Source organism: Alligator mississippiensis, chromosome 1 (assembly GCF_030867095.1).
Source record: "Alligator mississippiensis isolate rAllMis1 chromosome 1, rAllMis1, whole genome shotgun sequence".
NCBI lineage: Eukaryota > Metazoa > Chordata > Crocodylia > Alligatoridae > Alligator > Alligator mississippiensis.
Window position 1 is genome coordinate 243,044,868 of NC_081824.1, and position 61,318 is coordinate 243,106,185.

The 61,318-nt window shown below is 46.3% G+C and overlaps 1 protein-coding gene across 3 annotated transcripts; it reads right to left on the bottom strand.

Annotated features, from left to right (window-relative positions):
- Positions 1–3,921: 3,921 nt before the first annotated feature.
- On the bottom strand, positions 3,922–47,818 carry TTL (tubulin tyrosine ligase). Of its 3 annotated transcripts, none has more exons than XM_006263098.4 (7): positions 47,438–47,813; positions 36,249–36,327; positions 34,348–34,580; positions 32,378–32,513; positions 31,935–32,204; positions 18,414–18,557; positions 3,922–7,064 (listed from the first exon to the last, which is right to left on the bottom strand). In XM_006263098.4, exons 1-7 carry the CDS (start codon positions 47,592–47,594, stop codon positions 6,950–6,952), a joined length of 1,134 nt encoding a protein of 377 aa, XP_006263160.1. In that variant the 5' UTR covers positions 47,595–47,813; the 3' UTR covers positions 3,922–6,949. The 3 variants fall into 3 exon arrangements, with proteins under 3 accessions (XP_006263160.1, XP_059576389.1, XP_014459442.1); XM_059720406.1 differs by lacking the exons at positions 3,922–7,064; positions 18,414–18,557 and adding exons at positions 28,172–28,622; positions 29,292–29,352 and having other exon boundaries at positions 47,438–47,818; XM_014603956.3 differs by lacking the exons at positions 3,922–7,064; positions 18,414–18,557 and adding an exon at positions 28,172–29,352 and having other exon boundaries at positions 47,438–47,818.
- Positions 47,819–61,318: the final 13,500 nt, after the last annotated feature.

Sequence of the window (61,318 nt, forward strand, 5' to 3'; positions counted from 1 at the left end):
CCCTACGTAGCGGGTGCAAGGGCTCACAGAGGACAGGTTTCATGCTACTAGAGGATTTTCCCAATCAAAAGGGAGCTGACTGAGATACAGTGAAATCTGTCACCACTTAAGACAGATCTCCTTTAAATGACTTAAGTAGTGCAATGAAGTCTCAGTAAGGCTACTTTGGGCTAAGTGATGATCATCACTCAACACTTAAAAGATTACCAAATGACACAGTAATGGGGTCCAGAACACTGCAATATAATCCTACAGTAAAACTACTACAAGTGTAGGACCAGACCATTCCTGTAGTTTAAATAAGGAAGTGTTTCCTGATTTGCTTTTTTAAACATGCAGGTTCAGTCCTTCTCTCTCATAAACATGGTGCCATCAAGGATAGAGATTCCCTACACCTATTGCCAGCTAACTGCCCAAGTTCTGATGTGGCACATAGTTGGGCAGTACAGTTTCTGTATACCTTCTCATCTACCACAAGATAAAAATGTTGGGGGTTAAAGATCTGTCACTTGCTGCTCAGCGGGTAACCCCAGGAAAACTGCCCATCTCAGGAGTAGGATCCCTCCTCCCATTTCCCCATAACATAATGTCTCTTGATTACTAGGATCATGACACCATGGGAGCAGGTGGTAAGACAGCTCCAGTGCTACTTGGGGACACTGCAGTCACAACAGGTCTCACACACTGCACATGGCATGCTTTATTTTGTCCATCTCATTTTCCTTAGGAGAACAGGACACAGTGGCACAAGAGACAAACAAGATACTTATTGGGTATATATTTAGAGCAAAGTTCTCCTGCTATCTGTACTCACAACCAAGCAGTCATCTCCTTTTAAGTATATATTGTACCATATAAATAGGCTGCCTGTTACAATGCAACAGTTATTGAACCATCAGCTTATTAGCACCTAAATGATCTGGCAAAAAGAAAAGGTTAAATACGCCAGTGCCTTTGTCCTTTTCATGCTTCCTTATGTAAGGAAGTCTGAAAATGTTACTATTTGCCTTACTTGCTTTAAGCAGTCAGACTGCCAGTCTAATCTAACCTGAATATTCTACAACAGTGGTTCCCAACCCTTTTTTTTTTACTGCGGCCTGGCGGGAGCAGGACGGGGCACACGGAGCCATCTGCTAGGGCTATGTGAAATTTCACTGGCAGTTTAATTTCAATGCTGTTTCAACTCGAAACTGAGAGCTTCGAAACAGCCTCAAAACCAAACGAGGTAAGTCGCAAGGTTTCAAGTTTCGAAGCTCAAGCTGGTTTTGCCTGCAGGGAAACAGAAACTAAAGTAAGGAAAGGGAGGGGGAAGAGAGGTGAAAGGGGGGCGGGGGGGGGGGGAATGATCTCATTATTGACTGTGTAGCTGGCCAGTGACTTTTCCTGAGGTCCCTTCCAATCCCAGTGCTCTGGGGGTGGGATAGAAAAACTGCAAAAAAGGAAGCGTTGTTTGAACTGCCCTGCTTTCTGCCTTGGTGTCAGTTGAGTGAGGGTGCACCTTAACACCCCCCCCCTCCCAATGTCATGAGTTTTGCCTGTCAGGAGCTAGAAGTGCAGGGCCCCAGAGCCCAGACTCCCCCTGCACTTATGTCCTTGACAGCTGGCAGGCTTCGTGGCCACAGCAGGGCCCAGCAGGCCTGCAGTTTTCACCCCCCTCTGCCCCAAGACAGACACAGTCCCACAAGCACCCATGTCACAAGCTTTGCCTGTCAGCAGCCAGAGGTGCAGGGCCCCAGAACACAGAACCCCTGCACCGATCTCCTTGACAGCTGGCAGGCTTCATAGCCACAACAGGGGCTAGCAGGCCTGCAGCTGTCACCCTGCTGCGCCTTAACACGCACAGTCATATATGTCACGAGTTTTGTTTGTCCACAGCTTGAGGTGCAGTTTCTCCAAAACCCCTGCACCTATCTCCTTGAAACTTGGCAGGCTTTGTGGCCTCAGCAGGGGCTAGCATGCCTGCAGTTTAGACCCCGCTGTGGCTTAACACATACACGTGACATGAGTTTTTTGTTTTCAAGACCCTGAGGTGCAGTTTCCCTGAAACCCCTGCACCTATCTCCTTGAAACTTGGCAGGCTTCGTGGCCTCAGAAGGGGCTGCCATTTCTGCAAGTTTCATCCAAATCAGGCCATAAATGACAAAGTTATAGGCTGTTTCGAGCTTCCCCATTATAGGCTATGGGTGAAACGTCAAAACAGTGTTGAAACACCAAAACTGTTTTGACGAAATGAAACAGAACAGCAGTTTCGAATTTAAATGAAATTCAAAACGAAATGCTGTTCCGTTGAAACGCAAGTCAAAATGGAACGGTGCTGTTCTGCACAGCCCTACTAGCTGCCTCCCTCCCGGGCCAGCACCCCTGCTGCCCAGCTTTAACTCCAAAAGCTCAGCTGTGACCCTGGAAGCCACTCACCCAGGCAGACAGGTGGGGGTTGGAGCGGGGGGCTCATGCCACAACCTAGCAGCCAACCCTGGTACCAGCCTAGTGGTTGGGAACCTTTGTTCTACAATCACTGAAGAGGTAGTGAAATGTTTTAGAACAAACAAAGTCTTTTGCTTTAATTTAGAGCATCTCAATTTCTTTCATTTTCATTAAAATGTTTTCATCGCTTCATAGTTGTTAGGGTCAGAAGGGACTTTACCAGATCATCAAGTCTGACCCCCTGCCATGGGCAGGAATGAATGCTGGGATCAAATGACCCTAGCTAGGTGATTATCTAGCCTCCTTCTGAAGACCTCCAGGGTAGAAGCGAGCACCACTTCCCTTGGAAGTTGGTTCCAGATCCTAGCTGCCCTGACTGTGAAGTAGCGCCCCCTGATGTCTAGCTTGAACATACTCTCAATCAGCTTGTGGCCGTTACTCCTTGTTACTCCCAGTAGTGCTCGGGGGAACAGGGACTCTTCCATTCCCTGCTGGTCCCCCCTGGTAAGTTTATAAACAGCCACCAGATCCCCTCTCAGCCTTCTCTTGTGGAGGCTGAACAGGTTTAGGTCCCATAGCCTCACCTCATAGGGCCTGCTCCGCTGCCCCCTGACCATGCAAGTGGCCCTCCTCTGGACCCTCTCAATACTAGCCACATCCCTCCTGAAGTGCAGCGCCAAGAACTGGACGCAGTACTCCAACTGCAGCCTGACCAATGTCGTTTTGAAACAAAATATTGTAATGTTTATGATTCCTGCTCCCCACCAATCTGAAAAATGCCATAAAACAATTCACTGGCAAAACTGCATTTTCTTGCCAATGTTTGTGTGGCTGAAAATTTGTCTAATCCCAATCAAAGGAACCAAGAATGAAAGTTACAGTAACTGAGAAGTGATGGGGGTTTAATTATTGTTTCAAATCTATTTTTTTTTTTTTGGTTAATATCTATCTACTTAGCTGCAAATTTCTAGTTAACATTCTAAAGAAAGGAGATCTTTCATAGAACCATGGAAACCTTGTTCGGTCTCATCATCCTTAGGAAAAATTGTTTTTTAAGCTTATGCTAGCTAATGTGAAAATTTCTATACAGACAGGGCAAGCAGTAGCTTTAAGCATATTATCAGCTCAGTAAGTTAGACCCCAGTATTTCTTAAAATTTACCATCTAGAAAATGTGTATAAAGATTCAACACCACTTTCCCTCCTCAGTTAAATGAGTTTAGAGTTTACAACATATATCCTCCAACATCCACGAGGTTCTTTATGAAATCCAGGAAAAAATACAAGCTCGTATTTCTAAACATAAAAACAGGAGTCAGAATTTTGCACATTATATAGAAGTACAAAAGGGAAAGCCCTATTTAAAAAAAAAATCCTTTTTTGAGTTGCTTTTAATTTAGATTTCCCTGATCATGGTGTTGACCAGACAGCTTATTTTGCATTTCATGATTTAGTTCACATCAGGTAGTGAAATATAAATTCCAAGGTGACCCACAAAGATTTTTAAGCGTTTAAAAGCTTATTTATTTCCTTTTTTTTTTTTTCTTTGCAGCTTTCAGAAAATGAATAGGAGCTGTTCGGGGCTCAGCTTCACTGGAAATTAAGCAGCTTATTTTGGAACATAGATACAGACACAAAAAACCCAAGTTTAAACATTCATTTTTTGGAAGTCTCATCCGTTTACATAACCAAGCAAACTCATTTTATCCATGTTATAGCAGTCATCTTTCTTAATTTCTGGTATATAATATTGCAATCTCTTTATAGTTCTAATGTACATTAATTTTGCCACCAATAGAGCTATTTATACACTTAAAACTTGAGTTCATTTCACACTTTCTGCTTAAGAGAAGCTTATGCAGCTTACCTTTTATGTTATCTTTAACATTTCATGTTATGGTGGAAATCTAAAAGTCCCTGGACTTTGCACATTCTATATATACACATTTCAGTACCTTTGAATTCCTGACATTTCTGTGAACACTCATTCAATGGCAGTGTAAATCCAAAGACATGAGCACCAAAACAGGAATATACTTTTATAATGATTGGTGTTTTATTGACAAAGCCTCTGGCCTTATTAATCATCATCATCATATGAACTAGGAATATCTCATATGCTTCACTGATGCACTTTATTGGGTCTATTTTAATATCAGTATCAAAACCATATTTTGCAATGGAGCCAAGTACCAACTCTTCATAATAATTAAAAAAAAAGTTTCCTTTCCTTTCTGCAGCTATGAAAACCCAGCTGACAACTCCTGACGGCAAAACAAATTCCTGCCCTTACACTGTCCCCTGGCTAAACAGCAGGAGTGGGATTAGATCTGTCCTTTGTCAATTGCTATCAGGAAAATAATGCCATGCAACCAAGGAATATTAACTGCTTTCCTAATGCTAAATGCCACCCCTCCTACTGTGGGCTGAAGTATCAAATGATGTTCAAAGGACATTTCAGAAGAAAAGCATGCCCAACAGAACTATCTCCACAGCCTCAAGGCTACAGTTAGGGATCTGCAGTGAAGTGGCAAAGCCATAAAGAGGTATTTATTTACACTAAATACAATGAAAGCCAGCAAGGGCAATGGGTGATGATCTGATAATCATGTGGCCAAAGTTTTCAGAAACAAAAACTAAAAATGAGCTGTTGAGCCCACTCCAAACCTGTTGTTGGTATAAATAATCAAATATGGAAGAGATACTCCCTGCATCCAGTGAATGAAATTAATGAACATCAATGATTTTGCACAGTAAGGAAGGCTGCCAGGATTAGTAATTTGATGAGTTCTACACTGGCACTGATTTAGAGCTGAGGAAGCTCAGCTTTAAATGGAGGTAAGCGTATAAGAGTGCTCAAGCCTGTCCTAGGAGGCAAAAACTATACAACTTGATCCATTTTTCTAAACTTACACAACTAGAATCATGTAGTGTCTAAATGCATTTTCAGTGACAGGGGCCCATTTTATTTTGCTCAGATCACTATCATTAATGTAGTTAACTATGAACTGAATTTGTGATATCATTGTCAGAGATGACAGAGCAAAGTTCTGACCTGAAGTAGTGTTCTACAAAGAGACAAAGCTCAGAGGGAAGATGGCTAACTTGCTTAGACTGAAAATTGAATCAGACTTACAGGAACTGTTTGTGATGAAGTGGGGAAAACTGTAAGGATTCCATACATTAAGTTTGGCTACATTTAAAAATGTATAAAGGTTTCTAAATTCAATGACCTTAAGAAACGTAAAAAGGACTGCAAAATCATGCAACAAAACAAATGTGCAGTTAACATTTCCCTACTATTTTTCATACAAAAAACTTCCTTAGGTCTGGGGGTATTTTAATTAATTTTAGTTATTTTATGACTGATAATGCCTGGGGTACAAAGTAGTCATTTTTGGTGCTGGCCTGTAAATGCAGAAAAATGTAATGTTTGTCAAATGGAGAAAAACACAATCAGTTGGGCTGAAAAGTTTTTAGTGTCAAGTGCATTAAGGTAACATGAAGAGTTTTTTAAAAAAATGAATAAGAAATAATGTCTGTAAAGACTTGGTCCTTTAACATAAGACTCTTTTGTTTAATAAAAATGAAAGCATTATAAACGGAAAAGCTGGAAGGAGAGTGGAATTAAAATAATTTGGAAATCTCTGAGCCAGTTTTCCAAGAAAACTGGACTCTCTGTTTTGTAAGCATTCCCCACAGAAGAGTCAGGACCTTGACAACTGCAGGTCAGCACAAGAGGTCTCAGTGTTTGTTTTCTAGCTATATCAGACTTTGATGGACAACTGATTCAAATCTCATTAGAAACGAGTATAAAAGTAAATAAAACCTCTTTCACTTGGTAGGCTAAATCACTGCACTTCGTACATTATCTTGTCAATAGCCTCTTTGCCATTCTATTATTAGGTGTTTAGCTAGCTGGTTAAAGAAAAAAAACAAAAATGGGTTATTTTTTCTTGCTTTACACATCCAACAAAGCAAGAGACCTTTTTACCTCTACGTAAAGGAGCAAGAACAAAAAGGAATCACCTATTGGAACTGAGCTAAGGCACTAAAACTGCAGCAGGTGAGGAAACAAGAAAACACACACCAAGAGATGACAAAACTTCCAAGCATGAAGTCCTGGAAAATTACTGATACTGTTCACTAAATTGCCTTATTAATTAAAACAAAAAGGAAAAAGGTTTGTTTCTTTTTTTTTTTTTAAAAAAGGATGAAGTAATACAATATTATTGTATCCCAGTTTAATAAACATTATTTTGCTGTTTTCCCAGAGAGATCTGCTTCAGTTAAAGTCTAATGTTATCAAAGAGCTGTTCTTAATGTAAAGCTTGGTAAAACACAGGCAGAGTTGTCTGAACAACTTTGGCTTGTCCTCAGCTGTCCTTGGAGACTTATCTTTTTCCTTGTGACTTTTTCCTTGTGGATATCTCTTTTTGGCATGATACTAACAAACGATCAAACAGCCTTTCCTTTCACTCAACAGATGGCAGTTCACCCATGTATGTAGCTGAGATGGCCTTTCATCACAGCTTAACAAATATTGATGGCTGGCTCTGCTTTTGTGCTGTCTCACTGAGGGGAAAGACGCTGGAGATGGCTACATCCACTATACCTTGGCAAAGCTCCACATAAAGTTTCCTAACAGAAAAAAGATAAAATGAGATTGAGGTATTTTAGCTGGAAAAAGCATCAACATTCCAAACATTCTTTAACCTCATTCATTTTTATTCAGCAATAGTTATAACATCTTGCTATTGACTCGGACATTCCCTTCACAGCAAAGAGATCTACTTGGTCCCCTTATCTTCTCTCTAACCTGGAGACTGCCTTCTCTTCACCTCTTCCCTCCCAGCCCCTCCCTCCAAACAAAGATGGGATTACATATCCACGCCTTTTAATTGCTGTTGCAGGGTCCCTTTAGTGGATCATTTTAAACTTATTTTCAGAACAGTTTATTGAACAAAAGTAGTAAAGATGTATGGTTTTAGGCTGAAACATGAACTTAAGTTCAAGATATTTCAGGAAAATAAACCACTAATCTTCACAAATGCACAAAACTCAAATGACCATACACTGGATCAGATCAATCCTATTTATAATAGAATACATTCTTCTCAAATAATTTCTTATGTAGATATTATTGGTTTCCATGTGGGCAGCCCTGCAAAAGGCATGCTTCAGGCTCATTTGAGGGCAGAATTTCACCCTAAATTCTGAAATACATATAGACTCCATTCATTCTACAGCTAAAGGAAACAAAAGTATCAGGCCGTATACACTAGTCACCTTCTCATGATACAAAAGACAAGAGCTAAAAGAAGCCTCAGCAAAGACCGTTAACGATAACAAAGAACCCCAATTATGGATCAGTTTGGTGGGACAGCAGGTATCTTGTAAATATGGATGAAAAGTCCACATCATATCATTTTGATGCTTCAACATTTTAAAAGAAACACTGCAGCAGTGAAGGCCAATTTATGGGGTATGTGCACAGATTCTACATAATCTATCCTTAGGTACTTCTCTGTAGTATAAATTTTATGAACCTGGAATTCATCAAAACATATTTATCAGTGCCAAGCAAAGTTGAGCGTAGAAAACTATGAAAAAACAAATATATTTAAATTCCAAATAACGAATTTGTATTTTCTTCCTTGGAAGAGACCCACATGAAATACAGAACTGTAGAAACCTCACTCCTCTGCTCAGAATAGGAATATGTCTAAACAATTCCAAACAAACGTTTGTCTATCCTGCATTGACAAGCTTTCAGGGCTAGAGATTCCACCATCCTCTCTCTGTTAATGTGTCCCAGTGCTTAATCATCCTCATAATAGGAAAACTATTTCTAACCACCAATCTGACTCTTCCCTTGTTGCAACTGAAGTCCATTACTACTTGTCCTATCCCCTATGGCAAGAAAGAAGTTGATCATCTTCCTCTTTACAACTCTTTGTATTTGAAGACTTATCAAATCCTTCCTCAGTCTTCTTTCTTTCAGACTAAATAATCCCAGTTCATCCAGCCCTTCCAAACAGGTCATATTTTCTAAATTTATTTTTTTGCCCTCTGGATTGTTTTCAAATGCTCCATGTCTTGGTTGAATTACAGTGCCCAATCAGTTTGACCCTAAGTGGAGAGGCAAAACCTTCTAGCTAGGAACCAAACCTTTGATTTGGAAACTGCCACTAGTTGTTTAAAAAGCTTTATTTATCATATCTTCTTGTACTGGTTGGTTGGTTTATAGTAGGCAACCACAATGATATCCTCCCTTGTTATTTCTTCCCTTTTATCTTAACCCAGAGACTTTCAACAGATCTACTTCTCCCCTCATTCTGAACACCAGAAAAAGAAACATATGCATCTTTAATATATATGACACCACCTCCCTTTTCTCCTCTGCCTGTCTTTCCTAAACAAGTTATGCCTGTTCATATCAATATTCCAGTCATGTGAACTACCCCACAAAGTCCCAGTTGTTCCAATTAAATCGTAACTGTATACATACCAGGACTCCCAGGTCCTCCTGTTTATTCCCTGTACTTCTTGTATTAGTATATAAGCATTGGAGATGGCCTCTACTAATTTTCCTCTTATGACTTTGTTAAGGTGCTCCATATTGACTCCTCTTCCTAGGCCTTAATCCAGGTTTCCTTGGTCTTTACTTACACATGGACATTCACCTCTGTTGAACTTGCTTTAAAGCTCTCCTCATTAGGATTAGCAAACTTATATGAAAAGGTGCTCTTCCTCCTTGTTGTTGGCTGTCCCTTCATACACAGAACAGAATTTTCCTACCTTCAGATTTAAAACCAATGGTATTACAAGCAAAATTTTACTGTTTTTACTCCAAAATCTTAAAAGTGAAAGAACCACAGACTTCAGTGGAGTTAAACGCAGCCTAGCATGTTTAATTTGAGAGCTGGATAAACAGTAATTCTGATTTGTGGATTAATGAAACAAAGGGCAATCAGTCTGGTAAGGAGCAGCAATATTTGATAAAGATTTCAATTTAGCATGAACTGCATACAAAGGTTGTTCAGATGAAACAGTTTTAGATCTACCAATATTTACTGGTTATAGTCTTGTGAAACTTCTAATTCAGGTTGTCCATTGCTTCCAGTATTCGTCTAGACAAAGACTTTGAGGAATGAGTGCTATGCTGAGTAAGCATCCATCTGTTTCAGTGCTGCAGAATTTTTTCTTATCCATTGCGCCTCTCAATAGCTAAAACAAATGAAGCAACTTTTATAGAGCAGGGGTGTCAAACATATGGTCTTCAGGTTGGATTTGACCCATGGAGCTGGTTACTGGTGGTCTAGAGAAGTTGAGAGGCATGGCTAGGGTGGGGGTACCCAGGACTCTCTGGTTGTGGGTAGACATGTTCCTCAGTAGGAAGGTGAAAAAGGGCTGTGCAAACACAGCCTCACTCACTGCAGCTTTTCACAAAAGGGGTGAAATAAAATACAACTTCAGCATTTTTCTTTTGAACAATTTAGTGACAGTTTATAAACGACTTATCTGCCAGCCATGGTTTTAGGTGGATCTCTGGTGAGCAAAGAGTTTACTCATGACATGTCCTCCATTATTTCTGGTTCCGGTTTTTAAAAAGATGCTGGGAACACGCAGTCCTTCTACATATTAAGTAATGGTGGTAGTTCTAATTTAATCCACATGCACAACTCTGGCTCTCAAATAATTTAGTTCTGTAATGAAACACTTATGCCCTTGCTGTTGATTTCCTCAAATAATTCAATAATGGCTTCCTGCAGCTCTATCTGTGTGATTAGGCTTCATTCAGCACTGTTTGCAGAAACAAAACCCCACAGTATCAAGGCTGACACAGCAAAATCCTTCTTTGGTGCTTATATGCATCTTTGAAAGAAGAGAGATGCACTCTTCTGGACAGGTAAGGCAACAAGGTGCTATGATGCATAAAGTTTCTAAGAGGCTCATGTTTTGAACCTTTTCCAGGTCTTTTCCAGTTCTTACTTTAGGGCTTCCAAATTAATCTGACACAACACCAACATGCAATAAGGCCTTGGACGGACTTCACAGTAGGACTGCAGTTAAGTAAACCCTAAATGCAGAGCCCCCCTGCTCTGGCCTTGGCCAACACAATCTCTTTTCCTCTTTTTTCCTTTCAGTGAAGGGCTTGAGCCTAAACAGTCTTATTTGGACAGAACTAGCTCAATTGGAACACACCTCCTTGAGCTTCCTCCAAATCAAGGCCAGGATTTTACACCCAAAGCCACAGGCTGTTTATTGACTCAGCAAAGTTTCCTTTGAGGTTCCACAAGGCCAAGGAGCTGAGCACCATGCTTTTTGAAGACTCAGAAAGTCAGGAGCCTCTCCAGACTCTTCTGCTCCTCCGCCACCATTTCTAGACCATCACGGCTACAACGTTACTCTTCTACTATCATAACAAGCTATTAGCATTTACAGCACCAAACCAAGTACACTTCTGATTAGATGGGTTCAAATGTATTCAAGAGTCAGTTGATACTGATCCAATTCAGAACAGTCTTGTGATTTTATCTGTATGTTTTTCCAGTAACTTGAGGTGATTATCTATGAAGAAAAGCCTGCTTCAGAAACAGAGCTGAGGTTGTAATCTGGATCTTCAATTTAAAATGAACAAGAGAGCAAATGAACTCAGAGTTATTCTCACCATTATTGTTCAACTGTCTTTTCCTCCTTTGGACTCAACCTTCACTATGGTGTTTGGGACAAACTAAGTAAAGGGCAGATTCTATAAATTCTTGGAATGATTTTTTAATCTTGCCATGCATGGACCAATTATTTAGATCAGTGGTCTCAAACTTTTTTTTTTCCACGGAGCACTGGAAAATTGGTAAGGGTCTTGGCAGACCACTTAATAAACTTTATTTTGTTCTACAAATCAAAACACACAAGTCATATTTTAATATCAGCAGTCTTATCTTTCGAATGCAATGGATATGCCTGTTTTTTTGAGCAAAGTTCTAGGAAGTCAGGTGTAATGCTTGCCAGCTTTAGCCTTAGGTCACCTTTCTGCGGACCACCCACCTGAATGGAGCTTCTGGACCAGTGGTGGCCTGTGGACCACAGTTTGAGAACCTCTGATTTAGACCAAAACACATTTGCATGGTGACAGCAACAGTGCAGGCTGCCTGTTGTGTGTCCTGTCTCTCCAAAAATACCTACAATAGCTTTTGCAATTTGAAGGTTTATTTGCAAGGTCCTGTGGTGTAAAAATCAGCACACTTGCTTCCAAGTTTCAGCGCTTTTAGTTGTTGGATGTAAGTGCAAAGAGATGATCATTCTGACTTTCACTGTTGGCTCATCCATTCTTCTTTTTTCATCCAACCATGGGGTGGATGCTAGCTGTGAATGAAATATTCACAAGGTGTGCTTGGACTGTGTTAGGTCTTTACTTCTCTGTCACTGAGGTTTAAATGGTCTGCTGCATACCCATTGTATCCAGGAAGTCTAGGATGATTGCACTTTCAAAGTTCTCTCACCTTTTTCTCATTAAAGTAATTGCCTGAGCAAGCGGCAAAAAACATGCCACCTACATCTCTCTCCTTGCCTTTCTAGATGGCTCTTTCAGTCACTTGAGCACAACCGTCTTAGTTTTTCTTTCAGATACAGTCAAGAGGGGAAATTTCCAGTACCCAACACTAATCAGTCTGAAACTGGAGCTGCACACCTACATCCCCAAAGCAGCACTAAATAAGAATTCACTTTCTCTGCTGCCCATTTTCTCCAGTTCATCCAACCACCTTGCATTAAGTCATTGCTGACTTTTTGAGTTATGGCTTTAATAGCATCTTTATTTCTTCACTGGCAGCATCTACTACTGGCTAGCATTAATTTCTGGATGGATGGCTGCACATTCTGGCCAAATTGCTTTGATCATTTCCTTAAAGTGCTCATGTTGTACACCACTGAAGGTGATGCTATTATTAGCATGAAAGAAACAGTGTATTTATTTGTGTATCATACACCCCTGAACAAGATATGCACCTTGTTTTGGGAAGGCAGAATGATGGGGAAACAAAAAAAAAGATTTGTTTGACAGCAGCTGTGAAAAGATTAAGCCTGTAGCTATCGGCCCTACAATAGGGTAAGTGACACTGATAGGATTCTGCCCCTGCTTCATGTGCCCAGAGGGTTCAGCCACGGGTGTGCTGGTGCTGAACACAGCTCCCTGCCACCATTCCAGCAACTCTGACCTCTTTCCCAATACAGAAATCAATTTCCTTGATCTAGGCATGCCCCCCAATTTTGGATGGCTATTTTTAGAGGAAATGGTGTGTTAGGTATGTGAATAAATATACTATGACTTTCTTGTCCATGTATATGATTAGCATTCTAGGTTGTTTTTAAACATCAATTCCTATTTGCTATTTTTGGCTTCCAAAGAAACAAGGAACTGTACCTGGATGCAGTCCACAATGAAGAGCTACTGAAAGGCCTGAAACAGGGAACTTAAATTGCCATAAAATGTAGCTTCAATAGTAATCTCATATCTACAGTTGAAAGCAGTAAATAGATGCTTTATAGGGACAGCATATGAATAGGGTATATCTAGAGTATCTATCCTCTGTCATAATCTTCCTGGCATACACCATCATTGGTGTAGGAATATTAGAGGATACATCCCTGACTTCTTTGCTTAGTAGGTATTAATGGATTTGTCATCCATGAATTTATCTAGTCCCTTTTTCAACCTGGCTATGCTATCTGCCTCTACAATCTCCAACAGACCATGTAAAAAAGTACTTTACAGAATAACAGTTCCCTGTTCTCTCTCTCCACACCAATTGTGATTTTATAGACATCTACCATGTCCCCCTTCAGCATTCTCCTTTCCAAACTGAAGAGTTCTAGCCTTTTTAGCCTCTCCTGGCTCCATATACCCCTGACCATCTTGGTTGTCCTCTGTACTTTTTCTAATCTTTTCTGAGGTGAAAAGTCCAGAACTGCACACAGTCTTCAAGATGTGGGCACAACATGGATTTACATAGTGGCGTGATGATGTGTTTTGTTTCATTTTCAATTCCATTCTTAATGATACACCCCTGGAAAAGGGCCAACATAGTGCCTTTCTTTTTTTGTTTTTTTTAAAAAGGCAAAAAGGAAGACCCAGGGAATTACAGACAGGAAGCCTGACCTCAATACCTGGGAAGCTACCGGAGCATAAGGAAGTCCTTTTGTTAGCATTTGGAGAAGGAAAGGCTGGTCTTGAGCAGTCAGCATAGCAGTCAAGAACAAATTGTGCCAAATAAATTTGATGTCCTTCTTCAAAGTAACTAGTCAAGTAGATGAAGGGAATGCAGTGAGTATAGGGTAAATGGACTTCAGTAAGGCCTTTGATAAAATCCCACATGGCATTCTCATAACCAAATTGGAGAAACACGGGCTAGACAATATAAATGGATCCATATCAGAAAGGTAGGAGGTTTCAAGTGGAGTCCCACAGGAATCTGTCCTCAGCCCAGTGCTATTCAACATGTTTAGTAGTAACCTGGATAATGGAATAGAGAGCTTCCTCAGCAGATCTGGAGAGAGCACAAAGCTGGGAAAGACTGCAAACTCAATGAAGGATGGGGGCACAATGCACAAGGTTCTGGATAGATTGGAAAGATGGGCTAGAACCAACAGGATGATGTTCAATACTGATAAGTGCAAGGTGTTACACTGTGGGAAGAATAATCAAAAACAAATACAAGATAGCTGATAGTTGGCTGGAAAGTAGCATTTACGAAAAAGTATTTAGGAGTCTTGATGGATTACAAACTCAGTATGACTTTGCAATGTGATGCAGCTGCAAAAAAAGGCATATGTAGTTTTGGGCTTCATCAGCAGAAGTATTAGGTCCAAGACATGGAAGGTGACAGTGCTTCTTTATTCAGTACTGGTTAGGTCTCATCTAAAGTACTGTGTGCAGTTCTGGCCTCTTCATTTTAAAAAGGACACAGAAAAGTTAGAGAGGGCCCAGAAGTAGGTGACAAAAGGTAAAGGGCTTAAAGGCTACCCAAGAGGAAAAGCTGAAAGCTACATCCACCTTACAGAAAAGGAGCTTAAGAGGGCACATGATAGCAGTCTTCAAATATCTGAAGGGCTGTCATAAAGAACACCAGTAATTCTTCACTGCAGAGAGTAGGATGCATAGCAATGGTTTGAAAATGCAGCAAAGTAAGTTTAGATTGGATATCTGGAAAAGCTTGTTTGCTCTTAGAGCACTGAGGCAATGGAACAGATAGCCTAGGTAAATTGCGGAATCTCTTTCATTGAAGACTTTTAAAAAGGTTAGACAAGCATTGTTCAAGGATGATCTAGGAGTGGCAGTGCCTTGAATGTTTTGTGAAGTGTAACAATTGACAACCCAGAACCTCCTACACAGATCACTGGGAGATCACAAGAAATGTTCTGCAGGCCAGAACAGATGGTCATTGGAGAGGATAATGCACAGCAGTAAGAGAAGGGTGCAGAGCTCCACAACTGGCTTAGTTATGAAAGATTAAAGGGGCTGGATAAGTTTATAGAGAGGACAGAATGACAGAAAGGACATTCTGGCACTCTAGTTTTGGAGTGTGATAGGTGGACTTGTTTGCTGTCTCCAGATTATGGAGAAGAGTGGAAGGTGTTTGGTTTTTCCCACGCTTCTGGGCTTTGCTGGTTGCCACCTGGAGCCAGGAAGGAAATTTCCCTTCCTATTGCTAAAGATGTCAGGGGTTTTTCCCCCCACTTCCTCAGAAGCTGTAGGTGTTGGCTGCAGCCAAACCTGGGGCTTTTGACAGGGGTGTACTGATTCTCCTGGAGGAACTAAAACTTGGGAGCTTCTTGGTTTGAGGTTCATGCTCCTCTGTTCATGGTCAGAATGATTATCATATTTGGGATTAGAAAGGAATTTTACCTCATGGTCAGGTTGGCATGGACTGTGGGTTTTTTGTCTTCCTTTGTAGTGGGGAGCGTGGTCCTCTTCCTTGAATATCCAGAGTGTATTTTAACAATATTTGCAACAACAGAACCCTGACACTACCCTCATCTCCCTGTTTTACCTGTGGCAGGTTAGGGGACTGTTGGCATTTTGGGTCAATGTGCTTTTCAGTTGTGCAACGGGGTTGTTACATTGAAATTGGTTAGACAGGCACTTGTCTAGGATGGCTTAGATAAGGATGATTTTGCCTTGAGCAGGGGGTGCAGACTGGAAGACTTCCTGAGGTCCCTTCTAGCATTACTTTTCTAAGATTCTGAGGGGCTTTTTGGTTGCTGCTGCTCATTGGGCTGATGTTTTTCGAGAACTATCTACAATTTCTCCAGGGTCTCTTTCCCAAGTTTCCAGATTTCATTAGTCCATGAATTATCTTTTAAAAATGCTGTAAGGGCCTTGATGGAGGACTGAACTCACATCCCGAAGTTTGGAAAGCCGTGCAAACTAATCCTATACATGTCTTATTATTTTCTCCAGTAGAATTAGAGGAACCCAACAGTCATGGATTCCATTTACATTTTTCATTTGTCTCATGTGGGCTCAGTACAGGGGCAGAAGCAAAAGCCTTTGATCTTCTTTGGTAGGGAGGAGGGGAAGGAAGTGACCCTACCCACTCCTTTTAACTTTGGTGTGGGGAAAATGCACATGCACAAGCATGTACACATACACAGATTCTGGACCTGCCTAACTTTCTTCACTGAAGTCCTTATCCTGGGCTGCTGCTTTGCTTGGGGAGATGAACAGCAACAATAACAAATTCTGACTGAAGACACTTGGAAATTAAATTAATGCAGCTGAGCTCAGAGTAACCTGCCTCCCGATACAGAGGCAGGATTCAGCCACATGGCTGCAGTTACTGCACTACTGCAGCATAGATTCATAGATGTTGGGGGCGGAAGGGACCTCAATAGATCAGTGAGTCTGACCCCCTGCATGCCTATCTAACCTCCTCGTGAAGACCCCCAGGGTAGGGGAGAGCACCACCTCCCTTGGGAACCCATTCCAGATTTTGGCCACTAACTGTGAAGAAGTTCTTCCTAATGTCCAGTCTAAATCTGCTCTCTGCTAGCTTATGGCCATTATTTCTTGTAACTGCCAGGAGCACCTTGGTGAGTAGAGCCTCACCAATTCCCTTCTGCGCCCCCATGATGAACTTATAGGCAGCCACAAGGTTGCCTCTCAACCTTTTCTCTTGTGGAGGCTGAAGAGGTGCAGGTACACTAGTCTTTCCTTATAGGGCTTGGCCCGCAAGCCCTTAACCATACGAGTGGCCCTTCTCTGGACCCTCTCCAGGTTATCCACATCCCTCTTGAAGTGCAGCGCCCAAAACTGGACACAGTATTCCAACTGTGGTCTGACCAGTGCCCAATAGAGGGGAAATATCACCTCCTTGCTTCTGTATGTCATGCATCTGCTGACGCATGATAAAGTGCAGTTAGCTTTGCTGATGACTTCGTCACACTGACGGCTCATGTTCATCTTGGTGTCCACTAGGACTCCAAGATCCCTTTTTGCTTCCGTGCTGCTGAGCAGGTCATTTCCTAGGCAGTAGGTGTGCTGGATATTTTTCCTCCCTAGGTGCAGCACTTTGCATTTCTCCTTGTTGAATTGCATTCTGTTGTTTTCTGCCCATTTGTCCAACCTGTCCAGGTCTGCCTGTAGTTGTTCCCTGCCCTCCGGTGTGTCCACTTCTCCCCACAGTTTTGTATCATCCGCAAACTTGGACAGAGTACACTTCACTCCCTCGTCCAAGTCACTGATGAAGACACTGAAGAGTATCGGTCCAAGGACTGAGCCCTGCAGGACCCCACTGCCCACACCCTTCCAGGTTGATACTGACCCGTCCACCACCACTCTCTGGGTACGACCCTCTAGCCAATTTGCCACCCACCGGACTGTGTAATCATCCAAGTCACAGCCTCTTAATTTGCTCACCAGTATGGGGTAGGATACTGTATCGAAGGCCTGCCTGAAGTCTAAGTAAACGATATCTACCCCTACTCCAGGTGTTTTGTAACCTGGTCATAAAAAGAGACAACAAAGGAACCTGTATTGCACACAGTGTTCTCGCTTTCCTTTTTCCGGGAAAGTACAGGATGTCTAACACGATACGTATAATGTGTGTTTGATAGACACTACTCAGGGATGTTTGTATATACTGTGTAAAAATGAGATGACATGCAATATGGTATCAATTCCGATGGTTTTTTTTTTATGTTATTTGAAATGTTGTATTATCCTTTTGTGAGGCCTCTGTTGGAGGTCGTTTTGAGCCTTTTGTTATGGTATTTTTTTTAATAAAATGTTTTAAAGATTAAAAAAAAAAAGGTCATAAAAAGAGACTAGTCAGGCATGATCTACCTGCTATGAACCCGTGCTGGTTTCCCCCAAGCATAATATTTCCTGCTGGGCTCTCACATATATGAGCCTTAATAATCTTTTCAAAGACTTTACCAAGGATGGAGGTGAGACTGATTGGCCTGTAGTTACTTGGATCCTCCTTCCTCCCCTTCTTGAAAATAGGGACCACATTGGCCCTTTCCAGTCCTCCAGGACCTGGCCCGTGCACCACGAGTGCTCAAATATTCTTGCTAGTGGCTGTGCAATGACATCAGCCAGTGCCTTCAGTACCCTCAGATGGAGGTCATCCAGGCCTGCCGACTTAAATGAATCCAGTCCTTCCAAGTGACTCTGCACCATCTCAGGGTCAATGCTTGGAGCAGGAGGAGCCCTTTACCAGATCCCCACAAAATCCCTTTCCCCACACAGAGTAAAGAGCCCACTTCTAGAACCATGTGAAACAGGTAATTTGGAAAGCTAAGCACTGGGAGCAGCAGGTTACATACTGGAGTAAAACATCTGGTCTCAGCTACAGGTACCAGAGCTATTCATCATGCAGAAAGGAAAGTGAAGGCCTTCTCCAGAACTACAACAACAAAAGACCGAGAGCTGTACCATCTCATACATGGGACAATGCTATCATACTACAGAAATAAAATGCTCACTGGGCACAAGCTGGAGCCCCATTGACCTCGATTAGCCAGACCTTCAGTTCCTCATCAACCATGAAGTCAAAGCCAAAGAGCTGGAAACTCTGGTAGTGAAGGTGTTTAGTGCTGATTGCAGGCTCTATACACATAAGGCAGCTTCTGTGAAGAGAGAGATACAAACCCAAGTTTAAATACAGCAGTAGTCTAGAAACCTGGAGTATACATACTGCATAGGAATTAGGTATACCGCCTAACACAGGGAGAAGCTAATGGAAATCACATCTCCTGTGCTGACTAGCAACAGCCATGTTCCTCCCATAGTTGTTAGTTTTTCTATGGCATGCAGCCAAAAAGAGTTGGATTATTTAAAAAAATCTGACTTCTTTTGAAGCATATCTCTGTATTTGCTAAGTAAAGGTCTAATCCCAATCTTGCTGAAGTCTTTCCATTGTGTTGGACCAAGTCCAAATGTGGCTGTGACACTTCAGAACAACACAGGCTTAAAAAAAGAAATGCCCATGAGGACAAAGCAGGTTGGAAACCAAACCTTGTCCAAGCGTATCCCTCAACATAACCTTGCAGCTGCTCTTAGTGTTGCTGTGATAAATGGCAAGTGTTTTTTATGTTATCTGATACAACTGAAATGGCATTTAAGGCCAAACCCCTGTCAGAGGGATGCACAACAGAATGCTAATCATGCTGTCCACAAAAGCACCTTCCCATTGTTTGCATTTAAAAGAACAAAACTACCGTGTAACCCAATTGTGTAAGTGACCGCTCAACGCCAAATTAATGTTTGTTATCCATTATAAGATTTATTTCTCTTTCTCTCTCTCAAGCAGACAGTCTTGCTTGTTATTCACTGGCTGTGGTGCTTTAATGAACAGGTGTAGAGAATATATGTATACTTATGCTACATGTACATGCAAAATATAAGCATACATATGTGGATTTACCAACAAACTCTTTATACATGTTAGCTTGGGTTTTCATCGTGGCAAAACAAACACATTTAATTGGCACACGGGTCATTTTTCAGCAATGCAGAGGCTTTAGCTATGAAACCCCTACTACTGCTTATGATACTGTTATCAGTATATAACCATTAATCTTAGATTTCACAGGCATCAGGGGTGGAAGGGACCTTGGAAGATCATCGAGTCCAGCCCCCTGCCCCAGGAGCAGGAAGTCAGCAGGAGTCATAGGATCCCAGCAAGATAAACATCCAAATTTCTCTTGAAGGTGTTCAAAGTAGGTGCTTGAACCACCTCCGGCGGCAGTCAATTCCAGACCTTGGGGGCTCGGACTGTAAAGAAGTTCTTCCTTATGTCCAGCCTGAAACAGTCCTAAAGGAGTTTGTGACCATTTGACCTTGCCATCCCTTGGGGCGCTCTGGTGAACAGATTTTCCCCCAGATCCTGGTGAGCACCCCTGATAAACTTATAGGTGGCCACCAGATCACCCCTGAGCCTGTGCTTTTCCAGGCTGAAGAGTCCTGTAGTTTTCAGCCTCTCATCATAAGGTCTGTTTTCCTGACCTCTGATCATGCGTGAGACTCTTCTCTGGACTCTCTCAAGCTTCTCCACATCCTTTTTGAACGGTGGAGCCCAAAACTGGACACAGTACTCCAGCTACGCCCTTACCAAGGCCGAGTACAATGGGAGAATGACATCATGGGATTTGCTTGAGCAGCATCTATGGATGCAGGCCAGCATTTTGCTGGCTTTACTAGCTGTAGCATCACATCGAAGGCTCATGTTCATCTTGTGGTCAGTCATGACCACCAGGTCCTTTTAGTCTGTGGTGCTAGCCAGTGTAGCACTGCCGAGCCTGTAAGGATACTACGGGTTTTTCTTCCCAAGGTGGAGAACCTTGCATTTTTCGGTGTTAAACACCATCAGCTTCTCATCCGACCATTTCCTGAGCCTGTCAAGGTCAGCCTGGATCACCCTCCTGTCTTCAGGTGTGGATGCTTTGCCCCAAAGTTTGGTGTCATCGGCAAACTTGGCCAGTCCGTTTCTGACTCCAACATCCACATCATTAATGAAGATGTTGAATAGTGTTGACCCAAGGTCAGAGCCTTGAGGGACCCCACTGGTCACAGGGCACAACAATTGACTTCCGTCAACAACCACCCTCTGAGTCTGACCATGGAGCCAATTCCCCAGCCAGTGGATTGTGGTGAAGCCAAGACCGCAGTTGGCCAGTTTTGCCAAGATGTGATCATGGGATACCAGATTGAAGGCTTTTTTGAAGTCAAGATATATGACATCAATCTCCTCTCCCTTGTCCAGGTGATAGGTCACCTGGTTGTAAAAGGAAATAAGATTGGTCAAGCAAGACCTACCCACTACAAACCCATGCTGGCTATCCCTCAGGATGCTGCCATTGGCCAGTCTGACCTTCCCTGGAATGGAGGTCAGGCTGATGGGCCTGTAGTTTGCCGGATCCAATTATTCCCTTTCCTGAAGTTAGGCACCACATTGGCCTTCTTCCAGTCTTCGGGCACTTCATCAGAGTGCCAGGAATACTCAAAGATCCATGTCAGGGGCTGGGCTATGATGCTTGCCAGCTCCTTGAGTACCCTGGGGTGTAAGCTGTCAGGGCCGGCTGACTTGAAGGTGTCCAGCCTCTCAAGGTCAGCATTGATGGAGGGTAAGGAATCACCCTCACCCAGGTGTTCCTGTCCTGTAATGGGCAGGGGTGCCCCTTGGGACTGGTGAAAAACCGATGCAAAGTACCCATTTAGCAAGTCGGCTTTTTCCTGGGCATTGGTTGTCAGTTGTCCCATCTGGTTTAGCAAGGGTCCAATGTTGCCCTTGCTTTTCCTCTGGCTCCCCACGTATCTAAAAAAGGACTTTTTATTGTCCTTTGATACTTGTAGCTAGTTGGAGTTCAGTTGCAGCCTTGGATTTCCTGGTTCACTCTCTGTAGGTCTGGACCAGTGCAGAATATTCCTCCTTGGAGGTAGATCCAGTCCTCCATGCTTTGTAGGTCTAATCTAATTAACCATTAATCTAATCTATTTAACATTTAAATTCAAGTCCAAAAAAATGGGTCCTAATCCACCTGTCAATTCTGCAAATTCTGGCCAGCGCAGCAGCTCCAATGGCCACTGGTGGGTTATTCTCAGATTACTTACATGACTGGCAGCAAGTGCCCTGGTTTCATAGCTAGCTGCATCTGCCAAGGGGCAAAGAATGCTTTGTTGTGTACTTGCTGCAGTACTATATGCTGGCTTCCACTCCCTTCTGCAGAGACTTGCCAGTGTAGGAAAGCAAGGAGGAAGCGACAGTCCCCCGATTCACAAACCAGGTCTGCTACAGAGCTGGGGTAAGGCAGAGCTGACCTGCAGCACAAGCAATTAAATGTCAATGGGCAAGCAGAGGAGCACAGCTACACCTTGTCTGTCCCAGGGCTAACTGAGAGCTTCCCCTGACTAGGTGAGTTAGAACCAGAGTCCCCACCCTTTTGTGTCACGTAGGGCCCAGGAAAAATGAAGAGAAGCTTGCTCATGTCTTTCTACCATAAGCCACTGCAATAAAATCCTGCCAGTGAGAATCTGACTTTCACGGCAGTGGAATCAGGGTTTGTAGATTCTGGGGATGGGAATACACTCATCTCCTGCAGAGAGTACTGCTCCCCAAATACCCTCCATGTCCAGTAACATACAGATGAGGGAATCCACCTTTGAGCAGTTCCTCTCCTCAGGGGTAGGGATAAATGCATAGAAGACCACAGAACCTGCTCCAGCTGCTGGGCTGTGATTTAGCTGCTCAGTGCCATGCTGATCCCCAGAGACGACTTGAGCAGGGCATGGAGTCCGGGGCAAATCAACCTGTGCAGGGCCCCGGCCGGAAGGAAGCTGATGGCGGATTCAGTGGCAGGGAGTGGTGGGGGTGGTTTGCTGAATGACCAGAGGTGGTGGATTTGGCAGGGGAAGGGGTGCTAAGCAGCCAGACGTGAAGCCAGCAGCAGCGTGGAGTTACCGCAGCTGCTCTGCCCAGCTCTGCAGGGCCCCCCAAGGTGCAGGGCCTGGGGCAGTTGCCCTGATTTGGCCCCTCCCTAGGGACGGCCCTGCTGATCCCACAAAAAACATGCAAGAAACAGGGCTTTCTGAGACAAATTAAATGAAGGAAAGACTGGAGGGAGAGCCCTCTTGAGTCAGAAATACAGCCACTTATTTGAACCCCACTGGTTACAACCCTTGAACTAGCACCCAGCTATGTCAACTCTTACTAGATCAAGCTGCACTTTGTTGTTCTATACCAGAGAGGCTTGTTTTCATCAGAAGCCTGACAGTGAGTGAATCCTGTAGTCTGAGAAAGAAGTGAGGGACCAGAGTCAAACAAGCAGTTGTAACCAAGTCAAGTGGCACCCTTAGTCCTCTTCATTTCTGCAAAGACTGTAGATGACAAAACAAATAAAAACAATAGAGAGCATGCCTCCTGTCTGCAGTCTGAATAGCTGTCATTCCCATTCATAACATTACTTACATCCTTTCATCATGTTACAACCTTTCCCTACTCTTACAATATGCACACTCAAAACACTGCCAAACAGCAGTCTTATCTAGTTCAGGGTCTCAACTCTAATCATGGCCAGCACCAGTTACTTAAGAGGGAGAGGCAAGAAGCCACAGTGAAGTGGGCCAGTTGTGGAATGGCCTGTGAACAATGACTAATCCACATGACTAGTAGAAACTAACTTCATAAGCAACACCTGGAATGTCTCAGTATTGCACTAACTTAATAACAACTAAATAAACAAAAAGCAACAAGTTGTGAAGGTAAGCACTCACGCTCCTTCCACACAGGAGCCCTAGCCATTCTGTGCACAATGGAGAGGACTGGGTGAATGAAGCAACTCTTTTACATGTCTGAGTATCACACGGGCAGATCTAGAATTCTGAAGGGGGGAGGGCACATGCTGTGGCACATAATTACATACAACACATTTTTCCCCAGTTAAAGAGAAGCTAGAAGCTTTACTAATATGCTAGGGTGATAGTGCTATATTATTCAGTTTAAAGATCAAAGCAAAATAACTATTGAAATGTGCTAGATTATATATTAAGTTTAAAAAAACAGAACTAGGCAAAAACAGTCAAAAGCTATTGTGTCATTAGCCCTGTAGTCATTATAGTTAAGTGTATGTCTCTTATTCAGACTGAGCATCCTGACATACTTTAGTGTCCTTTCTACATTTGACTTAATATTACCACACCTGAGTTAAGGTTTTTAGCTAAAGTTAAAACAGTCTGCTGGGCTGTGAAATGGAAGAGACAGGTTACCAGGAATGACTAACAGACAGTCAAATTGCAGAAGAAATGATAGTTTGATCAGTGGAACATCAAAGACCCTTAAAAACAGGAGAGGGTCATTAGCATCTGTGGTGTGGAAAGATATTAGCAGGAATCATGGACATGATAATGAGCCATGAAGTCAACTGACTTTCTCAGCACTGTCTGATAGAAATGTTGCTGCCCCTCCCAGGCAGCTGGTTTTAAAGTTTGGGTGGAACAGGAATCAAAGGAGGAATCAAAGGAGGAATCAAAGCGGGGTGCAACTGCACCACTGTCCATGGTGCATCATCAACAATTAATACTGGTGCTGAGCCCCTTCAATTCTCATTGCATTTAGTCTGAGCTGTAAATATACAGCACCTTGGAAAATCAGGCTCCAGTTGTCTCATGTCCACATAAGTAGTTATTAGGTGCTCAAATTAGTGGAAACCTCAGAAAAAACATTGGCACAAATTTCTGTCAATTTGCATCAATCAAATTAAAAAAAAAAATTAAAGAAAAAAAGTGAGGAAACAAAAGCCAAATCCATTTGCTCTGCAAAAATTATTTGAAGAGCAGTGGAAAAACTCTGGGGAAAATTCTCCTCAGTCTTAACAACAGAAAAAAAATCATGCTTGCTTGGAAGAAGACCTTGAGCACCACTAGCCACAAATCACTTATTTTCATATAAAGTTAGATACAGACCACAATATTAAAAGGGTATTATAGTAGCACAGTCACTTAGAAAATGACAGAATTGAGGTTTCTAGTGTGCAATAAATAAGGTCTGAGGTCACCCTTGGAACAGTGAAGAGCAACAAAATATTGAGCAACTACTGATTTGTGGAGCATAGCCTGCCCTTGCTACCAGATTAGGGTCCAGAGCTCCTTCCAGGGCCGAGAATTGAATGGGCTCTGAGGGTTAAGACCCTTCTGTCCTTACCTACTCCTCAACCTCACCTTTTACACCCCATGCCCTCCAACCTGTGCCACCACTGTCTCCTCATTTGCATCCATGCAAGACTCTGCATCCTAGTCTTCCTTCTTCAAAGAGCACTAGTCTCCCACCTCCAGGCTCATCATCCAATCTCAGTCTTCCTTACCTTTTCCCATCCAATCCCAGTCCCCCACATCCTCCATATTCTAGGCTGCTTGTCCAGACCATCTTAATTCCACTTCCTAGGGCTTCTCAAATGATCCTCCTGTCCCCTTCAAGTCCCAGTCCCAGCAATGGCTGTGAAAGCTTGGACATGAAATACAAAATAACAGTGCCTCTTGCACAAAAATGCCACACAGTGACTGAGGCAAGACTGAGTTGTGGTAACAAGTCTGTCATAAAGAAAATCAAATCCTGCTGATTGCTGCAACCACAGAATCATAGAAAGTGAGGGCTGAATGGGACCTCAGGAAGTCATCTAGTCCAACCCCATGCTCAAAGAAGGGCCACCCCCAACTAGATCGTCCCAGCCAAAACTCTGTCTAGCCAGGTTTTGAAAACCTCCAGGGATGGAGCTTCCACCACCTCTCTGGGTAACCTGTTCCAGTGTTTTACTACCCTCCTAGTGAGAACATTCTTCCCAACATCTAACCTAAACTTCCCTTGCTGCAACTTGAGACTGTTGCTCCCTGTCCTGTCATCTGCCACCACTGAGAATAGTCCAGTTCCATCCTCCTTCAAACACCCTTCAGGTAGTTGAAGGTTGATATTACATCCCTCCTCAGTCTTCTCTTTTCTAGACCAAGGGTTTTCAACTTTTTTTTTTAAACAAGTGTACCTCTTCCGTATCAAAGTTTCTGCTCATGTACCCCTTTATATTTTTTTCTTGTTTTAAGGGGGGGGTGTGTGCAGATTGAGGCCCCGTGGTGAGGGAGTGGGGCAGAGGCAGATGCTGCTTAGCTGGGGTGGGGCAGGGCACACGGCAGAGCTGCAGGGATGGAGGGTGGCTTCCACTGCTGTGTGCACCCTGGGAGACCATGGAGGGTGTGCCCCCAGATCTACGCCGGGCTCTTTCTGGTGGGGTGCCGAGTCTGGCTGCGCTTGGGGCAGGCAATGGCAGTGCTAGGAGGGGGGTTGGAGGGGCTACGTTGAATTCTGGAGTGGTTGCAGCCTCCCCCATAGCTTGGCTCCTGTAGGCCCCCACAGTGAGGGAGTGGGGCTGTGGCTGCAGCTGTGACAGGTGCTGCCCAGCTGGGGCACAGCATAGAACAGAGCCATGAGTGCCTTGTCCAGGGTGCAGCAGCTCCTGCCACTGCACACCCCCCAGGAGGTCATGTGGGGGTCATGCCCCTGGATTGGGCATGGGGCGTGGGTGGGTTGGGGCTGTGCTGGGCTCTTCCTGGTGGGGGCTGAGCCAGGCTGTGCTTGGGGCAGGCGGCAACAGCACTGGGAGCAGGACTACAGGAGGAGCTGCACCCACCCCAGAATTGACTGTAGTCCCCCACCAGCCCAGCCCAGCCCAGCCCAGCCCCCAGAAACAGCCCGGTGCTGCCTTGGCCCCAGCCTACAGATCCAGGGGCACATGCCCCACCCCACGCCCTCCAAGGATGCGTGCAGGGGCTGGAGCCGCCACCCACCACGATCCCTGGATAAACCACTCATGGTTCTGTCCCATGCTTTGCCCTGGATGTGCAGCTCCTGCCCCTGCTCCAGCCTCACTCCCTCCCTCACCACAGGGACCTATGGGAGCAGTTATGGGGGAGGAGGGGGGGGGGCAACGATGATGACACAGGACTGCAGCCACTCCAGAATTTGCTGTAGCCCCTCCAAACCCCCACCCAATGCCACCACCTGCCCTGAATGCAACCTGGCCCAGCCCTCTGCTGGGAAGAGCCCAATATGGCCCTGGCCCTCCCTGTGCACAGATCGGGGGCACATTCCCCCCATGCCCTCCCAGGGTGTGCACAGTGGCAGAAGCCACCCCCCAACCCTTTGCTCAGTCCCATGCCTTGCCCCGCCTAGGCAGCTGTTGCCTCAGCCCCTTTCTTCCCCCCACAACAAACTTACCAGCTGGACCCAGCTGCTCTCCATGTGGCTGCAGTACATTCCTGGCTGCCCATGTGCTGTGGCTGTGTGTGTGCACACCCACAGTGTTCTGTGTACCCCCTACGACCCTTTTAAGTACCCCTAGGGGTATGGGTACCCCCGGTTTACAACTACTCTAGACTAAATAAGCCCAATTCCCTCAGTCTTTCTTCATAAAAGTCATGTCCCCCAGCCCCCTCACCATTTTTGTTGCCCTCCTCTGGACTCTCTCCAATTTGTCCACATCCTTTCTGTAGTGGGGGCCCAAAACTGAACGCAGTACTCCAGATGTGCCCTCATCAGTGCTGAATAGAGGGGAATAATCACTTCCCTTGATCTACTGGCAACTCACCTATCAATGCAGCCCAGTATGCTGTTAGCCTTCTTGACAACAAGGGCATACTGTTGGCTCATATTCAGCTTATTGTCCACTGTAACCCCCAGGTCCTTTTCTGCAGAGCTGCTGCCCAGCCAGTCAGCCCCCAGCCTGTACCACTGCATGGGATTCTTCTGTCCTAAGTGAAAGACTTTGCACTTGTCCTTGTTGAACCTCATGAGGTTCCTTCTGGCTTGATCCTCCAATTCGTCTAAGTCAGTGTTGTCAACCAGAGGTACCTAGAAAGATTGTAGGGGGTATGTGCAGGCAGGCAGGCGGGGATGGAGCACATCCTGCGGCATCTCCCGTGGTGCGTTCCCACACTTCGCCTCTTCCCCAGGGAAGGGACATGCCAGGCACCACTGGCCCCACACAGCACATCATGGCGCCTCCCCAGCCCACTCTCATGATTGGCCACTGGGCTGCCACCCTCAGCCAATAGACTACAGTGAAGAGGCACTGCAGCCACCCCCTTCCGGCAGAACCGTGAGGGTCTGAATGGCAGGGCAGGGGGAGTGCATTCTGTGCTTCCGCTGCTGCATGCACCCCAAGAGGGTATGAGGGATGGGGAGCAAGTGCCTCTGGATCTGCGTGTGGGTGGGCTGCCACTGTGGGCTGGGGCCAGGGCAGCTCCAGACTCTTCCCAGTGTGGGTGTTGGATCAGGTGGCACTAGGAGGGAGATCGGAGGCTATGCCAAATTCTGGGGTGGCTGCAGCAGCTCCTATAGGCCCCCTCCCAGTGCCGCTACCACCCACCCCAAGTGCAGCATGGCCCAGCCACCTGCTGGGAACAGCCCAGTGCCACCCCAGCCTCAGCCCACAGAGGCAGTCTGCCCTGCTCTGTGTGCAGATCAGGGGATGCACACCCCCTATGACCTCCCAGAGCCATACATGTCATCACAGAAGGCAGTCAGGTTGGTCAGGCATGACTTGCCCTTGGTGAATCGATGCTGACTGTTCCTCCTGGTCTGTAATTCCCTGGATCCTCCTTTTTCCCTTTCTTAAATATGGGCACTATGGTTGCCTTTTTCCAATCATCTGGGACCTGTCCTGATCGCCATGAGTTTACAAAGATGATGGCCAATGCACCCTTAAAATCCAGTTTTTAACTGCAACACCAGTTCCACTCTCTTTGCCAGCCATATTGAGCCTCTCTTGCTCTACTCCTTGTTTGATCTCAGGTCTTCCCCATTTCCCTCATATAGAAGCCTTATTCAAGTTTCCTTGCCCAGTTCCCCCAATCTTCCTTTGTATGCACCAAGGCTTCAAGTCTTCCCTTCTCACAGTCCCAATCTCCTTGTCCAAATCCATCCCTCCTCATCATTGCACAAACCCAAATTCTTGTCCAGTCCATATCAGTCTGGCAGCTGCTGCTTCTATGCCCTGGCTCCAGATGAACAACAATGAGAGCAAAGACACATTCTTCCCCTTCTCAGTTCCAGGAAGAGCTCTACGAGGAGGATTCTACTCAGACCCTGAGCCTCTACACTGGAGCTTGCTCAACAGGGACAGTGCAGGTACTGTCCAGGTGGTATGGTGCAACTGTGAAAACATGGAACATACTCAGTAGACATGTCTACATGTGCACTTTAACACACATTAAAGTGTTGCATAAAAAAAAGTTCTTTTCATTTAATGCACATTAAAAATAGGCTTTTGTGCTTTAAACATCACTTAAAAAGGTACTCTTTGGTTAATGCACATTAAGACAGGCTAATGCACTTTTTCCTAGTACCTCACAATGGAGGATGTTTTTACAAGTGCTCTGGGGATGGAGGGGTGCTTTAATTAGAGCAGCTCCAAGACCTGTGCTAAGTAAAGCACCTACAGTATCTCATGTGTCAGCATTCCCAATAAGATTTAAAGTGCGACGCTGCCAGTTTGAAATGTGGGGATGCTGATACATGAGATGCAGGGGCTGGCTGAAGTGTGTTAATTAGCACACTCCAGCAGACTCAAATCGAGTCTGCTCTGACACGCTGTAAGTATAGTGCATTGGAACAGCCTCCCCACATGTTTACAGGTGCCTGGAGATACTAGATTTAATGCACATTAAGTAAAGCACGTATGCGACTGAGCATGTGCAAAGCCTTTCTCTGCTAAATGGTTGATAGATTTTCCTTAACAAGGCAAAACAGTCGTGTTCTCCAATTTCCATCTGAGAAGCAGCTGAAGGTTTTGTTTTTACTGAAGCTTTCCAAAAAGATTCACCTTGACTGAGGCAGCCATTCAGCATGAAAACTTCAGTCTCATCAGTAGAAGTTTGGCAAAGCTGTAAACAATTAAAAACAACATCTTCTACTGGGAATGCATTGGGCAACTAACCAGAGATAGCACTAACAAGTCAACAAGTCTGCCTGTAATGCATTCTAATATAATAAAAGCTGTAGTCTGTCCATCCCTAATGGTTTATTCGCACTCTGATTGGTTGTCTTGGCAGCCAGTCACAATACTGACTGAAACAACCAGAGTTCTCTGCACAGACAGACAGACACACCAGGTGGAGCACTGCTATGACAGCAGGACTGAGGGGCCAGAGAGGGGGGGACAAGGTCAGCAGTGGTCTCGCCCTCCTCCCCCCCCAACCTGCTCCTTGGAGGCAGAGAGGGAGGCAGGGACAGACTGGGACGGCAGAGCACCACCATGACGGTGGGGACGGAGCAGGGTGCTGGCTGCGCAGCACTGGCCTTGCTGGCACTGGCCCGCCCCACTCTAGTGCATGGGGCCAGAGGCGGAGTGGTGGCACCATGGGGCACTGGGTGGCGGCGCTGCATCTCCACCTGCACGCCCCATCATTCATGATGGACAATTTGCTAGTTTTAAACATAAAATTCTAATATTATAAAAGCCTAAGTCTGTCTGTCTGTAATGTTTTATTTGCACTCAGATTGGCTGACAAACAGTCAATCAGAGCACGAAGAAGCATTCTGACAGAAGGCAACAGCAACAGAGTGGACAGAAGGGGGGAGTCAGGCCAGCCCTGATCCCTGCAGGTAATGTGGGGGGGCGGCAGGAAACAGACCCGGGTCCAATGGGGGGGGGGGGGGGGAACAGGCCCGTGCGGCAGGGGGGGCCCAGGGTGACCAGCCCAACCCAGCAGCTGCAGGGGGAGGGGAGGAGCGAGCCTCCTGCCCGTCGGGCCTGCGCCCACTCCTCCCCCACCCCTGCACTGGTCCCGAGCCTGCTGCTCCTGTCCCTCTGCCATGGCAGCCTGGCTTCTCCCCACCCTCAGACCCAGGCCTGCTCCTCCCTTTCCCCGTTTTCCCCCGCCGCTGCTGTAGGCAAGGTGGGGAGTGGGCCCAGACCCCAAGCAGCAGGAGGGAAGGGAGAATGGGCCCGGACAGGGAGGACCCAGGGCTCCATCCCCCCACCCCCACTCCCCCATCATTCTTGACAGGCAATTGGCTAGTGTATTTATAAACATAGTAGTGTAAGAGTGATATTGTAGTCATGATGGTCCAGAAATTATGCAGCAGGCAAGGATTTCTCAGGGTGATATCACCCTTATAAACAAGGCATATCACCTTATAAGCAAGCAAACATGCTTGTGTGTGTACGAGTGAGTGAGTGAGTGAGTATACTTGTGTTGTAAGTACAAGCAGCAGTTTATCTATTGTTTTAGGGGACACACATTTCTTTAAAAAAAAGAAAAAAAGAAAAGAAATCTAAACTTCCTACAAAAACAGGTGCATTATAAAACACACAATCCCTGTACAGAAACCCTAGCAGACTCCATGCAGTGGCATTCATTCCACATGAAGTACAGATACACAGATATCGTTGTTTTCTATTTCGTTTTGAATTGAGATTATGTAGCTATCAAAAAACTTGTTTGTCCCACTATCCACAAAAAGCTCGTAAATCAAAAGGAGATCAGATATTTCACTTTAGAGGACTGTGTTAAAGTGACTGTTTTCTCCCCTCTGCCCATTGTATGTGGCCCAGTGAAGGAGACTGATCCTGTAAGGCCTTAATCAAGGGAGCTGGTTTCGCTGACTTCAGTGACCAGGTTCAGGAAGCAAAGGCTACTGAGAAGAGGAGTAACAACCTTGAGATCAGAGCTTTTCTGCACAGAATCCATCTTTTCCCCAGAGCTTGTAAACATCTCATGCTCTTTTGAACTGAAAACAGCAGCAACATCTGAATGATCTCCTACAATTCATATTCTAATAAACCCTAGAAAACACAAAGACTCACATAATCTAACATAAAAGTAGAGTGAAATTAAATTATCGACCCCCAAATACAAAATATTTCCCCCCTGACTAATTAATTCAACAGACTTTCTGAGTCCCAGGAGCCAGACGTTCAAGACAGCAACGCTGAGGCCATGTCCATACCACATATTTATTGTCCCAGGCAGCAGCACACTCACAGGTGCCATTCTGCTCCACAAGCACTACTGCCCACATCAGCAGTGTAGCCACATCTGCATGGCTCTCTAGGTGGACTAATTAGCACTGAACAGGAGGACAGCCAGTTGACACATCCACCCACCCTGTTGCATGGCTGTGGCTGCTTTGCCTCCTGCTTGGGAGATGGCATGCAAGCAAAACAATGTAGCATGTGTCTGAGAGCATCAGACATGTATTTGGAGTGCAGACACACCCTTTGGCACTGGTCTGAGACCCTACAGATCTTGGATCAATTTCCTGTGAATAGCTGCATCCTGTGATACCTCAAGCAATCACTTAATCCCCATGCCTCATCCTACATTTAGGAAACAGGGACAGTTCTTTTGTCTCTAGGGTCTACTGAGACTGCATGGAATGTATTACCTGTACTGCAACGGGATCCTGGCTGTACCTCTGAACATGATCATAACACAAGCAAACATCAGCAGCAAGAAGTTACCTTATTATGTTTTTGATTTGTGATAAAATACTACTCTCCAACGTAGTGTTCAAAGAACTCATCAGATACTGATTAAATTCCTCAAAGAACATTTCATTCCCTTCTTCATATTTTCCATAATTTTTAGAATATTCTTTCTGGATGCAGTGATTGGTCAAATGGCAGGTTTTGTCTCGGAAATTAGCACTATTGTATGGTTCTGAAGAGGTCCGGAGGACACCCTCTCTGTAGAGGTAGATATTATACTGGTGATCCACTAGAACCCAGCTTCTAAAAATTAGGAGGAAAAAAAACAACAACATTAAGTCATTTTTTAAAATGAGATAAAATGCATTTGAACCTTTATGTTTTTTTCCGGCTACATTATACTCCTCCACCTCCCCTCCTCCACACACATCTTTTGGGCTCGGGAAAGCAATCAAAGTGTAAGTAGAAAAGGTTACCTAATATCAAATTTGCGATGACCTGGCTCTAAGAGTAAAGGCTTTTCAAGGTATTTCTGAATCACATGCACTTGTCCTTGTTCATCTATAAAATCCAAAAGTTCAGTAGCCTCTGAAGAAATTAGAATTCCTTCACCTAAAATAAAAACAAAAATGTAAATTAAAGCAAATTTCAATGGCTGATACACGTCCTTTAAGGTTCCTAGTGATAACCAAGTTCCCAGACAAAAAGGTTATATTTTTAAGAGTGACAGTGTATCATGCACACTGAGACTTTGAAACACCCATGCACATAGAGTTCTCAGGGCCTTCCTGGCTAAATCTTCTAAAAAACTTGTGCTTTTTAGCCTCCATTTTCTCCTCCCTCCACCCCTGCCCCCACCCCACAAAGTTGTTCAAACTACTGCATAGAAATATTGTAAGAGACAATTAGCAAACAGTGTTGCATTATTTAATTACTGTTGTGTCACAGAACAATACGAAAAGAGACAAAATCTGTTGTTTCCAAAGTATAGCCAGGATCAAAGGGATCTCTGTGGAACACAAGACTTGGGAGCTAGGACTCTACAAACCACACAATAAAGAAACATGCAGCACACAGACCTTTCCCACATTAGTCAGTTTGGTAGGAACACACATCATCACCACCACAACTCTATGCTTAAAGTGGCCCCCAAGCTCAGTTAGTTCAGCCTCTCCATTGCTTCTAACATTTAATCCTGTTCCCAAGGTTGTTTATGCATTTTACCCAATGACTGTTTAATGAAAAATGGAAAGATAGCCTTGGAAGCAAGCACCAGAAAGCAAGCTCCCCTCTGGCCTCAGGGTAGTGCCCTCTCCATGAGCTTCGCTCAGAATCCCTTGTTTGCTCTCTTTCTGGTCCATGACTCTTGCATTCTCTTTCATCCAGTGGTTCAATTTCAACAGGGAGGATGGAAGATAGTCTTAGGCCTGCTTACTCATAGTGCGGCAGCCAGGGCACGCTCCTCAGAAATGGAAGATGTGGGTTCAAATCCCCTGTTGCTGAGGAGCCTAGATTCCAGGTCTTCTGGGACAATGCCCTTACCAACTGACAGAAAAGAGGTAGCCAGTGGTTCTTCCTTCTCCCCCACCCAGAGCAGAGTAGGGTTCCAAGATGGAGGCATGTACTGTTCTGCCCTGAGTCAGATACCTGATGAGTTGGCACTCACCCTCTTCCCTTCCCCTCCACCACATACCTGGAATTTCCTTTTGACTGTTGGTAGATAACCTCCAGGTGCACACTAACATGCTCTGGAGACACACTAGGCTGCAAGAATGGAAGAGCTGTGCACAGATGTTCAGCAGGCAGAACAGACCTGGACCTGGGCTCTTCTATATGTTTAGAGTAGTGATCAGCAACCTTTTAGACTGTGAGCTGAATTGATTCTGTCTGAGTTAGAAGCAGGTGGGAGGGCAAGTGCTGCCACTGCTTTTCCCAGCAGCAGCATGGGAACAGCAATGGATGCCACCCCCCCACCCCTCCCAAATGGTGCTGAAGCCCCATGTCCATGGGCCAAAACAAATGGCTCTATGGGCTGGAACTGACCTGTGGGTTGCTGACCCCTTATGTGGAGGGTTAACCTAACTAATGAACTTTGTTTATTATCAGAAATGGTTCAAATAGGCTTCCTGGACTTTTCCAGACAATTCAGACTGCATTCTACATTCCTTTCCAATTTTCTCCCTTTGCTTCCGTTTCTCTGTGCTGAATACTGCAGTTCCTTTCGCTTCACCAACTGACACAGACTCATGTTTGAAGTCAGGAAAATGTATCATATTTAAGTAAAAAGCATTACAATTTTGCTGCCACAGCTGCTATGCAGATACAGCAGAACTGAGTACGTGGCTACTCTGAGTGGGTGAAAGCTGGGTGATGGGTCATCCACATACTGTTTTTTTTAAAACAACAGGAACAAAGCAAAGTTGGGGTATTGCAACAGAAAACGAACCTTTGGCACCTGCAGAGGACTTGGCTATCCACACATTGCCCTCCCCACTCTCCTTTCTCCTGTTGTAGGATGCTAGGAACACTTCTCTTTCATCTGTCCTGGTGTTGTTTATAAGATGGTGAATTCCATTTTCAGCAGGGGCCACTGGAGTCTTTAGATCAGTTGGGTATATCACATAAGACTCTGGGAACCACATGCAAGATTCTGATAACTCAGGGCTGGTCTTGATGAGCCTGGTTGGAGGAGGCAGTGTGTTAGACTGGTTAAACCCATACAAAATCAGCATATGTGACAACAAAATTACAATAAATATAATTACAATTAACATTTTTAGGCCTTTTTCTGCTGGTGAGGATTGGTTAGTGCAGCCCCTGGCCACTCGGAAGTTGGACAGCCCTGGGTTTAAGCACAGTCTATACTAAATATTTTTACAATGCATATTTTTGATGAAGTTTCTTAAAAACTGGAGGGAAAAATAATTGAAATATAATATTTAAAAATTATCAATGATAGTGGTACTGCAAGATTAATATTCATATAAATGCCTCTCTCCTACTGGTGTTTTTGATCACTCCTCTTTCTAATAAAGGTGTTACCAAATCACATTTTTTCCAAGAGGGTGCGAAGGACTGGAACCCATACCCACCAGCATCAGTGGAAAATTTTCCACCGTCTTTGGCAGGGCTTTGGATCAGGTCCATTAGGACCCAAAGGAGATGAGGGAATATAGCAAGGTTCTCCTTCCATTCTGAGATCCCCATATCCCCCCCCCCGCCGGCTCTCGGCTGTGGGGGCTGCCTGACACGATTCCAGGCACATGGGACCGAGAGCATGGCCACCTCCCCTTACAAGGTGAGCTCCACTTTGGAGTCTCTGGGGCATCAAATAGAAGAGCTCCATACTGCAGTCAAGACTGCGTACCATCAGGGATGGAGAGCAGGAGATAGACTCCTACTGCCAGGCCCTTCACCCCCTGGAGGCCGAGGGTAAACCAAGGTAACCTTCCAGGACAAGGGAGGACTCGAGGATCTCCCACACTGTTCAGCCAGGGGGTTGGACAAAGGTAGTCAATGGCCCCAAGGCCAGCTGCACCAGGGTCCCCTTCCCTCTGGAGTTTTGCTACAGGTATGAACCTCTTGCAGCCTCAGTAGAGTCTACAGAGCTGCCAGCTCCTGCAGGCAAGGGAGGACCACTCACAGCTACCATCCTCACTCTCCCTAAAGCCACATGTAGAGTAGTCATTGTAGGAGACTCTCTCCTGACTGGGACTTAGGGCGTAATCTGGCACCCCAACCCCTTAGCCCAGGAGGTCTGCTGCCTCCCGGGAACCTGTATCCAGGACACAGCAGAGAGGATCCTGAAGCTCATCTGGCCCACCGACCACTACCCTATGCTCCTTACCCATGTGGGCATGAATGACACAGCTCGGAGCAATCCCAGCTGGGTCATGAGAAGCTACAGGGCTTTGGGAGCAGGACTTAGAGGGTTGGGGGCACAGGTGGTGTTTTCCTGGATCCTCCCGGTTTCAGGTTATGGGCTGAGGAGGGATAAGAGGATTGCGGTGGTGAACCAAAGACTACGGTGCTGGTTTCATCGTGAAGGCTTCAGCTTCCATGATCACAGTCCACTCTTTGGCGAGAGAGGCAATGGTCTGCTGGGAAGAGACGGCCTCCACCTCACTGCACTGAGGAGGATGCTCTTCTCAGCCAGAATGGCTGACCTGCTGGACTGGGTTTTAAATTAAGCCTGCTGGGGGATGGGGGGGAACTACCGTCACAGCAAGCCCATTGGGCAACTTTTGCAAATCCAGCAAGCTAAGGCACTCAAGGGAACCCACCCCTACCCCAGCACGATGCATAGGGAAGACCACGACTACTTAACAACTTAAACAAAGCTCTTACTTTACTAAAGAAGCTTTGCGGCAAAGTTTGTCAGCTCCCCTGTAGTAATTTACCATCTGTACAAGTCCAGGCTCATGACCTAAAAAGAAAAGAACAGAGTTAAGAAACAAAACTTTTCGATAAGAAAGACAAAAGAAACCTATCAACTGCACAGGAAATTTGGGAATGTAGGGAAAGGAAATTGCATTCAGCAGAGCTTGCCCAGGTAGGGTTCAGATGCAGGTGCAGTCAGTCGTCCCTGTCCCCCCTCAGCCCATGACTGCCCCTGAGTCTCACCTGCTCCTGCCCGTGACACACTCCCACCCACACCCACCCAATGCCTGCCAGACAGCACTGGTCCAGCCCTGGCCAGAGCACACAGCTTCCTGGGTAGGCGTTTAGCTGCCTGGGCACTGTTCAGCTCCCTCCCCCTTCCAGTAGCTCCTCCTGCCCCTCTGTGCAGCAGGAAGCACAGGGAAATGTGCCAGGCAGCAGATGTGTGGCCAGTTTGACTGTTTTGCCCTGTCTAATCAGTTTCTCTTTTGCTTAAGAGATCCTTCATAGATATTTATAAGGAAGCTTTTAAGTTACTTTAATAATTTTAAAACATCCCTTTAAAACAACAGCAACAAAATTCAGGTCAGAGCACGTAAGAAAGGGAACTGCAGTGAAAACAGGAATTTTTAAAAATGAGTGTTTTGTTTGTTTTTTAATCAGGTAGTTTGTGCCTCTTTAAAAAATAAAACAAAACAAAAACAGACAACAGAGTCCTTAAGAAAACACAAATGAAAAACTGGAAAGCAGGTGAAGAAAGAAAGATTTAAAAGAGAGAAAAATTAGACAAAATTATTTTAGATAAACATGCATTCTGGCACAAGTCACATATTATTAACACTTCATTCTGTTGTGGTACAAACAAAGCCCTTTGTGGAATCCGATAACACAAAAATAGTGCTCTCCATCCAAAACATAGATGGATGTTATTATCTAAAAAGAAACATACACATGGAACATGTGGGTGCAGGGGGTCTTGCTGGGTGTTGTTTTGTGAAGTCCTGCACATCTGTGAAAGAGGCAGCAAAGCCCAGACAATCAGAAAGAAGGCAGCAAAGAACCACTAGATGCAGTCCAACCAAGCACCAGGAGGTTGGCAAAAGGCCTGAAGAAAGCTGTGAGAGCTTCCACTCCAAATTCCAGCTGAAAGCATTTTGACGCTATGAGCAAAGAAAGAAACTGTCTCATATTGTTTGATTCCTGTATGTTCAGGAAGACAGAACTTTCAACATTTTTTGTAAATAATCAGGACAGCATCAAAGAAACATCTGACTCCATCATCAATTTCTCCTCTTGTCCGGAGCAACTACAAGATGCTTAAGTTTTTGGCAACCGCTTAGTCAAATGGTAATAACACTGGTATCAGACTTAGGGTTATAGGGCATTTTTACACATACTCCAGGGGTGGGTGGGGGGCTTTAATTAGAGCACCAGCACAATCTCATGTATCAGTGTCCCTGTGCTTCAAAAACAGTGACAGGGGTGCTTTAACTAAAGCTCAAATGAGCTTTAAAGTGCTCCCACTGCCATTCTGAAGTGCAGGAACGCTGATACACGAGACGCAGAGGCTGCTGGAGTATGCTAGTTAGCATGCTCCAGCAGACTCGATTAATGGTGTCTGCTCTGATGCACGGTAATTATAGTGTCAGAACAGCTTCCCCACATGCCTACAGGTGCCCAGTTTCCAACGAGAATTTGAAATCTGGTATCCCTGTTGAATGAAGATGAAGGAAATGTCCGTGCTCACAGAAATCAAAGATGGCATAAAGGGAATTAGAAAGAGAATTAAACCAGGAGTTAGAGGCTTTACAAAAAGAATTTAAGCATCATCTGGAAGTTCCCCAGGAACAGCTGAGCAGTAATTTGGAGTCAGAGATTAAATCTTTGTTGTGACAGCAGCTTAAAAAGCATCCAGGGCAGGCTGGGAAGTCCACATATGTAACTCTACTCTGGACCAGCAAGACAGGTGGACCAGGAACGTAGTTGCCACATACTGACAGGGGAGACATGGAAAGCCAGTTTGGAACTTGCTAATGGAGGTAAACTGCAGCAAGGACTGATTAATCTGAACATAAAAGACCAGCTCCAGATAGAAAGTGAAGGTTTGTGCCAGTATTTTGGAAATCAAGCCCTTGATGGTGGAATCAGGCTAGACAGAGAACTTGGGCATGGCAGGGAATTTATTAGTTTTCTGTATCATTTAGAACCCTGAGTAGGCCACAAGGGAGAAGCAATAATCTCCCAGCTCAAGTGAGAAAAAAAACCTATCTTTGAGGGAAAAATCTCCCTGAGAGGCTTTATCTCTACAGTCAAAATGAATAGCTGGAATGGAGGGCAAATCTTGCGCCCAGCTTGAATGCTGTGACAATGTGACAGAAGTAAGCTATCAATCAGCAGGGGCTAGGACACAGCTAAAAGCAAGGTGATAGAAATGAGAAACCCCCTGGCTGGTGGACACAAGCATGCTGGGTGTCAGGGTATGCCAAGGAGGACTCTTAGCTAGGCTAAATTAGAATTGAACGGATCAACAAATCCTCACCTGAACTTGCATTTGCAGTCCACAAAGGGTGAGTAAAGGGGACCCACCCACACCCAAAGAATGTCATGCAGCTCCAGTGTCTTGTCTATCTCTCTCCAGAGCCCCAAGAGAGGAAGAAGCCACTGCTGAGGAATGTGAAGACTGATGGCCAGGAGCCCTGGTGGCATAGCTCTGTGTTGGACACAAGAGGAGAGTGGATTCCAGTCTGGTTCAGGACTTTTTGAATGATTAGGAAGTGGTAAGTTTGGTTTGTAGAATATTAGAAATTGGTGATAACACAAAACTTCAGGAAAGCACTGTAGGTAAATACAGTCACTGAGAAAAAGCTGGTTTTTTAAAGGAAAGAATTGGTATCCCACATCACTGACAAGTGACTGAGAAATACATGCCCATCCAAAAATAGGGAAATCTGATCTCTGGAAGTGGAGCAAGTCTGGATAGCTGACAGCGGATGACAGCCAATAACCAGTTGGGTTTCATGACAGCTGCTTGCTGCATAAAGACATTGGAAGCAGCTTGCTGCAAGTTCAGGCTGTGGAGGTTCCATTCAAAGATGTAGCCCAAGGGGAACTAATGGCTTACAGCATCTGGTCTGCAGTGAACAAGTTTTCCTGCCTCCAGGTTCAGAGATCATAAAGACAGCTAGGCTGCATCCACATGAGCAGGAACACATTTGCAGCAGAACAGTAGTGGCACAAATTTGTGCCACTTTTTGCTGCAGCACATGCCTCTGCCCATGCGGTTTGCAGCAGGACACATTGTCCTCCTGCTTCATGTGTTGCAGTGGGGGGCTGGCTGGGCCAGTGTGCCTCAGGGCCATACTAACTGGCAGGCAGCCCACACACTCAAGCACCCTGTGCCCCAGCCAGCCGGGGAGCAGCATGTGGAGACAGGGAAGCAGCCAGCCCAGGGCTGCCTGTTCCTCCATCTCCACATGCTGCAAATCCCCCATGCTAAGGCACCCTGTGCCCCAGGCAACTGCTCTTTGGCTGGCTGGGGCCATGTGCCTCATGCCGGGGAAGCAGGCAGCTCTGGGCTGCCTGCTCCCCTTTTTCCACATGCCTCAGTGCAAAGGCTCTGCTGTGGGGCCCCCACACTGAGGCACGTGGAGCCCATCTCCCGGCACAGAGCACACAGAACCCCAGCCAACCACGAGGCAGCTGGCTGGAGCAGAGCATGCCTTGAAATGGGAGAGCAGGCAACTCAGGGAACCCTGTGCTGATTTCTCCCCTGCCTATGTGTACCTCAGCACGAGGGCTCTGCTGTGGAGCCCCTGCACTGAGGTATGTGGAGTCCTATCTCCAGGCACACTGCACTACTTGCCCCAGCCAGCGGCACAGGGTGCCTGGAGATGGGGGCTCCATGTGCTTCAGTGCACAGGCTCCACTGCGGACCCTGCACTGAGGCACATGGAGACAAGGGAGCAGCCAGCTCAGTGCTGCCATCTCAAGGCACACTGTGCCCCAGCCAGCTGCTCCCTGGCTAGCTGGGGTGCAGGGTGCCTCACCATGGAGGCTCTACAGCTCAGGGACAGGGAAGCAGGCAGGCCTGGGCTGCCTGTGCCTCCCATCTCCACATGCTGCTCCCTGGCCGGCTGGGGCACAGGGTGCCTCAGTGCAGGGGCTCTGCAGCATGCGGGAATGGGAAAAATTATATAAAAATAATAATGCAGCTAATCCTATTCCTCATGATGGTGACAGGGGTCAAGACCATGATCAGAGAGGTGGTGTTATACAAGCACCTCATCAAGCAGCAGGGGACCCTGTTGACTTACTTAGACCAGTTTGTCTCCTGCTTCAGGAACATCCTGTGGAAGACCAGGAAATAGTTCATGTACAGGCACACAAACTTTTCAGTTGAGGATTGTGGCAGGATGGGACTGAGCGAGATGCAGCTGTACTACAAGACGTCAGTAGAGGACAATAGGGAGGAGAGGTGGACATATAGAAGAGAAGGGACTGGCATGGACTGCTCAGGGGCAGGGCACCCAAAAAGACAACAACCATGAAGACAAAGACAAGGACAGTGACAAAGAGGGGGTGAGCAACAAGGACAATGACGAAGAGGAGGACAATGAAGCTGATGTGGATTAAGGACTGGGGAAGGGGCCAGAGGGGGGGAGAAGGTAGAGGGATTGAAGGCGGTTCAGTGCGACTGTAATGGGTAAAGAGATAGCAGTGGGCATGCAGGTGCAGTTACTGTAATGGGAAGTGGATAGTGTAATAATGTATACATGTCAGGGCCTGTCAAGTGAACTGGAGCAGTCACATGACAGGGCTCTTAAAGTAGATCTATCTATCCACACACACTATATATCTATATATATCTATATAGATATATATATATATATATATATATATATATATATATATAGAGAGAGAGAGAGAGAGAGAGAGAGAGAGAGAGAGAGAGAGAGAGAGAGAGAGAGAGAAATATATCTTTGTAAAACTGGATAGGTGGTTTTTCCAGGGTAAGACCTGTCCACTGCATCCCAGGCAGGCTGACCCCTGCGAGTTTCCCCAAGTGTGGGAAACTCAACCGCACAATTTTGTGATGAGGGATTGCGTTCACACTTTCTTCATGGTTTGTTCCTCAACCTGTTGGCTAGGAGCAAGCAAGACTAGTGGGCATCTGAACCCTAAGGCCTCTGGGCTTGGGTCTTGCATGTAAGATGCCTGCCATGGATTTGGAGGACATTCAAAGCCCATGACTGATGGGTCTGGGAGGAAGGATACTTGCCCAGTGGTAGAGCCACACACACAGACTTGAATGATTCTCAGTCAAAATTTGGAACTTGACTATTAGGCTTTGCCCAATAGAATTCAGAACTGATTTGGCCCTTGAAACAAAATTTATAAAAAACCCAGAAGGTAAGTTCCCATCAATTTTGTGGCAACGAGGGACTGATTTTGCACTTTTCCCCTAGCTGCTCCTTGGCCTTTTGGGTAGGAGCAAGCGAAACTATCTGAACTCCAAGGTTTCCAGGTCTGGGGCTTGCATGTAGGATGACAGCCAAAAATAAAAAAGGTTCCCATTGGCAGCATGTTCACCCATTATGGGCCATGTGTTTTACAATCATGTTCAATGTTGACCACATATAATCAAATAATACTTGGTTTCCATTACTGAGCACATGCTGCCTTTGGCAGCAGTTTAATAATGGAAAATGCATTTATCATGGTTTCCTTGTAAATAGTTGTAAGATGAGTTGGCTTCCCCCCCAGCCCCATGCTGATTGAGGGGGAAGAACCTTGTCTTATACTTGAGTAAATATGGTACATTTCTGCAACAGGCTTACAGTTGCCAGTCTGAACTCAGTCTACCCCCACCCCCTCCAAATACAAGTTGTTTGAAAAAGAGATAATTTATCTTGGGCACATGATAATAAAATTGAAACTGAACAGAACTGTCCAGCTCTTCAGACATTCACAGATGCATAATTTTGCAGGATTCTGCTGCTATTACAGGAGATTTATATGCAAATTCTCCACGTAAAACCACTACAAGGGTCGACTGACATTTCTGTGCAAGTTAGATTTTGTTTAGGTCTCCCATGTTTCAAATGCCTTTCCTATCATGATGCCAGAGCCTATACAAGGACACTAGCCTTATATTGAGGGCAATACTGACATAAACACTCCCTCCCAAAGCCTGTGTTCTTATCAGATCAATATATTAAATTCTTGAGATAATTTTTTGCAGGACCCAGAGGAAACTCCTTGGAGTAGGTAAATCTATAGAACATTTTGCCATTACTTGTACGCAATGCAAAAGGGTCAGGACAGACTGTACATCCCCATGATGGTTCCTGAGATTCTGGAACTGAGGTTCAACTTTGCCAGATGCTAGGAAAACTGCAGATCTATGATTTTACAGTCACGTATAGAGCTAAGTACAAGCATGATAATGCTAATTTTTTTTAAGACAGCTTTGTTCACAGTTTATAAAACCACTGTGACCATTCCCAACCTTTTAGATTCAAGGCATCCCTCAGAAAATGCCAGTTCTCAGCTTTCACTTGTTTTTTGACTATGGAAAAAATACAAAACAATTCTCCTGTTGCAAAGAACTCAGAAAGACCACAACAGGACAGAACATTTTTGACACTATGAATTCCTATTTGAAATATCTGGGTTTATCTTGTGAATCAAGTATGTGCTTGCCAAACTAACAGTACTAATACTGTGTTGCACCCCATCTTCTGGAACCCTGGTTGAACATCACTGATCAACTCTGAGCTTTGGCGTAACACAGGCCAAAGGGCTTCTAGGAATTAATTCCTTTGAGCCAAAATATGTATTCTGGAAAAAAATCCTGTCTTGATTTAAAAATTACTTGAAATGGAGGAAAGAATATAAACTTGGTAAACTTTTCTATTATTCTATTATTGATTAGTTACTTACCCTTGCTGTTAAAAAAAAGTGCACTTTGCTTCTGGCCTGAATCTATGTAGCTCCAACTTCCAGCATTGGACCTCACTATGCAACTGGCTGTTAAACTGAAGAGCTCACTGTCAAAGATCTATTCCCCACAATAGGCACGGGCACTATGGTACTTTGTAACCCAGTGTGAAGCGCTGTGAGAACTGAATACCATACTCTAACATGATATTCCCTCTAATTAAAAGGAAAAAAGGAATCCATGGCATGCTTTTTCCTATTACTGTACCACTACTGCAGGCATTCTATTGTTCTTTTTGCTGATTTGTTTTTAAGTGCACACTTAAAAACACAGATATAACAAAAAAGCAAGTACACAAAATGCTGGAGGCAATATCACAGCAAAGGGAACCATTCCTGGTGCAGGAGTTATTTCAGGAATACACACCCACATTCTTATTACAGGATTAGTAAACTCCTAAATTACCAATACCGGAGAGACAGACAACACCTATTTGAAAACATCCCTGCAGGGGCAGCCAGACAACAGGACATATCATTCATCACCAAATGCACGCAGCTCTTCCACCCATGACCACTGATTTCCCATGCAGAAGGCTTCCTGCAGCAATGGGTGTGTGCTGGGGATGGGGGGAGGAAGGAAAACAAGACTGTTTCTTCTCAACCTTCCTTTTCCCCTACCCCAAGGGAGCTATGGAAAAATGCAACCTGGGTGTGTCATCACTTTGCCCCACCACCTGCAGATTTGGGGCCTAGAGGCGACACTTAAGACCATCTATGGCCCATAACTTGAAGCTGAGCTACAGTGTGCTTTTTAGACGGGTCTTAATTTCAAGTCTGCCAGTGGTAGAGAAGCACCATACACTTAGACCAGTTACCAGCATGCCAAAAATGTGCACCTTATTTTTAATCTGGATCTGTCTGGCTTCACCCTTTGTCTGTTAGTTTGGAGATGCCCGATTATTTAAGATAGTCTCCCCATGCAGAAAGTTGCTGCATTTCAACTGGACCCCTTCTATGCTATGGAATCCCCCTGCAGGTGGGGGGCCAAGGAACAATAGCTGATATCCCTAGCCACAATGCATAATTACAGAAGTGAGAGAGGGATCCCAACAGTGACCCTCCCTGGCGACAGCTTTGGGCTCCTGCAGAGCCCCCAGGGAAAGCCCAAGAGGGGGAACTCCCATCTGGGGATAACCTGCACGAAAAGACATGTGGCATTTACACCCACTGTGTGCGTGGTCTAGCTCAAACTGAATACCGCTATAGTAATCTGACTGGCAAAAAAAGGGAATCCAGAGGAAAGCAGCAATGTAATAGTAGCACTGCAGTAACAACTGAACTCTTGGAGGAAAGGCAAGTTGGTTAGAAGCAAACCCTGCATGCAAGGTTGGGTGGTAGCCTATATCCCGAGTCAACTGGGTAGGCTTTCCTTACTCAGAGTTCTGGAGCTACGCAAAGATTTCTTCTCTCAAATATTTTGGGAGTTGTTTTCAAATCTAACTGTACTTCAGATGATCAGTCTAGGGGCTTGAGCATTAGTGAAAAACAGTAACGTTCTGTTAGATGTGGACCGCTCAACCAAGGCAGTCCCCATGCCATCTTAGGGCTGTCATCAAATTATGAAACCTATTTTGGTAAAACAAATTTTTTCACCTCTGCTACTGATCCCACTTTAGATCTGCTTGACAAAATTCTACTAGCCACCAGTTTCAGGTGAGCAACTATAATTAGCTGCCTCACTACTGGAGCTATTAGGGCATGTGCAGGGGGAGCAGTGTGGGCCCACTTTGTCCCACCACTGGTAAAATTTCTTCTGGCTATCATGTAAGATGGCTATAAATGTGATTTGTTCCAGGGATATTTTCTCCTACTCTTATGGTAGGAACACTACACCCTCTCAGACAGTAACAGCTACAAAGGAAGGGTTACATAGTCAAACCACAACAACATGTCTTCAAATCAATTAAAATATAAAGAATTCTAGTGAACCTGAGAATGACACCTTCCCTTTCCATGCCACTTCCCAGACCTAGCCTACATGGACATGGGGTGAATGGAAGTTGGTCACACAACTACCATGTGAAGAGGCTAATTTTTGACACATGCACCTCTGCCACTTATGACAGCAGGTACAATACAAAGCCCTGGACACTAAATAGACCACACAAAACGTCTTCCCTACAAGAACCACTCTGTTCTGTACTTGTTCAGCTGACACCCTATAACAATCTGTTCCAGATGACAAGAATTTTGGGGCCACTGATCTATTGGGTTCACACCCAAGTGAAATGTTTGGTTCGCACCATTTCCCCACCCTTTTCACTGTCCTATTTTAGCTGTGTTCACAGTGGGTCAACCCCTGAATCCCACCCAGAGAAAACCAGTCTTCACTCTTATTGTTCACAAGCTGGGGGCTCCGAAGTGTCAGCTGACCAAAGGAACCACTTCCTCGAAGTGTAAGAAACTTACTTGCAGTTTATCAAATGCACCTTGGCTTACTCTGTGGCTATATTAATTCTGATCATCTCCTAGAGAGACCAAGATAATCATGCCAAATGAAAGAGAAGTTTTACAATGAGTCATCTCAGTTCCTGCAATCTGGGCCAATTTGAAAATAAATTAATGCAGAATCTTTAGAGAGATGACAAAGGGGAAAAGGCTGTTGTTTCCATGTAACAAGATGTTCAGTTCTGTTTTTATAAGATGGGTCTAAAAAACGGATCTTAAGAATATCATTGGTTTTCCAACCAAAATTTTAAAAGACTCCTTGAAGTAATTCTCTCTCTCAAAAATAAATTCCCAGCGTCATGCCTTGCCAATGACTCATCTGTTTCACAGAATATAAAAAAGCTGTAACAACAAAATCCATTGCAGATTCAATCCTGATCATAACAAACCTATAAGGAATTACTTCTCTTGCAAAAAAGTTGCCTTCTTATCAACATTCAGTCACACAAAGAGATGTATGTTGGATTACACGTTCTTGAGCAACAGCTGAGATTTTAGAAATGCCCGCCAAATGATCCCAAAAAAGGGAAGTTAAGAAAGGTGAAAGGCACAGCAAGATAAAGCTGAATTAGTTAGCCATTAAGGGAGCTTGTACATGTGGCAGTTGTCATGATGTACACGTGACAAAAATGTCATTTGTGGGACTTAATGGCATCACACATGCACTAGTTTTGGGGGTTTTAGATGAGTTTGCATTATTGCAAATTGCAATGATGCAACTCACCCCCTGGCTACAGAAGAGGTGGGCAGGTTCCGCAGGGGGAAAAAAAAGGAAAAAAAGATCAGGCTCCTTGCCGCTTCTGCCTTCAGCAGGCACAAGTGGTGAGGGGGACGATCCCCCTCCCCCCATAGAGCCTGCCCACCTCTCTTGTGGCTGGGGGCCCCAGTCTTTCTCTCTGTGGTGGCGGTGCCCCCTGGGCAGGCTGCTAGCAGGATGGGTGCTGCCCCATCTTGGAAGCAGCACCCAGCCTGATCCAGCTGCTTGCCAAGCCTGCCCACTGAGCACTGCTACCTGGGTGGTTTGGGGGCCAGGTGCTGCCCAGTGAGTACCACCACTGTGGAGAGGAGGACTGGGGGCCCCGGCAGCTCAGGGGCTGGTTAGCCCACTGGCAACTAGCCCCCAACAAAAAAAATCAGGCCCACCACCATAACATGAAGGAAAAACTGAAATGGCAGGTTTCAATTAGAACCCCACCATTTCAATTTAGGGGGCATAGAATAAAACCCTGAGGACTAAGCCCGGTCACATGTCCAAGCGCCGTAAAGGGTGGGAGCGGTTCCAGCCTTTAGCCTGCTAGCCCTGAAATCAGCCCGGAAGCGCAGTGCAAACACGGTTGGCCTTGCCTTCTCTTGCATGGTGCATTGGACCCGATTCTGTAACTACGGCAATATTTCAACATCTCCCCCCCAAAACAAAAAGCCAAAACACGCCTGTCCCTCCCTTCCAAATAGCCCTTCTCGAGCCCGCCGCTCACTGCAGCCGCGCGGCGCAGGGCTCAGCAGTCCTTTGTTCGGGCCCGCCCGGCTGCGAGGAGGCGGCGGCGGCTGCCGGGCCAAGGCCCCTTGAGGGCTGACGCGAGAGGAGCAGCGGCCCCGAAAGGTGCTCCCCGCAGGCGCCGCATCCCACGGCGCATCCCTCCCCGGCGCCGCCTCCTGGGGCCCCGCTCATCCCCCAGCACGTCCTGCCCTGCCCCGCCCGCGCTCACCCAGGCGGCCGAAGGGCAGGCGGTTGCGCTCCCCCAGCATGAGGTTGAAGCGGGGGTTGTCCTTCCGCAGCCGCCTCCACTGCCCGCTGGCAAGCAGCAGCCGGGACACCTCGGCGTACACGCTGCTGTTCTCGTCCCGCACCACGAACGTGTACATGGCGTTCGCCCGCCCCGCGCTAGTCCGGGCCGGCCACGCCCGCTCTCGCAGCCGGCAGCCGCAGCAGCTGCATGTCCCCGCGCGGCGGCGGCGGCGGCGGCGGGGCCCGAGCCCTCCGCAGGCCCATAGGGCAGCGCCCGCGCCCCGGCCCGGCCCGGCCCCTCCTACGCGGCGCGGGCGGCCCCGCCCGGGCCCGGCGCGCACAGGGGTGGGGCGGCGGCGCCGCACCCGGCCGCCCGCCGCAACCTCTGCACTGCCCCGCGCCGCCGCCCCGCCCGTTGCGGGGGCGGAGCCGCTCCTCCCGCGCCCGCCCCCGGGCAGCCTCTCCGCCTGCCACTGCGGGCTGGGGGTGGAGAAACGGAGCTGCCGCGCTGGCAGCTGCAGACGCCTGGGGAAGCTGTGTCGCCCCCTCACTGGCGGTGCTCGTGGGGAGCCCGCGCAGCCCTCGCCCGCCTGCTCTAGGCCAGGGACTTCCCCGGCTTCTGGGCTTTGCTGCTGGCCCCTGCCCCCACCCCCACCCCACTTTCTTCTACATGTGCTGGGGCGTTTAAAAACCTCCCTCGGAGGCGCTGGGTGTTGGCTGCAAAGGCTGGAGACTTTGGGCTGTGCCAATGTTTCCGCTGGACCAAAGCCAGAGGCTCCTGGCTAGGGGTCTTGCCCCTCCTCTCAGGGTTTCACCTGTTGCCAATTTGGGATCAGGAAGGAATTGTACCCCATGATCAGATTGGTTCAGTCTGTGGGGGTTTTGCCTTCCTCTGTAGAGGGGGGGACAGGCCTCTACCCCAGATCTCTTGGGTGTGCATTGACAACATTTCATAGAAGCAGGACAGTCGCTGCTGTGGTCCACCAGCTTTGCCTGTAGCAGGTTAAGGTATTAGATCTGTGTTGTGTCAAGGTTGATCATAGGCTTGTGTAGAGTTTAGATTTTGATTTGTATGGGATGGTTTGGATAGAAATGTTCCTGTCTCAGGCAGCAGGTTGGACTAGATGACCTCTGGAGGTGACTTCCAGCCCTGCTACTTTATTATTCTGACTGAAGTCACCAGGACTCGGGGCTGGGCTCAAGGGGTTGGGGGCCCTCTGTGCTCCCGGTTACAGGCCATGGTCCCAGGAGGGAAGGATGCGTGGAGGAAGTTTCAGAGACATTAGGGCTGGAAGGGACCTCAGAAGATTATCAGGTCCAGCCCCCTGCCCAAAGGGCAGGAAATCAGCTAGGGTCAAAGGATCCCATCAAGATAAGCATCCAAATGTTTCTTAAAAGTATCCAGAGTATGTGCTTGCACCACCTTTAGGGGAGAGTCTATTTCAGGCCTTTGGGGCTCAGACAGTAAAGAAGTTTTTCCTTATGTCCAGCCTAAAACGGTCTTGCAGGAGTTTTTGGCCATGGGACCTTGTCATCTCTTGGGGTGCCCTGGTGAACAGACGTTCCCCCAGATCCTGATGCATGCCCCTTATGTACTTATAAGCAGCCACCAAGTCACCCCTGAGCCTGTGCTTCTCCAGGCTGAAGGGTCCTATGGCTCTCAGCCTCTCTTCATAAGGCCTGTTCTCTTGCCCTCTGATCATGTGTGTGGCTCTTCTCTGGCCTCTTTCAAGCTTCTCCACATCCTTCCTGAATTGTGGAGCGCAGAATTGGATGCAGTACTCCAGCTGCGACTTCACCAAGGCCAAGTACAGTGGGAGGATAACATCCTGAATCTTGCTTGAGATGCGTCAGTAGATGCAAGCCAGAGTTTTGTTCACTTTGCCAGCTGCTGTATCATATTAGTGGCTCATGTTCATCTTGTGGTCAGCTGCGACCCTGAAGTCTCTTTCGGTCATGGTGATAGCGAGTGTAGCATTGCTGAGCCTGTAAGTGTGATGTGTGTTTTTTTTCCTGAGGTGGAGCACCCTTGCATTTCTCCATGTTGAATGCCATCAGGTTTTCATCCACTCACCTTGCAAGCCTGTCGAGGTCAGCCTGGATCACCAGCCTATCCTCAAGTGTAGACCCTTTCCCCTCAAGTTTGGTGTTGTCAGTGAATTTATCCAGTCCTCTTCTGACACCAGAGTTCAGATCATCTATAAAGACATTAAAGAGTAGAGGTCCAAGAACAGAGCATTGGGGGACACCACTGGTTACTAAGTGCCCTGTTGATTCGCTTCCGTCAACTATGACTCTCTGGGTCAGACCTCAGAGCCAGTTCCTCTGCCTTCAGACTGTAGTATAGTCAAGGCCACAGTTGCCCAATTTTCCCATGAGGACATTGTGGGACACCAAGTTAAAGGTTTTTTTGAAGTCCAAATAAATTTTATCAACCTCTTCCCCTTTGTCCAGGTGATATGTCACCTGGTCATAGAAGGAAATGAGAGTGGTCAGGCAAGACCTACCTGCAACAAACCCATGCTGGCTATCCCTCAGAATGTTGCCTTCTGTTAGCCTGTCGAGACTGGTTTCTTTGATAATTTTTTCCAAGACATTTCTAGGGATTGAGGTCAAACTGATTGACCTGTATTTTCCCAGATCTTCTTTCCTCCATTTCTTGAAGATAGGTACTGCATTGGCCCTCTTCCAATCTTCAGCTACTTCGCCTGAGCGCCATGAATTGTCAAATATCCTTGCCAGTGGCCACACTATGATGTCTGCCAGTTTCTTTAGCACTCTTGGGTGCAATCTGTCTGGACCAGTTGATTTGTGGGTGTCCAGCCTCTCAAGGTGCTCCCTCACAAGATCTATGCAAATGGTAGATTGGCGTAGATCTAGTGAACCGATGACTCCAACGCTGGTGCAACTGAGAGGGCTTCAGCTTCCTTGACCACAACGCCCACTTCAGGGAGTGAGGACTCCTGGGAAGGGATGGCATCCACCTCATGCAGAGAGGTAAGTCCTTGTTCTCGGCTAGGATGGCCGATCTTCTAGATAGGGCTTTAAACTAAGATTGCTGCGGGACAGGGAAACACTGACTGGACCATGCCCAGGGACCAACATACAAGAAAGCTCCATAGATAGGGACACTAGGAGAACCACTCTTGCAGGAATGGAGGGAATAGTTCACCTTCAGCATGACAGGAAGCCCAGGGTTTCAATAGGAGGACTCAGGTGCCTGTATGCTAATGCCAGGAGCATTGGGAACAAGCAGGAGGAGCTAGCCCTCCTGCTCTCCGGTGGGCATTACGATCTAGTACGGATTACAGAGACCTGGTGGGACTCCTCACATGATTAGAGCATATCTATAGAGGGCTACACCCTACATAGAAGGGGCTGGGTAGGGAAGAAAGGTGGAGGTGTAACTCTGTATGTGAAGGAGCAGTACACTTCCTTGGAGGCCGACATCAGCTCCAAAGAAGAATGGCTTGAAACCCTTTAGATCAAGCTGTGATGGGGGACATGGCAACAGAGGTATAGCTGTAGGTGTATACTACAGACCATCAAACCAGGGGGAAGAACTCGATCTAGAGTTCGCCTGAGAACTGACAGCGGCTGCGCGTGCACAGGACATAATTGTCATGGGCGACTGGAGGAACACTTGGGCAAATTGGATTGGTCATGTTCCTTCCTGACCTGCATTGAAGAGCTCTTCCTGACTCAGGAGGTACATGGGCCAACCAGAGGTAATGCTCTCCTAGACTTGGTTCTGGCTGAAGGAGATGACCTGGTGACCGACTTAAATGTAAAGGGTAGCCTGGGCACCAGTGACCATGAAACCATCATGGTCACTGTCCGTCACAAGGCAGACAAATCAGATAGCAGGGTTGAAGTTTTGGACTTCAAAAATGCAAATTTCAGCAAGCTCAGGTCACTAGTAAGGGTAGTGCTGAGGGATCAGGGACCAAAGGTGAAAGGAATGCATGAAGAGTGGTTGTTCCTTAAGGACACAATCCTTGAAGCACAAAGGAAGCCCATTCCCATGCGGAGGAAAGGTACCAGAAGGGCTGGGCTAAACAGGGAAATCATGGTCCTCCTAAGAAAGAAGAAAGAGGCGTACAAACCATGGAAGCTTGGGACAGGCCCCAAGGAAGACCATACAACAACAGCCCACACTTGTAGGGAACAGATTAGAAAAGCTAAGGTGGTGACTGAACTTAAATTACCAATGGGAATGAAGGACAACAAGAAGTCTTTCTTTAGGTATATAGGGAACAGGAGGAAAAAAAATAGGAGTCCATGGGGCCATTGCTCAGCAACTCAGGACACCAAGTTACCAGCACTCAGGAGAAAACTGAACTCCTAAATGATTACTTTGCTTCAGTCTTTCACTGGGCCAAGGGGAAATTCATGCCAGATAGGGTACAGAATGAGCAGGGCAGGAATGAAAGCCTTCCTACTATTGCTGTAGAACTGGTGTGTGACCACTTAAAAAAATTAGACATATGTTAGTCAGCAGGACCTGATGAACTCCATCTGAGAGTGCTGAAGTAGCTGAACAAAGTCATCGCAGAACCCCTGGTGAAACTCTTCCAAACTTGTCGTGCTCCGGGGAGGTCCCTGAGGACTGGAAGTGGGCCAATGTTGTGCCCGTCTTCAAGAAGGGGAAGAGGGAGGACCTGGGTAACTATAGGCCAATTAGCCTAGCTTCTATCCCAGGGAAAATCCTGGAAAAATTCATTAAGGAGTCTATGTGCGATAGGCTTCCAGAAGGTAGGACTCTGAATGACAGCCAGCATGGCTTCATCACAGGCAGGTCTTGTTATCTTTTATGATCAGGTAACTCACCACCTGGATAAGAGAGAGGTTGACATTGTATACCTTGACTTCCAAAAAGCCTCTGATCTGGTATCCTACTATGTTCTTGTGAGAAAATTGGAAGATTGTGGGCTTAACTGTGATACATTTAGGTGTGTATGAAGCTGGCTGCGGGATAGGACCCAGAGAGTCCTAATGAATAGATCTGTAGTCCTGACGAGAAATGGCCAGTGGTGTCCCACAGGGGTCGGTGTTTGGTCCAGTACTCTTCAACATCTTTATCAATGATTTGGATGTGGGAGCAAAGAGCTCACTGGCCAAGTTCGCGGACGACACCAAGTTATGGGGTAGCATGGTCACGCTTGAAGATAGACTACAAATACAGGCATATCTAGGCAGGCTAGCAAGCTGAGCAGATTGGAACCAGATGAAGTTCAACACTGAGAAATGTGAAGTGCTCCACCTGGGGATGAACAATCCCCAACACACCTACAGGCTTGGCAATGCCAAACTGACCAGCATCATGAATGAAAGGGACCTGGGGGTAATAATAGATCACAATATGAATATAATCCAGCAGTAGGACACTGTAGCCAGCAGGGCAAATAATACTCTAGCATTCATCAATCAATGCATCTCCAGCAAAACCACAGAAGTCATTTTTCCACTCTACTCAGCATTGGTGAGACCACAGCTGGAATACTACATCCAGTTCTGGGCACTGCACTTCAACAAAGACATGGTAAAGCTTGAGAGAGTCCAGAGAAGGGCCACCCTTCTGACCACAGCAAGCCATATGAGGAAAGGCTGAGGGACCTGGGACTCTTTAGCCTGGAAAAGAGAAGGCTGAGAGTGGACTTGGTAGCAGCTTACGCTACATCAGGGGAGTACATCAAGGGCTTGGTGAACCACTGTTTACCAGGGCACACTTGGGGAAAACCAGGAGTAATGGCCACAAACTCCTGGAAGACTGTTTCAGGCTCAACATTAGGAAAAACTTCACAGTTAGGGTGCCCAGACTGTGGAATAAGTTCTCTCCAGAGGTGGTGCAGTTGCCTATCCTGGAAATCTTCAAGAGGAGACTGGACGGTCATCTTGCTGGGGTCACCTGACCCCAGTTGTCTTTCCTGCCTGGTGCAGGGGGCTGGACTCAATGATCTTCTGAGGCCCCTTTCAGCTTTACAGTCTATGAATCTATGAACCACTGTCTCCATGCATCCTGCTGCATTGGGCACCCAGCTTTACTACGCCTCTAAGCTTAAGGTTAAGGTGATGGCGTGTTACAGGAATAGCTGTGCCAAAGGATTTTTAGGGCTTTCAGCAGGGTGCAATAGAGTCATGCTTAGCCACATAAGCCCACTCAGGCCCTTAATAGATAGATTTGGATTCAGCTCTAAGTTTCATAGATTCATATTCATAGATGTTAGGGTCAGAAGGGACCTCAATAGATCATCGAGTCCGACCCCCTGCATAAGCAGGAAAGAGTGCTGGGTCTAGATGACCCCAGCTAGATACTCATCTAACCTCCTCTTGAAGACCCCCAGGGTAGGGGAGAGCACCACCTCCCTTGGGAGCCCGTTCCAGACCTTGGCCACTCGAACTGTGAAGAAGTTCTTCCTAATGTCCAATCTAAATCTGCTCTCTGCTAGCTTGTGGCCATTGTTTCTTGTAAGTGTTGAATTGGAACAGAATGGCCTTGGAGGTGTGCTGTTTGTCTGTCAATTGTCAGAGGTATTTAGCCCTGGTTAGCGTGACATTAAGCAGGAGGCAGGATAGATTTGCACCTTTATAGACTAAGTGGTAGATGTATAGCATAAGCTTCTGTAAGCAGAGGGCCTACTTCAGGTGCTGTGGCGGGACTGTAGGAAGCAGAGCAGCTAAATAGTGATTAGAATACAAAGGCTAGGGAGTGGGGAGTGGGGGGTGGGGGGGAGGAAAATGGAGAGGGCACTGCTTGGAGATGCCAAGGTGAGTAGAAGAAAGAAAGCAGGGTAGATATATACCTTTGTAGACTAAATAAGATAGAGAAGAGCACAAGCTTTTTTGGACCCAAATTTACTTTATCAGATGCTGTGAAAGGACATGCAGAAAACTGAATAAGAAGGAGAGAAATTAGAATACAAAAGACAAGGTTGGGGAGGGAGAGAGAGAGAGAGAAAACAAAACAAAGCAGTTAACTCACTGAGGGACATATGGCTTATGAAAGCTAATCCAAGTAATGGGATAAGAATCCATAGTCTCCATTTAGATCATACTTCAACATGGTCCTGTCTGTGGTTCATTTCTTGTTCTATAATTTCTCATTCAAGTTCATCAGAATCAAGACAGCCAGTGGCTGAAAGCTGAATCTAGATAAAATAAGAGTGGGACAAAAGTGCAAGGAAGGTGTTCACTGCTGAAACCACTTATTTATGGATGTGTTGGATTATCTGTAAAAGTCTTAAAAACCTAGTCTGTGTCAACTCAATGTCCTGGCCTGATTGCAGAAATTGTTGGCTGAGGTCCTATCACCTGTGTTGCATAGGAAGTCAGACTAGGTGAGTCTATGGGTCCCTTCTGGCATTAAAGTCTCTGCATCTGTGAAAAGTGTTATTAACTCCAGCCCATCAGTATAACTCTGTCCATTTGACCATTGTAGTTCATTGCAGAGCAAATTCTTTACCTTGCTGCAAAATAATGTTGACTATAGTGATATACCTTGCTCTCAGGCAGGGGTGACTGGTGCCTCTTGCGTCGGGGGGGGCACAATTTGTGGGTGGGCCTGGGGCGAGCCACCCATATCCGCTCCTATACTTCTGTGCTGCAGCTTAGTACCACCCACCCCCCGAACACCACACACACACCGCTGGCCTGCGCAGCAAAACAACTGCCCTGTTCTGAGCAGTGCTGAGTCAGGGGCCAATCCCGGCGGGGGGGGGGGGGGGGGACACATGTCCTCCCTCCGTGCGCCTCCTACCAGTCATCTTTGCTCTCAGGCATCCATAACCCCTAAGCCAAAAGATTTTGGTTTTTATGAGCTGAGAGGCCATTCTTTCAGTCCTTTTCTAATCAAGGCCTTTCTGTGGCCGAGGGTTGAGAGCAAGTGGCACATTTCATAGCTTGCAGAGTTTTGTTATACAGGTAGGACCAACCTCATCCTGCTGCCATTGACTTCAGTAGGTTCTGCGCTTAATTTTAGGGGATGTCTAATTGACTGCCCCAAGAGAAAACAGTCAGAACTGAAGATGCTGTAAAGCAGGGCTGTCCCACTTCTACGAAGCTGGGAGGCATGCACTGCACAGATCACAGTCCCAGGAGCTTCACAAGGCATGAACTACAGAGCTGGGGCTGCTTGCTGTGTAGGCAGTCCCCTAGGCTCTCCCTAACATATAGGTAGCCCAAGACATCCCTACCAATTCTCTGCCATACGTCCAGTGTAAGCAGTCTGGCTCCTTCCACCTCCCAGCCACACATGCCACACAGGCAGCCCCTCCACAGTGCAGGCAGCCTGGCTCTCCCTTGCTGCACTTACAACAGAGGCCTCCCCTCCCGGCCACACATCATGCACCTGCTGTTTGGGCAGCCCAGTTTCTTCCTGTGCATAGTGTAAAGCACCCTGGCCTCCTCCTCTGTTGTGCATGCAGTATTGGCATCCTTCCTGGCCCCCTGCTATGCATGCAGCTCAGGCACCCTGGCCTCATCTCATGCCACCCTGCCCTCCTGGAGTGGAGGCAGGACATAGAAGTTGGAGGAGGGAGAGGGAGCCTAAAGAACCCAGCTGCTATGACAGAAACAATGGATGCAAGGGAGTAGAAGCTGAGCATGAGCCCTTGGGTCTCATACTAACCCTTTGGGGGACCACATGGAGCACATGGGCTGCCAGTTGGTTATCTATCTGCCATGGTGCATTGAAATTTCATGGGAGGAGGGGGTGGTCCATCCATGGGTGTGGATGAAGATTCACATGCTGTGGTATAATTTACCTCAAGATCAGGAACAGAAAGGCTTACCCAAGGTGGCACTACAGTGCTTCATCCCTAGGAGATTTTCACAGATTTCATAGACATTAGGGCTGAAAGGGACCTTGGAAGATCATTGAGTCCAGCCCCCTGCCCAAGGGGCAGGAAGTCAACTGGGGTCATAGGATCCCAGCAAGATAAGCATCCAAATTTCTCTTGAAGGCGTTTAATGTAGGTGCATGAACCACCTCCGGTGGCAGGCTATTCCAGACCTTGGGGGCTCAGAGAGTGAAGAAATTCTTCCTTATGTCCAGCCTGAAATGGTCTTGCAGGAGTTTATAACCGTTTAACCTTGTCATCCCTTGGGCTGCTCTGGTGAGCAATCATTCCCCCAGATCCTGGTGAACACCCCTGATAAACTTATAGGTGGCCATCAGATCACCCCTGAGCCTGTGCTTTTCCAGGCTAAAGAGTCCCATAGCTCTCAGCCTGTCATCGTAAAGTCTGTTTTCCTGACCTCTGATCATGCTCCTGGCTCTTCTCTGGACTCTCTCAAGCTTCTCCACATCCTTTTTGAATTGTGGAGCCCAAAACTGGATGCAGTACTCTAGCTGTGGCCTCACCAAGGCCGAGTACAATGGGAGAATGACATCCTGGGATTTGCTTGAGAAGCATCTATGGATGCAAGCAAGCGTTTTGGTTGCTTTACTGGCTGCAGCATCACATTGAAGGCTCATATTCATCTTGTGGTCAATCATGACCCCCAAGTCCCTTTCATTCATAGTGCTAACCAGCGTAGCACTGCAGAGCCTATAAGGATGCTGCAGGTTTTTCCTCCCAAGGTGGAGAACCTTGCATTTTTCAGTGTTAAACACCATCAGGTTCTCGTCCGCCCATTTCTTGAGCCTGTCAAGGTCAGCCTGGATCACCCTCCTGTCCTCAGGTATGGATGCTTTACCCCAGAGTTTGGTATCATTGGCGAACTTGGCTAGTCCACTTCTGACCCCAATGTCCACATCGTTAATGAAGATTTTGAACAATATAGGTCCAAGGACAGAGGCTTGGGGGACCCCACTGGTAACAGGGCACCATGAAGATTGACTTCCATCAACCATCACCCTCTGGGCCCGACCACAGAGCCAATTCCCCAGCCAGCGGATTGTGGTGGACCCAAGGCTGCAGTTGGCCAGTTTTGCCTAGAGGTGATCATGGGATACCAGATCAAAGGCTTTTTTGAAGTCAAGATATATGACGTCAATCTTCTCTCCCTTGTCCAGGTGATAGGTCATCTGGTCATAAAGGGAAATAAGATTGGTCAGGCAAGACCTACCCGCAACAAACCTGTGCTGGCTATCCCTCAGGATGCTGCCATCGGCCAGTCTGTTAAGAATGGTCTCTTTAATAATCTTTTCTAAGACCTTCCCTGGGATAGAGGTCAGGCTGATGGGCCTGTAGTTTGCCAGATCCACTTTCCTCCCTTTCTTGAAGATAGGCACCACATTGGCTTCTTCTAATCTTTGGGCACTTCACCAGAGCACCAGGAGTTCTTGAAAATCCATGCCAGGGACTGGGCTACAATGCTAGCCATCTCCTTGAGTACCCTGGGGTGCAGATTGTCAGGGCCAGCTGACTTGAAGGTGTCCAGCCGCTCAAGATGTTCCTTCATGAGGTCAGCATTGATGGAGGGCAGGGAATCTCCCTCATCCAGGCCTCCCTTACCCAGGCCCCGCTATCCTGTAGTGGGCAGGGGCATCCCATGGGACTGATGAAAGACCGACGCAAAGTACCCATTTAATAGGTTGGCTTATTCCTGGGCATCGGTTGTCAGTTGTCCCATCTGGTTTAACAGGGGTCCAATGTTGCCCTTGCTTTTCCTCCGGCTCCCCACATATCTAAAAAAGGACGTTTTATTGTCCTTGATACTTGTAGCTAGCTGGAGTTCCGTTGCAGCCTTGGCTATCCTGGTTTGCTCCCTGCAGGTCCGGACCAGTGCGAAATATTCCTCCTTGGAGGTGGATCCCATCCTTTGTAGGCCTTTCTTTTTAGCCGCAGGAGGTTCGCTAGTTCTGTGGAGAGCCAAGGGGGCTGCTGTGCTCTTTTGCTGCCTTTCCTCCAAGACAGAATAGCATTAGCTTGTTCATCAAGGAGCATTCCCTTGAGGAGTAACCACTCTTCCTGAGCTCCCCTCCCCTTGGGGTTGTGGGGGGAGATGGGGAAGCAAGTCATAACCTTTCTACATTTAGCAAGTGCCTATCCTGGGATGGAGATGAACAGATGAAGAATTACCAGAGTAAATTACCCCTTGTTGATTTTCACCCTGATTTTTCCAGAAGTAATTCTCCACTGGATTGGTTTAGGGATTTGCATTCTTTCTTCAGTACTTGGTTATGCTGGTGTAAAGCTGATTAGATGATTAGGTACAGTAGGGTGTTGATCTGATGAATAGGTACAGTAGGCTATATTTTAAGGTGCAAATCTTTAAATGTGCTATTATATATATAGGATGTGGTGCCATAGCAGAAACTGGATTCTGTGACCCAGGAAGTCCCCACTATCCTGCATCCCACACACCTGTGTTTATGAATGGGGAGATGTATTGCAGTACAGAATCCAGCGTGCTGCTGCAAGCTGTGGCTGACTGGACCCTGAGGGAGTGGTGCTGCTTCTATGGTGTTTATCTAGGATGATGGCATTGGTGGCAATTGTATACTCTCAATCCTGCAGGCCAACAGTACCCCAGTGTGACTTGCCATTTTAAAAACTCTCTGCTATGTATTGATTCCAAGTGTTTGACACTAGTTCTACCAAGGAGGGAGGGCTGGTAGCTAGGAGCATGAATTCGTAGGTACAGTTGTATTTGAAGATTTGCATGATTGCAATAAAACAGGGGGGGTGGGGGGAGTTTATGACACCTGTTTCTTAGAAGTTACCAGTATTTGGTCACTGCAACCTCTCCTGGCATTGTGGCCCAAAAGTGCATTTATTTTTCATTTGAAAGCAGTTTTCAGGATTTTGGAAAGGGTCTGTGTTTGACTTGATATACCCTGTCTAAAAGTGTAAATAGCATCATGAGGATGCTAACACCAGGGTCTGTATCAAATATTCCTTCACTTTTACTGATGGCTATTGCAGCTGCTCCTTTTTACTCAGTTGCTGGGAGCTACTCCCAACGTTTCTTTTTCTGGTGAGGGCAGGGATCCAACAAAATGGGCTCTGGTGCTCCTGGAAGGGTGTTCTCCATGTACAGTCCTGAGTCTGGGGACCTGGGAGTAACATCAAAGCCAGCTGGGGCTCAGCTTTTTGTTCTCCCACCTCTTTTGCAGCTGCATTTTTTGCAAGCAAGGAAATCATGAGTTAGGCCCTTCCCAAAGATCAGGACACTGTTGGAAAAAAAGATTTTGGTCTGTCTCCCTTGTGCACATGTGGTGTGTGTGAGACAATTAATGTTGTCAGCTCTCCAAAATGTATTAAGTATATATTTGCAGTGCACCCCAGCTACAAAAGGTCTCACAGGTTACCTGATGGTGGAATCATCCCAGCTTTACCCGAAGCCAAACTCTAAATGATTGTTTCCCCCACAAACACCTGCCTTTTCCTAAACATCATTTCTACCCCCTGCAGAAGAGCTGCTCAGTAATTCGATTACTCTTTTGTCCTGGTCACTGCAATGTTTATTTTTTGGTATTTTGGTTCAGTTTAAGAGCAAGTCAATGAGGAAAAAAAGCAGGAAACAGTACAACCAATGAAGATGGCCACCATCCACTGACATGAGACAATGCAAAACCTGTTTCCTCTTCAGACCTTCACTGATGTCACAGCACTAGCTTGTCAAGATTGGGCACCAGCTTGGAAGCACAAAAGAACCGAGACCCTGACTAAATTTATAAGAGATACTCTGTCAAACAGAAAGTCCCTGGGTAAGGAAGCTGTGATACCTAGACTCTTGGAGTTGGAGTGACTGGAGAAGTGATACCTTCCTTGGGCCTCAGCTGAAATCTGACAAGCCTCATGGAAGGACAACCTATATGTTGACTATGGCTGTGTTAAAATCCTCTCTATTTTTCTGTACTTTGTTTCTCAAGCTAAGTGAACATATTATTCTGTTGACCACCACTAGGCTGTCTGGTGACAGTGTTCACTTTACCTGCAGATTCCCAAATGGAAGACTTGCAGGTGCTGAATCCAGTTGGACCTGCAAAACTGTAGAAGCCCAGAATGTGGTAGTGCGGGACTGGGTCAAGGCATGGGAGAACTGTGCAATTCCACCCTAGGAGAGGCAAAGGCTAGAGGCCTGGCACCCATGGAAATTCACTCCAGGAGACTAGAAAGGGGCAGAACTGCAGCTGGGCCAGCAGTAGTCCCCATAGCAGCTCTATTCTGTGTCCCACTTGCTTGTGTAGCTTCAGCAGGTTGCCCCCTGTCCTGGAGCCGGGGCATGGCTCCAGGGGCTCTTCTCTGCCTTCCCTTCCAAGGTCTGGTGCTCCAGGGATGGCCAGAGGTTTGGAGAGCAGACTGACTTCTTGATGTGAAGGAGGGAGTAGTGGAACCATCCAGGGCAGCTGGTCTCTTTGTGCTCCTCTTCCTCCCAGTGTACCCAGCCAAAAACTCTTTGGCCATTGAGGTGTGAGAGAGGACTTTGCCTGTGTTCTGCAGGAGCTCTTATTTATTGGCTGCTCTTCCTAAGGAGGTGGCGCAGTAGGGATGACAGTGGTTCAGAGTGGGCAGTCCCTTAGGGCAGAGCTGAAATTTGGTAGAGAACTGATGCTTCACAGCTTATTGCTAAGCCAGCTCCTACCCTGGCTGATTCACAAGAGTTTACAGCACTGGGACTGTGGGGAGCAGAGACTAGAAGGGCAGGAAGAAGGCTGTGGGATAGTACCAAACTATGGAGAGAGATTGTCGGAGGCAGGTGGGCACTGAGACAGAGGGTCTTGGGAGGGCAGGAGATTGAGGGGAGGGATGGGGAGGCTGTGTGTGAAGGAAACAAGAATGATGGGGTGAGGCCAGAATGACAGCTCTTCAGGAATTTGAGAGTCAGGGGCATCCTCTAAGCAGTGAGAGAGTCCTATGTTTCTGAGTGGGCTTTTGAGGGTGAATACTGGCTGCCATGAGTAAGTTCTGCC

What these genes read in the sequence shown, in the direction of transcription:
- TTL (XM_006263098.4), bottom strand. Translation starts at nt 47,594, where the DNA reads ATGTACACGTTCGTGGTGCGGGACGAGAACAGCAGCGTGTACGCCGAG. An exon ending in GTCCTCTGCAGGTGCCAAAG is followed by an intron (nt 32,514 to 34,347) that starts GTTCGTTTTCTG and finishes TTTTTATTTTAG; the next exon opens with GTGAAGGAATTCTAATTTCT. An exon ending in GGGGCTCCAGCTTGTGCCCA is followed by an intron (nt 7,065 to 18,413) that starts GTGAGCATTTTA and finishes TTTTTCTGTTAG; the next exon opens with GAAACTTTATGTGGAGCTTT.